Genomic DNA, 60,960 nt, shown 5'->3' with positions numbered 1-60,960 from the left:
TATCATACAGTATACTCTGTGTAATACTGACTTCCCCTGCCTTTTCTGCCCACCACTCATAGTGTCAGTTCTATTAATATATTGCCTGCTTCTCTCTCTTCCTTTGTTTGCTGTAAGCCTAGCCCTGGCATCTGCGAGCCATATGGTTGACAAGAGTGAGCTATTCAATTCTTCCTTTACACCACACGAGGGTGTTTCAGGCTGTGCAGGATGCCAGAATCAATCTGGAAGTCATCCCGTTTGGAAAGGAACCAAGGGGAAAACATACATTATTTTCCCACTGATTAAAAGTTTTATCAGGGCAAACTGGTACAGGAGACTTTGAAAGGAAAAAGATGAAACATTATAAACTGGAAAACAGATGGAAGAGGAATTTTAAAGACATAATCAGATGTTCCCTGAAATCAAATAATCTTTACTATGAACTTCCCTGAGCTTTGTCTTGTCCTTAAGGAACAATTTTGAATATAATATGATTTTATATTATTTCTATTAAAATCTTCTTAGACAGAATTAAGCAATCATTATCCCCCTACAGAGCTTTTTAGGAGCTTTCCATTGGTTTATTGCTTAAAAGTTAATTGTGGAGTCAGGAAGAATTGCTTACTGACATAAACAATAAATAAAACAAAATTTCTCCTTTGTATCCTGCTTCTTCTGGAGTCAAAGTGTATACATACCTTTCTAATATTTGCCACTTCTAACACACGATGGCTTTAAATCCAGCAAAGACCATGCAAAGTGAGAAATACCCTGTGCTGGTTAACAGGTATAATTTCTATGCACAGCTTTGTAAAGCAAACACTGACACTGAAACGAAGCTGGAGCACTTCTCAAGGCTTTCAACACAGCTGCGAGGAGGAGAACATCCCCGAAAAGAGAAAACTTCATACAGCTGTATTAAGATGGGCAAAACGGCCCATGCCAGGAAATCCCAAGTGGCAAAGCCTATTATCAGCCACTGCTACCTAATGAGTCTGGCACTGGGATGGCAGGGAGCCTGTGCTCTCCCACAGCCTGCTCCCAAGCACTGCCACACCTCTGCCTGCATTCCAATCACTGGAGCACACCGTGTAAACTATAGGGGTGCTTCTTAAATAAACAAGCCCAGCTTAATTAATTTACAGGACCACAAGGTGCCTTGTAAGAGAAGCCGCTGCAATAGTGTTTAAAAAGGATGTGTGATTCAGAGTGAGGCAGAAGGTAATTCTGAGGGATTAAGGCTTGGGATGGCTGTCAGGTGTGCCAGGAGCAGGGCATCCTCTAAGCTCAGAGCTGTCCTCTCTGTTGTCAGAGGTGGAAACCAGGCAGAGGACACCTGTCTGCTCCTCACACCCTACGGGTTTGGGACTGGCAGCCTTTCCTGGCCCTCCACTAGCAGGGCCCAGCACCACCTGCATGCAACAGACAGGAATACAAACCACAGAGTGCTGGGAAGGGTCACTCACTCCACTGAAATCCCCAGGCCTTGCCACTGACTTCACAAGGCACAGCAGCAACTGCAAACAAACACGGAGAACAAATTCCTTCCTTTTGTCATTTTTTTTTCTTTGCCCTGTAGCATTCACCATCTCCTCAGGAGCAGATGAAAACCACTTGTGCATAAAACCACTTAGCTGCTTAGCTTTCCAGTGTGTTGCTTTTACAGCTCTGTAATGCTGGTATTAAACACCATATAGAGCAGGCCCAGCTAATTTCACAGTATGACATTACATGTTATTACGTGACCTCAGATTCTGACTTGGGTCTACTTTACAGGTTTTATTGTGTCATGGATTCGTATTTAGCAATGTGGTTTTGGCTGGAGTAGAGTTCATTCTCCTCATAGTATCTGGTATGAGGATTTATGAGCTGGTGTTTTGGATTTATGATAGAAGCAGTGTTGTTAATGCAGAGATATTTCCATTACTGCTGAGCAGTGCTTACACAATGTCAAAGCCTTTTCTGCCTCTCACCCCACCATGAGTGGGCTGGGTGTGCACAGGGAGTTGTGAGGGGACACAGCTGGGATAGCTGGCCCCAAGTGACCACAGTAATGTCCCACACCATGTGGTGTCATGTTTGGCATATAAAGCTGAGGAAGGAGGAAGGGAACATCCAGAGCGATGGTGTTTTGCCTTCCCAATTCACCATTACACTTGATGGAATCTGGCTTTCCTGGCATTGACTGCCCACAGGGAGCAATGAATTAATTCCTTGTCTCTTTGATAGTGTGCAGCTTTTGTTTTCCCTATTAAACCGTCTTTATCTCAGCCCATGATTTTTCTCACTTTTACTCTTCCAGTTCTCTCTCCATCCTAACTAGTGAAAGTGATCTGCCAGCTGAGGTTAAACCACAACATTTAAGACTCTCTTAAAAAATCTTTACTATACCCACACAGCAAGCTTGAAACGATTTCCACTTACAGAAGAGCTTTTATCTAATACTCCCCTAGCCACCTTCAAGCATCTGGTAACTTCATCTGGACCAAATAATTCCAGAGTTGACAGAACCCAAGTCCAAACCAATGATTCCAGCTTACATAGCAGAGCAGCAGCTGCCAAAAATAATCACTGAATTGTAGAATGGCCTGGGTTTAAAGAAATCCCCAAGTTATCATTAGAGGGGTTCCAACCCCTCTGTCATGGGCAGGGACAACTTCCACTAGACGAGGTTGCACAATGCCCCATCCAGCCTGGCCTTGAATGCTTCTAGGGATGGGGCACTTGAAATTGCTGCAGTTGAGTGGTGGGGTTTTTTTTTTGTTTGTTTGTTTGTTTGTTTTTTGTTCTTTTGTTTTTTTGTTTTTGTTTTTGTTTTTGGCGTGTGTGTGTGTTGGGGGAGAATTTTTTTTTTTTTTTTTTGTGTTTTTGTTTTGTTTTGTTTTGTTTTTCTTCTTTCCCCTATTTAAAGGAGGGGTCAATTTGAACTAAATTACAATCCTTGAGTAAACTCCATGTTCCATTCTTACCGTGGTGAGTAGCACACAGAGGCAAACAGAAACATAAACCATCCTACCCCCAATTTACCTGCAGAAAACCAGGAAGATGGGGCTGGCACGGGGGGGAGATTCCCTCCCTCAGGTCCCAATCTGTTGGCTGCCCCTTTCCCTGTTCCCTGTCTGAAGCCAGCAGAGGAAATCAGGCACGCTCCTTGTGCCTGTCCCTCTGCCCCGGGAGGGCAGCGACACTGCCACATTCCCGCGCTGCTGCCGGTGGGACGGGACGGGACGGGACGATAGGGAAGGGGCAGGGACGGGGAAGGGATGGGGCGGGATAGGATGGGACAACAGGGATGGGGCGGGATAGGATGGGACGAGAGGCGGGGACGGCCCCGCTCGCTGCCGGGCGCGGTGCTGCGGCGCCACCTGCTGGTGAGTGTTGGGAGCGCGGCCGCCGTGCCCGCCCGCCTGTCCCGGCGCGGGGATTTGGATGGAAAAGCCTCGGGAGCGGCTGGAAGCGCCCCAGGCAGGGCGGGCTCTGCCGAGCATCGTTACCCTGCGGGGCACCGCTTGCAGGGACGGCAGCAGCAGCAGCCCTCGGGAATGCGCGGTCGGGGAACGGCTAGAAGCGATGACACCCATGGGCGCTGCTCACGGTCAGAGGGAACCTCTCCCGTGGGATCAGAATACCCGAGATAATAAAATTACTCCATTCGGCATGGATGCTACGGACAGTCATCCTCGTCTAATGACAAGGAGGAGCGTCCTGGCTCTTCACATCCCTTGGAATATTGCTAGCCGTCTGTTTTTTTTTTTTTTTTTTTTTTTTTTTTTTTTTTTTTTTTTTTTGTGGTTTTTCTCCAATTTAGTTTTTAAGGGCAACAATCTACCTTCTTTTGCAGCAATGGATAGTACAACGAGTTAAACTACTGTGCTTCTACAACACAGATGAGAAATGCTCAAATTAGCATTGACCCTTCCATGCATAGAAGGTCGGTATAGTTTTGTAGGACACAAAGTGTTTTCTGTTCAGCACGGATGATGGATGTAGAGCTGCTTGTACTAAAATGTAAATAATACAACAAAATACTCTAAAAAAAGGTCTGTTAGATCATTCTTTCCAGTAAGCCATTCATTTAATCTAAAGTCCTGGGAAATACAGTGCTCTGAACCCTGACACTCATCGACCAGTGTTTAGCAGTAAATAAAGCAAATCCCATTCCTAAATCAGAATATCAATTTTAAGCCTGACGTGATTGAATTTTAGCTGATTTGCATTAATTACAGAAACACCATTGTGGCAACAATACATTTCCAAAAGGGCTTAGGGGGATGGTTTCTTGGCTGCCTGAAGGTACTGTAATTGCTGCCAAAAGCAGTGCTCCTCCTGCAGCTCTGGTGCCTTGCATTGGTGGTCACACAGCTGCTGACCTGTGCAGAGGGCCAAGCCAAGCCCACCCTCTGCACCATCATTTATTCATTAGTGTCAAAGTGAGGAAATCTGTAGCTTGGGCAGGATGGGGGGGAAGACTGGATCATCTCTTTCTGAGGCTTAAGCCACCTGGGAAACTACCCCTGAGGTCTTGGAAAATGTGAAGATAGCAAATGATGGAAGCTCATTAAGACCAAAGAACAAGAAAATTATTACCTTTTTTTTTTTTTTTTTTTTTTTTTAATTTCTTCACATATACTGTAAATATTCCTGAAAAGCAGACTTGAAAGTAGGTATTATTTCAAAGATGTAGCACTTCCAAAAGGACTAGAATTTTCCATTTTCTTTAGGCTTTCTTCAGTCCTTAAGGCTCTGGCCCAAAATTGACTTTCTTATGACTTCCCTGATCACAACTGGAACTTCTTTGCACCAGACCTGCACCGTGATCTTTCATCTCACCAACCACCCTCCATGATCCAGTGCTGCAATCCTGTGTCAAGAGATGCAGGTTATTTTATTTCTGTGTATGGTGCTGATTCTTTCTTTTGTTTTCACAGTGATTGAAAAATGTATGTTGGGTTATGTTAGTCCACAGCAAAAATAAATAATTGCAAAAAAAGCTCATGTAGGTCTCAAAATCTTGTGTTCAGCCACTGTTTCCTGTGTAACCGTGGTGTCCATATGGCAGAGCTGTCATGTCTATACATTTAATAGATGGACAAGCGTCAACACTCTTCAGTCAGGCTGGCAGTGGTGTGTTCATCTGCTACCATGGACGAGACAGCAAATTCCCAGTTGGTCACCCAATTCAAAAGAAGCACATGTAATCTCACAGTGACGCTCATGAGCCTGTTAATGTAGTGGATACATAGAGATAGACAGGATGAAAGGAGCTTGCTAAGGAGTGCTCAGCTTCCAAAATTATTGTTATGTCAGAGTTCTGAATTTCAATATGGATCATTAACACCAAGCTCCTGTAACCACTGTTCTAAAGGCAAAGCTTTTTAACTGTGTCAGTCTTGTGCTACACAAGGGGTGCAGGTGATGTTACAGGTTCTCCAGCTCGTGGCAGGATGGGGGAGTCCCATCAGAATCCACCATGGAGGTGTACTTTATTGGAGGTGGTGGTGGCTTGAAAGGTGGAGGTCTGTTCATACTGAAATAGAAGAGAGAAAATGCACTATCACACAAAGGTAGCATGAAAGACAGTTGTGAAATGTTCACAGAGGAGGTGGATTGGTACTAAGTCATTATAAGAGCACCTGACATTAGCTCTTACATACTGCAACTTCCCTGAGTCTGTTTTATAACCCTGGCAACACCTCCTGCTATTCATTTGGCTTTCTTAGCTCCCACCTCACAGTTTTACTTCATTCATGTTTTAAAAGAACAGAACATGGTCCTGATGAACCATTCAAAACTCTCTCACAGGCCTTTTGCCCACACTGCTCTCTGAAAGTATATTTAAAGACTTGTAACTTTTTTTTTTTGATCAATTTATAAATAAAGGTCCCGTCTCACATCAGTTGAAAAAATCAATCCTGTTTTTACCTTTGCTATACAGGATTTGCAGTTGTTTCCCATGAGGGTTTTCTAGAATAGGTGATTAATTATAACTATGATTTTTTTAGTATTTTACTAATGTTAATAAGATTTAAAATAATTGTCTCTTAGATATTGCTTTCACCAGTAGATCTACTACTAAAGGAGTGCTTTAGTAGGGAATCAAACTTCAGTAATAATTACAAACTCAATGCTGCTTTGACTGGGATTGAGTTTTGGGTAGCCTACTTTCTCACATATATTATTCAAAACTCAAATAGAGCTGCCCTAGAAGTACAATTTCATTAAAACATGTCCTCAAGTAACCATAGAAAATGAGAGAGCAAAAGCAGCTGGCAGGAACGCTAATAGATATGGGGGGCTCTGGGGACAAAAATTGACTGCTATTCTTCCCTTACACCCTGAAGCTGCACTGCAGCTCTTTTCTTAAAGTTTATTTTAAAGATAACCCACAGAACACATGAAAGGACTGAGAACACTCCACTTTACATACTGCTGTATGAAAAAAATGGCATTAATGATCCATGTACTTAAAGGCCTTGTGTGCTATGCATCATCTCAAATGAAAAGGTGTAAATCCAAACAACTGGGTTAGAGTTGGTGCCATCCTCTGTGCCATGCCTCCCACCCCTGTGGCTCCATTCACTGGTACTTACATCTCTTTCTGGTACTGACACCATTTTCTGATGCCCAAAGCCACCAGAGAGCTGCAGAAGAGGAGCAGGACAGCTACTGCTGTTGGCCAGGGGAAGTGACTGGCTTTGGTGTTCCTTCCATCACCTGTAAGGGACACACAGAGCTCATCTGAATGTCCTCAGAGAGGAGAGAAATCCAGACTTGCAGCCTGTGACTCACTGCTCCCTGCCCTGAGCTCTGGTGTCAGTGCAGCCCCTCATCACAGGGCTGAGGGTCCCAAACTCTGAGCACTGCAGTTCAGATTTATAGACTTAGCCCTCTTTGTTCTGACTGGGTGTATGAGCTGATTTCAGCCACCTGCTGGTTCACTTGATGGAGATTATTTAGGCACAGCCCAGAGAACATTTCATCCAAAACCCATTGGTTTTCTCTGTTCCCCTGTGAGAAGCTGCATGTCACAGTGCAGACAGGCACATCTGCCCACCCCAGCCCTCCTTCCCAGTGGTTTATTTTTCACACCACTGACACCAGACCCTGCTAAAATGTCTGGCCAAGGGCTCAGCTGCCTTTTGAGGTGAGCTCTTGTCGACAGCACAGCATCCCAATCCTATTCCAGCTGTCTCTCCCCACTGCAGTGCTGGGATTCCCCTCCCCTTCCCCCTTCTGCACAGCCATCCTTGGGGGTGCTGACAGAGGTGCCCTCAGGTCCTGGGTATGGAGAAAAAAGAGAGAAGCACAGTCCTCCTCCAGCTGCCAGAGGGTGCAGCAGTGGCCTGGGTGCCAGAGACATCCATGGCTGATACGCCTCAGTGTCACCTCCTATTTTGCTGGCATCAGCACCCTGTGCAAGGCTGGCCACACTGGTGTGTCGCCCAGGCTAGGTCTTACTCACCATGGCACCCAGTGCTGTGGCCAGGCCACCACAGTGCCTGAGCCATGAGATTTCCCTGAGGCACAAGAGTGTCACCAGCCAAATTTTGCTGCTGGAAGAAAGCACTGGAACTTTGCTTGCAGATGGAGGGAGAAGGCTGGAATGCCAAAAGCCTGTGACAACCTGTGGCATGAGGACACAGCAACTGTGACTCCTCTTTTCATCTCTTTTCCCTTTTTTTTTTCTAAATCCCCTGGACAAGATGCTCCAGGTTTTGTGCTTCTGCAGTGGCATGCTGAAAGAAGATGATTTGTAGGATAATGTCTCACCAGTGCTGTTCGACAAGCTGCTGATAGGAATGAAAACTTCTCTTCTGGTAACTGAAATTGTCTGGTCTGTGGTGCTGTAGGACAGGTTACCTATAAAGATATGGACAAAGAGCATTTTTGTTAACTTACTTGCTCTTTTAAAAATTAAGGTTGTCTTTTGAACCTTCTGTTATCCAACCTGCTGAAAACAGGAAATCAAATTCCAGGATCAGGGTGTAAAAATCCACTTGGCAAGATGCCTACATTTTTGGCCTACAACCTGGTGTTGGGTAAAAAAATTGTGCTGTTATCAAATCAAATATTATAAGAAGGAAAGAAAAGGGAAAAGGGAAAAGGAAACATGTTAAGATATTCCAGCAAGCCAGCATTGAGCCAGCTTTGAGCTGCACAGCCATCTGGGGGAATGATAAGCTTTTTACCTCTTTGATGGTAATGAGAAACTTAAAGATATTAAGTGGCTTAGCAGCAACATAAAGAGTCTGTCATGACTGAGCAAAACCTCAGTCTCCTCTGTCAAGTACTGTCTAAACCACAAAAATCATCTCTCATCTGTTTATAGACAGTTTTTCCCTTCCTAATACAGTTAAGCTACTGATGTTTAAGATCAGTGCTCCATAAGGATACATTTCTGGTTTTTCGAGCCATCTCCAAATTCACAGCTTCTGAAATAATAGCTAAAATATTCAACTAAACAATGGCACAACATTTCCAGAGCACTTCTGATGTGGGGATTCAGTGGAATCATTAAAATTTGTACAAAAAGAAATGATGACCTTCAATTATCTTACAAGCCTGTACATGACTACTTCATTAGGCTCTACTGTGGCTATTTTGTACTGTTTGACTTTCTCTGATGCAAACAACAAATGAAATAAGAGAGGAACCTGAAAGTCTCTGATATAACTGCTGGTTTATAAATCCAAAACAAAACCCCAGCTTTAAATGATGTAAATGACTAACCAGACAGAACCCAGAGAATCTCTTTATTGTGAGATGCTTGCTGGCTTTGACTGAAATTGAGAGTTCAAGTGTGTGTGTGTGTATGTATATATGCATTCATGAAAATCAGTCCAATTTTAGGACACTCTAAAAATTCACTGAGATTTTAGAGTGAATAAATGAATAAATCAATTCATTTCTACTTCGTTATTGGGTGTTTGATTTTATATGAATAGGCATGACACATCTGACATTTGTAAAATGCATAGCATTTTACAAAGTTATATACAAAAAAAAGGATATACACTTAGAGATCTGAGTGCACTGTGCTCTACACAGCACATTGATGAGCACTATTTGTTCTTATTTACATAATGGCTTGTGTTAGAGCATCCCAGGACCAAAATGATAATGGTAATCAGTGTTGTAGGAGCCCAGTGGCCCTGGGAGAGCACAGGGATGAGGTGTGTATGCCTCAGCAGGCTCAGAGCCTGTGTGCTCTGAAACTGCCCTCAATTACAGCTGCTGGACTGAGGACCCTTCAAGGCCATTATCTCTTAGCTGGTGTTCAGGCAGACACAGGTGTAGGGAAGCAGGGGCAGGGATGTGGGGATGAGTGGGGCAATGCACAGTATCCCCTGCAAATAGTAGAGTAATTCAGCATGCTTTTAGCAAAAATTGCAACCAGCAAGCTGTGCAAGAGCAGAATTGTGAAGCATTAGAAGCTGTCACAAGGTTGGGGTATAAATGTACGGCTGTGGGTTGTATGAGGGTAGATAAGCACCAGAGTGCCACCAAAAATACATTCACAAAATGGAAAGCGGCTGCTACACTTGTGCCTCAGCCAAAAGACGACTCCCATGCAAATTGCAAAAGCACATTGACAGGTCCTGCCTGTTCCAAAAGCACAAAGGCAAATCAAGATGTTAAAAAGAAAGTCACTTTGGGCTTTATACTGCTGAGCAGAGAATTTCTAAAGGGAAAGACTAGTGAAAAAATGTTCACCCTAGGGTTGTTTTATTGATTTATTGATCTTTAATGAGGCTGTCTTTCAATGTTCTATTAGCCAGCCTTTATTACTCCACATTATCTCATTATTTCACTGCTGCTCTGCGATTTTATTTAGCTTCTCTGGCAATTTATTTCATCTATAAACCACCTTCAGCACTCACTACATTTGCCTAGCAACTATCTCAATTGTAATATTATTAAAATAAATATGTCTAATGAAACCAGGATACTCAAATGTTTCTCATTCCTCTTTTGTCACTGCAAATCCTGGACAGCTTGGAAAGCCATGCCTTTATCTTCTAACTGAGTGGAACTCAACAGGGAAATTGTTTCTATGAAGTATTGAAAATCTGGTACCTGTTACTCCACATCACTTTGGCCTCTGCTCAGACACAACTTTTCCCTGGTTAGTAATAATTTTTGCATGGTAATGTGGTGACTCTCAACTAGCAGCTGAAAATAAGCACCACAGAGCTACTGCTCTGAGAAAAGGCAACACAAATTGAGGACCTGCTGCTGTGGTTTTTGCAAGATGCTCCAGATTACTGTAGGTTTGCAACACAACATTCTCTAAGCTGGTGTCACATTTGGATTCATGACTCCTGTGCTGCAGTCCTGTGAAGCACAGGAGGTGTGTTGTCTACTCACTCCCTCACTGAATGCTGTGGCACTGGTGTAGCCTTTTGCCTCTGTGGTAGAATCAGTGCTCCAGCTGAAAAGCACACAAGCTTGTAAAAATTGCTGTAGGAGACTTGTTTTTCATTTCCCCCCTCTTTCTTCCCTGTTTTCTGACTAATGAGCACTACTTGAGATGATGGCTTCCCTCAGACGGGCGCTACACAATGCTGTGTCTGGTTTGAAAACCTATGACAAGCTAGAAACTCAAGAGGAGTTTTACTGAGATAGGTAAATAAACTTAGACAAAACATTTGAAGCCTTTTCTTATTTCAGCTTAGTTTCAGGTGAGCCTCAGGAGTTTGAGTGCACTGGCTTGTTTCGACCTGAAACCAGTAGAGGATGAACAAACATACATAAATCAGAATTTAGACAGGATGTCACCAGCTCCAGTGAAACAAAACTGTTTTCCCAACTAACAAAAGGAAGTTTTGAAAAAGTTACAGTACAAGAGTCACACCTGCAATGTCTGATGCCATATACCAACTTAACATTTTCTTTTAAGCATTATTTAAGTGCTAAGATTTCTAGAGCTCAGCTAGCTATTTATCTGATATTCAAACAGACAGATGGTGGCTGGCACATAGACCTTCATTTTCCCAAGAGAACTATTTCACATTTGCTGAAAAGAATCCATATTTCTTAACAACTGTCTCATTTTTGGAAAAATATCAAGCCATCTGAACAAACCTGTGAAGGTGAACTGCAGCAGTAACTGACCACTCCAAGCCTAAACATCTCTGGCTCAGTGATGGAGCAGTTGTAGAAGCTAGGCAAAAGCAGGCTAGTTTTAGCAGTCTTGGTGTTGCTTCCCCTCTTCCTCCTCTTGCTTATATGTGTGCACTCTTCTCTCATATCCATTCTCAGCTGTCTCTTAGATTTTCATCAAAACCTTGCAAAATAATAGGAACTGAACCAAACCAGGAGACTAAAACAGAAGTCTTGGTGTCCTGTCTTGACTGTAGCCCAGAGGATTTGCTCAAGAAGCTGTCCTCACCAGTGTGAGGACCAGCAGCGAGCCAAAGAGGAGAAGTGCTGACTCAGAGTTGTCAGACCATGACTGGCACACTTTGGGACCCCAAAAGGCAATTGCTTCCCTGGCTACTTGCAGAAGAAAAATGGCTCAGATCCATCTTACAGTAAGAGTCTGACCTCGTACCACCTCAACCAGAGAAAATGTATAATTCAGCGAGGAGAATCCTCTCTCTGCACATTGTCTATTTACAGCCTTTGTTGGATTTTTTTTGTTGAGGCAGGAGGGCTTTCAAGCCCTTGGACAAACAACTTTGCTGTTTTGCTGTCAGCCAGGCAAGTGTCTCTTTTTGGGGATGGGGAAGGCAGCAGGAGAAGAAGCAAACTTTCCTTTCAGCACTGCTGCAGTCTGTGTTCCTGCCTTGGTGTATCTCAATCAAGCTTTTGCAAGTCCCTGGGCTTTCTGGTGAGTGATTCAGCTCCCAGAGATCACTTTTTTGGGGCAGGCCAAAGCCTTGTGCTTAGTATCCTCCTCCAGTATTCTATTTAGGTATGATATTTAGCTAAAGAGAATAGGCATTCTTCATAAACACTATAATAACACTAATTGACTTCTTTGTAAACGCTAATAACACTCAATGTTTGTTCAGTTGCCAAATTAATGTATCCTAAACAGAGCATTAAAAAAGATAACATTAAGATAGGATTTTCACATATATTTATTCCTGAACTGTGGTTACACTGACAGTGGTTAATGTACTTCCTAGTGTGTAAAGCACTACAAAAAGAACTTCAATGAACATTAAAATTCTAAGATCATTATTGTGTTTATGTATCTTTCTTCTACATTGTTGAAGCAATAGAGAAAACAGTTTGATTCTTACCTTGTGTTGTGAAAGTAGGAGCCAAATTTGCTTGACTTGTGAAATCCAGAGAGGCCACAGATGTCGACTGGTGCTCTAAAGACAGTTTACATGGTATCACATTTAGTCAATAGGTTCTTTAGAAAAGAATGTTAATAAATCACAAAACAACCTAGATCAAAGAGCTTGCAGTAGCTGTTGGGTAAATGCAGACTGTGCAGCAGAAATCCTGCTGTGGGAGTTCAGGCTAAATACTCAAAACACATTTCCCAACTCCAGTGGGCACTTGCAGGCAGCTGATGTTATCAATGCTGACCCTTTCCTGCTGGCTGGCTGCAGGGATTCCTTATTTGTGCTTTTAAACACATGGTTCAGTTTGACTGCTGGGGGGTGGATTGTGCACTTGGATGTGGTGCTCCCCAGCTAAGCCAGGGCCTTGTCAGAAATTGTCCATGACAACAGGCCACGGCCATATCAGCCCAGGAGATCACCTCCTGCTCTTGCCAGTTTTCCTCTCAAATGCTGAAGACAGTTTTATGTAATTATCCATATCCATGCTCTGGTAAAACAGAGTTAGTGATATAATTAATGAATGGGAATGATGCCCTGCTGTTGGGTTGAGGAAAAGTGATGGCTTTAACTTTCTGTCACATGCAACTCTCTGTCACAATAGGAGAGATTTATTTAGTCTTAGAGGCATATTATTCCATTTTATAAAAATACATAAGAATGATCTATAATATTCAGCATACCATTTTATATGCTGTCCTAACATGGCAGTTTTAGCAAGATTTCTGTCAGATCTCTGCTTGGGTAACCTCACACCTCACAAATTCCTGAGCAGCAGCACACTGGTGCTGAGCTGTACCAGAGCACACTGACCTTTGCCTGTCACACCTCTGACTCTGGGTGCATGGCATTTATGCAGTGGTCAAGTAGAGATGCCACATATATTGAATAAGTAATAAAGTATTTTTCCCCCTTACCTGAGTCTGTCGTGACAGCTGATGTAAGTGTTGAATTACTGATGTCTATAACAAATCAAAGCAAACATTCAGCATGAGAAAGGTGTTTATTCTGCTTTAGGAAAGTAGTGATTGAAAGGTTCAGGAGCTAGAAACTGTATCACACCTAATTTCCAATCAATCTTTCTGTGCACAACTCAGCCAAATAGTCCAGAAGGAAACATGAAGTACCTGAGGTAACTGTGCTGAGAAATCCCTAGGGAAAGAAAGGTTTTGGGGAAAAATCTTTGGGGCACTTCAACTGGCACCTCAACTTAAGAACCAGCAACGAATCACATATGTTTATTCCATACAAAGAGGTGCACCATATTAGCACAGATGCTGAAATAACATTTATGACCTGGTGGTGGCACCTGCACAGTTTCATTCATGAGGCACTTCAGAGGCTGCAACTCTGAGAGGAAATTTCAGAGACACTCTGCACTGAAAAGTGCTCACTGAATCCTCAGAGAAGTGGAGGGGGAATTATTCCTGCTAATTAAAAACTGTAGCCACACAGACAAGCTCAGGAAAGCTGCCCAAACAGCATATATGTCCTGTCTGCTTTTTTTTTTTTTTTTTTCCCCAGCAGGAGAGGCAAAGTACTCCCTGAGTAGGAAGAGGATGGATTATGTCTCCCCAAAGAGGTCCATGAAGGAAGTGATCTATTAAAGCTCACGCACTATATTAGAAAAACATATCTGGGAAGGCAGCCAGAGAGTGCCTCTGTCTGGTCAGGCTCTTGTGGAGGGCATTGGGTGGGACTGCAGACTGGATCTTAGCATGGGCAGATAACCATCCACTCTCCAGCTGCTTTTCTGTGCTAACACTGGTACCTCCTTTGACTGCTGCTCTTGCTTTTGCATTTCAGCTTAGCCTTGCCTGTGCTAACAGAGATTTCACAGTAGCTGGCTGACGTAAAGGACTCCTTACCAAAGGTGCAACAGGTCTAAAAACCAGATCAGAGAGGCTCTTTGAGATGTGCCTGGCTCCCAGAGGATTCTGCAGAGTGTGCAAGTCAAAGCAGGGTGGTGGCCTGATGCAAGCTGCTAGGCTTCCTTTGAGAATTCACCTTGCAGAGGCCAGCAGCGGAAAAAGTCTCCCACTCTCAGGGCCCCCCAATATCTGGGATGGTTTTCTGGGGGGGTATTGGCTGAGCCCCCAGGGCCTGCCACAGCTTGCACTTGCAGAAGTTTTTCCCACAAAACCCATATTTTTTTCATGCCATTTACTTACAGCATTTCTCTGACACACTCATGTAAGCCCCTGCTAAAGTGCAGCTGCCTCCCATGCAGAGCAGAGCAAAGCAAACTGCTCCAGGAGAGGTGTTTCCAAAGGGCTTCAGCTGAGGTGTGGGGAGAACATTTATCTGTTTGCAATAAGCTGATAATAAGACAAATTTGCAGGCGAAGAGCAGAGATTCACCAAATTTACACAAATTAAGAAACATCCTATCAGTTCTTTAACACAGAAAAATGTTTAGGATCTTGGCTCTGTACTTAAACAGAAGGTAGAACCATTAGCAGGGCTGTTATTTTTAATTATTAGTTCAGTACTGAAAGAGCTATGTTCAAATGCCAGCTGAAGCATCAGAAATAACATTAAGTGCCCCTCAAGGCTGGAGTTTAATTATGCTTGGTCCTAATTATAATAGATTACATCATCAAAATATTGGTTTATAGTATTTTCTCTGAAATGAAAGCTGCAGAAAGGGGTTCCTTACTACCCATTTATAGTAGTAAATACTACAACAGCTTTAGGACTTTATAAACGCACCTCAAGCACAACCCAAGTTATTTTATTCTCTAATTTATCCTACCATCTGAAACCGTGGTAGTAAAAACTTCAGCTGAAGCTTCATTAGACTTATTGTCTGTGAAGGAAAAAAAAAAAAAAAAAAAAAAAAAAAAAAAAAAAAAAAAAAAAAAAAAGATTAAAGCAGTTCTTAAAGGTAGTTATAATGGCTGAAAATTTAGTTTGGGCTTGTGTCATACTGTGCACCTTTGCAGAAGGTATGGCTGAGAATTAATGTCATTCTTTCTGTCACATCTAAATACTTTAACATTTTTATACAGAGTGGATCTATCTTAGCATTAGCATAGCCTGCGGGCAAGAACATAGACTGTCTAATTGGCAGCTCTTTGATGTGAATACATTTCTAGAAAACTGCAGACTGGGGGAAGTGAGTCATTTTTTGAGAAAAAGTTATGATTTATCTCCCTCCCCTCTGAAGCTATGTTTCCAGAGGAGTAAGGTGTGCCTTTTGCTGTAGTTTTACTTTGTGGAAAAACATATCAATAGGAAAGTACACAGCCACAAAAGAACCCAGCTGAGCTGCAAGTAGTTGCCATGGTAGGTGATGTGCCCCTAGATGCTTCTAAGGGGTCAGCAGCTAAGTTGTACTATCTATGCAGCAGGGAGCATACATAATAAAAAAAAATTAAGAAGGTATAAATATCCGTTTGCACTTGAAGAGCATGCCAAAGGAAATCTGCCTGCCCTTCTCACCAGCCACCCTGCATCTTCAGAGGTGCTGAAAAGTGTGCCTCCAAGTCTCCTGCTTTCACCAAAAAAGCAGGACAGTATTTCTTCCCACTTCCCTAATCATGTACCTAATTCTAACAGTACAGCTTATAGAGGAGTTTCTCCACTATCCACAGAGGTGCAGCCTTTTGCATGTTTTACTGAAGGTGTATAACATAGCCCTGAGTCTGAGGATTTGATTTCCCAGGGAGCCATGAGTTCTCTGTGAGAAACACATGATTATAACAGCTCACTGGTGGCTATGCTAGAGTATTTTTGGGCATGAGAAGTACAGCAAGATTCTGCCTAAACAAACATGTGCCTTTTGTTTTTGCAGGAGTTTCTCAGCTCATTCAGAGGCTCGAGCAAAGATTTGAGCCGAAGAACCTGTCAAGCTGTGTGATGAACTTGTACAATAAAGCTTCAATACTGTTGGCATTTCTTCGGTATTTTGAATAACAAGAGAATACATGTGTTTGGTGTTCTTAACATTTTTAGATGTGTCATATCTGTGAAAAACCTACCGAAGGAAACAAATATTTCTTCAGATGAAATATTCCTTGTTTCATTTCCCAGGGAGGGAAACAGACACACACACGAGAACGTCTTATGTGTCTCATGGGTCCCTTGCAGCATCAGTGTTGATCTTAACTCATAGAAACCTTCACTGTCTTGCAAGTCTTCTTGTACAACAGAAATTTCTTGGGGAGAGAAAAAAAAAAAGGCCCTTTTGTTACACTCCAAACTATAAGTCAGAGCTATGCAAAATACTGGTACTGGAAAGCAGGCTAATATAGCTGCAGGTTTCTTTGCTGGGGCACTGTCAAAGATTTGGCAAGAATGGTGTGGTCATGCCAAACCACAGTTCCCATCCCTGGCAGGGGGCTCTGGTCACAGCCATTTGCCAGCTGTTTCCTTTGAGGAGGCCTGGAGCTCTCCACTTCAGCCAGACAGACAGCTACAGGCTCCCTGTGGCAGGAATGGATAACATTCCCTGGGAACCACTCCTGCAGCCATGCTGTTTCCCTGCAGACAGGTTGCTTTACCTCCAGGCTGCTCCATCAGGCTCGCTCTGTCCATGTACCACAGGAGGCTTGGCTTGGGGAACGCCTTCCTCACGACACAGCTCACATTGGGCTGTGGGGCAGCACAAGGCAGTTGTCAGGTTATATATATATATATATATATATATATATATATATACACACACACACACAGAGCTGTGGCTGGAGAGCTGGAGAGATGTAGAGTGACCCCCCACTCTCCTGCTCCCAGCAACAAACACTCACATAGTAAAACACTGGAACTGGTAATAGGCACAGTGTGTGTGAGGAGAATGAGATACTTTCTGATTGCCATGTAAATCCTTTCTTCATTAGGTAGATAAAGAGATAATTCCCATTAAAAGGACTGCCTAGCCCAATGATATGTTGAATATACAAAATTGAATACTTTTGCAGCAGACACAATATGTAAGAGATTTCCAGAAATCACAAGGAATTTGATACTTTAGACACATTAGTCCTGGTTTTATGCCAATTGTTGCAAAGATCTGTGTTTGTGATCAGTTTAATTTCTAAGCAAACAATAGATGGGCAGGACCTCAAAATCAAGGCTGGATGAAGACTTGGGCACTAGCAGGGTGAGAGGTCTCATCCTTGTGCTGCCCAGACCTTCCCAGTTATGCTTATTTAGCAGGTTATGACACTGCTAAGTACTAAAGACTGTTATAAGAGGAGTGGCCTTGTTCTTTTCAACAGAAGAAAAAAGCATGTGCTACTTCATGCAGCACAAGCCTCTCTTGCTCCTTCATTTAAAGAAAGTGGGTTCCCACATTTAGTTGAAAGCAAGGTTGATATATTGAAGCCAGCAGAAGTCAATTATTCAGTAGGAATACTGAAACAATCCATCTGAAACTCTTTCTCTGCCATGGCAAACAGCACCTGAGCTTGTAGTGTAGTTGCTTTCTCCTATTTCCCCTCTTCATTATTCCCTTATTTTTCAGGCACTTCTAGGACATAATACTTTATAAATTCTTCCTATGTAGAAATACAAAACTGATATCATCACTAGATTAAAGCCCTGCAAAAAAAAAAAAGGTGGAAAGAAGAAGTCCATGTTTGTTTGGAGGTGAAGAGCAGATAGAGGCTCTTGGGGGAGTTTCTACTGCCCAGTCCTGTGATAGCAGCACCCCTTGCTCTGTTCAACAGGACAGTGCAGACAAAAGCCTGCAAGGTCCAACATCACACCCAGATAGAGGTCACCAGGAAAATTATACCAGTTTGTAGAACCAGCTGACTCATGGATTGTGTGAAGTGGGTGGGTATGGATGGTACAAGGTTCTGCCTGCCTGCAAGCTCTGTTTCCAAGAAAAACCTTCTTGATTTGAGATACCTGCAGATCAAAAGCTTTAGCTTGGAGAGATGGAACAGGAAGCAAAGCATCATAGCTAATAGCCAGAGAGGCTTACTAGTCAGTCATATGAGCCATAAATATATTTTATGCCAAGCATGGCCAGTACAATTCAGCAGACTTTTAGGTTTTGCCATTACCAAAACTAAAAGAGGCCCACACAACAGAGAAGTCCTTAGCTAGCTCTGGTTTGTGTGGAGGTGGGAGTCTCTCAGAGGAAGGGGCATGAGCACCTCTTGTTAACTCCATGCCTTGCCTGCTGCCCTGTGAGCTCAGTTGTCTGGAGCTCCCTCTATGCCTGACTCAGCTCAGCTTGCCTGGCCCTGCTGGGGTGGCAATCACAAGAATCACTCTTTGCTCCAAAACTGCTCACCTTCTGTGAGGTGCTGGCTGAGCCCTCCTGCAGGCTGATGAAGATCTCAGGGTAAGCTGGAAAGCAAACATGAATGTATTAGTGAAATGGACACTTTGCAGATCCAAGTAACAGCTTCTAATAACACTTAACAGCCTTGTTTCATAAGAAGAGTGGAAATTACATCCTACCTCCAGCCACACATCAAGCAAGATAAAAGTGTGCAGAGCTGCAGTTTGAGGTCGAGGAAGTGGTTTACAAGGCTGTATCAGCAGCTATTGCCACAGCATCCAGGATGCATTTCACCCCCTGCCCCAGCCAGGCTTGGGTGGCTCTGCTGAGGAAACAAACCAGAACCATCCTGCAGTCACAGCTCCGGCAGCACCAGCCCCATGAAATCAAACACACCCCAGCTGCTGGTGCCTCTGTGTGCTTGACAAAAGGATCTCTGAAGGCTTTAGCCATCCCTTGAAATGTTGATTGGTTTTGGGTGCCAGCCACCCTGCCACTGTTGCTGCACAGAGGTGTGACAGTGTCCCCCACAGATGCTTCCTGCTGTGCCAAGGAGAGCCCAGAGTCCAGTATCCCCACAGCAGAGCAGTGGGGCACTGATGACTACAGCCACAAGAAACAAAAAACTGGTTTCTTCTGTTTTTGCAGAATTTTCTGGGCACAGCTGACTGTATTAATTAAAGCCATCAGGTACCGCAAGCCTCCCTAAACTACATTTCTAAATTAGCCATTGGGATGCCTGGTTTGGAGCAATATAGACTGACTTGTTAAGTAAGGACTATGGAAACTGTGTTAATATATAACAAATCTCAAAAGCCTCAGATAAACTTGGCTTCTGGCCCTTTCTGAGCCCTGAAACTGGACCAGAAACAAGTGTTCTCCCTGAATTACTTAGAAGATCCAAAATTCTTTATCTTTCCAACCTAAACCTTACCATTAAAATAATTTTCTCTTTTTCTTACCCTATTAATTGATATAGGACCAACCACCTCAGTTAATTACATTCTCCCCCGAGGTAAACTTATCAGGTTTCCCTCTTGTTTTATATAGCTGATCCACCAAGGACTCTCCTGACTTTATTTTTGATTTCCATTTTTCCACCTGATGTTACTGATGGATTCTGCCTGGGCATGACTTACATTTAATTATCATGGTCTTATGGTTTTCTGGACTTATGGTACTTTTTTCAAGTGGAATTTCCTGGGTTTTAAATTTTTTCTGGGTTTGGGGTTTTTTTGGTTTTTTGGAGGGTGGAGTGAGGCAGGGGTTATAGATTCTTCCTATCGGGAAATGAGTATCCTAAGATTTCATTCTTTCTTCTTTGCCAAAACTACACAGATGGCAGTGGAGCTGGCGGAAGACAGACAGACATTTTCAGATACAGGGAAAAGTCTAGTAAACTGGATCCTCTAATCACTGCAGAAGTTGGCAGGGAGGCTAAATTATGTCTGGTCTAGTGCACACTGTTCCTTTTTTTTTTTTTTTTTTTTTTTTTTACAAGAATGGGTTTGCTTTTCCACACCTGTATTGAGTGCTGTCCTCTGCCTTCTCAAAAGACATGTTTGCTGGGTAGCTGTTCTGGCAGGGCAGCCCTCACACGTAGCTCTGAATGGTCTAATAGATCTTTTCCAATTAACATCTCAGCCCCTGTTAACACTTTGACATTCATTTGTCTTGCTAGGATATTTACCAATGTTTTGGATCTAGCAGAAATTCAATATTTAGTTCAGTAGGTTTTGCTGCTGAGCTTTCACTCTTACAAAAAGGAGAAATCAATGTTTCGCAAAGTTAGACATGAAAAGGTCATACCTTTTCACAGAAACTTGTATCTAAAAGAACTCTATTCTAGAAGAGAAATATTTTAAAGTATTTCATCCAAAAGCACCCTCTTAAAAAAAAAAAAAAAAGCTATCTGGATTGAATGTCTGTTTTTACCCAACATACTAAGACTCTCAACTTCCTTGAGAGATCTTTTCATGCCTTCTCCATCCTCTCCATTCCAATTCTCAGCCCCACTTGGGCCACCTTGAGCAAATGTGAGAGAACACTCCTTGGCACCCCTCAGACTTGGCCTGTCTCTGTTGTGTTTAGCCCTGCCTGAAGTATTTTTCACAGGGATCCTCCATGAGGAGTTTCCCACAGGCACCCTCTTCTCCTCCTGTTCTTTACAGCTCTGTGCTGCAATAGCTGCCTGCCCTCCCTGCCCTACTTTTAAGCCCCCTAGCCTGAGGGGTTCAATTGCATGAGTGTTTGGGTGACAGGGGAGATGCTGGTTTGCCAAGATGGGAAAACTTCCCCAGGTTTCAACTGGCCTTTTTTCCCCTAGTTGTGTCCTTGCTAATGGCCAGGATGACAGATAGAACCAACATAAGATGCTGTTGACTTTGTATACATATGCTACCTTCAGGTCCTGTCCCACCCATTTGAGGCTGGATCTAACTGCCAGAACACAAATATTCATTGCTTTATTCTCTGGTCAGCAGAAGGAACAAGAGAGGTGCTGCCCTCTGAAAGGGCTCTTTGTCCCCAAATGTCACCTAGAGAGTGCTGGGATTATCCTGGGCAGTCTTTCTGCCAGTGCTGCACAGCGCTGCAGGCTGGCTCGGGGCAGGCTCTAAGCCCCCTGCTCTTGATCTCTCCTCCTGCTGCTGCACAAGAGAATAAATGGAGAAAGGCTGGGGTGCTGCAATCATAAGTGGCATGACTTCAGCAAATGGTGACAGGAAAGAGTGAGACAGGATGCAAAATTGTTGTTTCACCTGCAAAATTCAGACACGAAAGAGCTAGGAGCATAAAAAGCACACTTCCTCCAAGGGGTGGACTTTATTTAGCTGAGGTCTGAGAGACCTTCCTCAGCACCCACTGCAAACCTCAGGGCCCTCAGGGAGCCCCTGCACCCAGCTCTGCCCTTGGGACCCCTGTGAGAGAGGCTGGTGGTACAGCACCCTGCTCCAAAGCCAGCCAGCTCTTCCTGGGAAATGCAGACTGTTCACCACCAAGGGCCACAGCTGCTTTCTCCAGTTTGCCTCTCTACCCTGCTGTACTGATATTTTGATGTGGGGTCATGCACAGCTAAGCACACATCTCACAGCTGTTCCGAGAAAAAGCCAAATAAAGCAATCTTTTAGTAAGAGATGCACAAATCCAGGCAAGAACATCAGCAGTGATGGAAGAGAGAGAGAGTTCAAGTATATTAGTGCCCTTGAATGATTACCCAGGTAACACTGTTGCTATTTGAGAAATTTTTTGAGAAATTTTTAAAAGTGTCTGAATCATGCAAACGCAAGAGGAGGTTTCAGATCATTAACTGCTATTTTTATTTCTTTTACATCAGTGACCAGCAGCCCCCAGACACATTTTGGTTTTTTTCATCTGCTCCCTGCTGAACTTTTCTTTGAATTCAGATCATCAGCCTTCAATGGTCATGCCATCCTCAAGCTGTGGGCTTCCTTGGACAATCAGCTACAGTCAAGGGACTGTTGACAGGCCCAGTGTTTAACACTCATTTACTTTCTGAGCTTTGGAAATATGTTTTGAAGACCAACTGATCTCTAAAGAGAAAATAAAACCTGGTTTTCAAGTGGGCAGCAATTTTCTGATTCAGTTGTACCTTAGTGATTGCAGAGCACTTCCTGTGCCACTTGAAAGGGAACAAGACAAGTAACTAAAGATGGGGAAGGCTTAAAAAATGAAATTCCAGCCCACAGGTTTTCAATATACAGGCTCTGCCACTCCTGACCAACTTGAGACCCCCCCAGGACCCTCAATTCCAGAGCCAGAGCCTTTGGCAGCAGTTGAATGTCACATACTTTTGAGAGTGTGATTTTGCTATAACTACATACTAAATCTTGACCATGATTTCCTAACCACAGACAGCACAGCCATTGGGACACACAGATCTTGATAACCAGTGTGCTTCCCTGTAACCCACAAAATCCCAACATAAGCCTACACATCAGGGTAAGATTCTTGCCATGAGCATTACAGTGGGATTGATATATGTGCAATGAATCCACTATTTTTTCCTGCCAGAAATTGAAGGAATGGACTCAAATTCTTCTAAAAACTCCAGGGTTATTTACTAACATTTTACACCATTGCAGCTGAAAAAATGACAAGGTAAATATGTTTATATTTTAAAAAGCCCAGTATCTGTCAAAAGTTATTGGCTTCAGGACCAGACAGGGGTGTCACCTTTCCAAGTACAAGGCAGCAGACAGATGGCATATGCCCCTTACCAAAAACTCTCACAGTGGTGCTGCTCTTCTGGACTCTCTCTGGGTGGTACAGCACGTGGCAGGAAAAGACTCTGCCATCATCAGTGATTTTGGTGGGGGAAACCTTTAGGGCGTTGTTCAAACCCAGGAGGACTCTTTGCCCAAGCAGCATGCTGCTGTTCCTGTACACAGCAGGACAGGAGGGCTCCTTGGTCACAAGTTCCTCTTCCCTGCCTTTTTCACCCTGGGTACAGAAAAACACAAAAAATTGTCTGGAAGCACACACATAGAGGAATATTTTTATAAGCCAGCTCTATTGTCACTATGAAAAGCTTCCCTTGCACATTGTGTAACAGTAAGTGGACATTTGCAACATCTGGGTTGTTTTTTTTTCCAAATATATTCTCTCTCAGAACTTCAATACCAAGAGCAGTCGTCATCTTGACAATAAAATATAGAATAAATAGCTGTCTTGTGAGTCCTCATCTCTGTAGCCTGCAGAGAGAGCAACAGAGGTGCTTTCTCACTGCACCAGTCTTTAAGCTATGCTAAACATCCTATACATATTAAATACAATTGAAATTCCAACAAAAACTTTGCCCTTCTAGAATTTTAAGTAGAAAAAACTGATAATAATAACAAGTAAGATTTATCTCTCTTATTGTATATGTGGCAGCCACCCTTGGCTATAAGTACAGCCAGCATGTCCTGGACATCTGTGCCCCAGTACATATTTGCAAGATTTACTGTGTTTAACTCATGGCAACCCACATATATCATTGTGCTGACCTTTGGTTTTTTTTTTTTTTTTTTTTTTTTTTCCCTTTACTCTGCCAGTTTGTAGAGTAAACTGGAAAAACTGATGTAGTAAAGGTAAGGGTGTTCCCTACAAAAAGATTTGAAATTTTAATATTAAGAATGATCTGCATATGGGAGATCTAAATAGATAATGAACCAGGATAGAAGGTTAAAAACCCTGAACTATTTGAAAGTCACCTTTAAGGAAATTCTCAACAGTTACAGCTTTGCAATGACAATGTATAAAAATGAACAGACAAAGCTCAAGGACACTGCTCACTGATACTTATCTCTACATACTGAAATGAATGCTAAAAGGTTACAATAAAATATGCATATAAATATTTATCCAGAAAGTGAGATAAAGTACAAAAATACAGCAAGCTTCATATCTGACAGAAAATTGTTTAAAAATAGTTTTTCATGTGGTTAGCTTGATAACTGGGTTTGCATGTCTTCAGTGGCATGTGACATAGAGGTTCACAAAACCAAAAACATTAGCAAGTACCTTTCTTTTCTATGTCAAAGCAGCCTGATATCTCAGTATCCTACACAGTAACCATGTATTTTTCAGATACTAAAGCTTCACTACAGAAAAACTCGCTGAAAATCCAACACAAGAAATATTTTAGTTTTATTAGCCACTTTCCCAAGACCTGCTCTGTATATGCTCCTGAAAAATGCAAAGCAATTAAGATGGAATTTTTCCTCTTTGTTTCTTTAACAGCTATTATTTGCAGTGTATATTTTGCAACCCTACGGTTATACTTTTCCCCTTCATTATCACAGTCCAATATGACTGATAAGTTTTTTAGCAGATTCTGCAGGCAGGACAGAGTAGAGTAGAACATTTTCATTTCAATCTGCAAAAATACCTTGCATTCCATTCTGAAGTTTATATCTGAGATGAAAAATACTTACCACTAGCCATTTTAAAGCATAAAGGGACAAATTTTCTGAGGTCGCGTCCTCAAGGCATGGAATTTCTAAAGTCTGATTTAAGCACACTTTCTTCAGGTAGTGCCTCTCCTCTTTTATCATTGGAACAAAAACAACAACAACAAAAACAAAAACAACAAAACCCAAGAAGGAAAATCAGAAACATGATGTTCATTGTGCTTTGAAAACCAATGCTGACTAGTCTTCTATTCAAGGAACAGGCACTTTTTGGTTTAGAAAGGAACTGTGATTTTCAACCATTACCCCAGACACATCTTTTAAGTGAAAGCCCTGTGTCTGATTCTAGTTGCAGTTTCATGACTCAATTCACAGCATTACCTGAATTTTTTGGCAATTCTTAAAAAAGCTTTTCTTAACTGCAGGATCACGATGTCTCCTTTTGGAGCCGAGAATAATTTGAAGCTTCAATTTTTTATCTTACAATTTTTTTTTCCTGTGGCAATAAACTTTCACATCAATTTTGTGCACCTCTATTTCCTTTTCTCTGAAGATATCTGCAGACCTGCTTTTCACTAAGCAAGCTATTCAGCATGTCAGTTAGGTTAAGATGAACCCTGTTTTTCAGTGTAAGTGCTCCTTTTGTTATTCTCCAACCTGCCCACTACCATAAAACTTGTCACTCTTTCCTTTCTCATCCATTTCAAAAGCCATTTCACCATCTCCTACCCTACCTATTCTCAATCCAGGGCTCCATCCAGCTGTGGAGGCTGCAGAGTGGTGAACAGTGCACTGCTGTGGTCAGATATTAGGGCTGTGAGTGTGCATGTGTGTATTTAAGCAGGAAAAGCAGTGGCAATGGGTGGGAGATGCTGCAAGTGCCACAGCCAGCATTGACCGCTCTGCCCCTTGGCCACGGGGCAGGCAGGAGTGCGGCACATCCTGCCATCTTCCCTGCCCTCAGACCTGCCTGCCCTCTCCCTTGGAGGCAAGGCACCAGCACACACCACAGGGAAACTCCTCAGGGCTGCTCCCCTGGTAGCTCTGGCTTGGATGTCGAGACAGAACAGATATGTATTTCATTTATTTCTTATCTTGAGGGGAATGAGAATATCCAGCTGTCCCAGACTGCCATGTTATTTGTCAGTGGGGTCTTTCTAGTGATTAACTTCCTTTGTACCTGGCACCCAAGCACAGAGCAATGGTGCCACCACGCAGCCTATGCCACAGAGATGTGAAGAAAAGCAGTGCCCTGAGCTGTGTCCAGGAGAGCCAGCAGCAGAAGCAGCTTCCCTCCACTGTCCCTGAGAGTGTAGAATCTGAGAAGCCAGCTCTTGCAAGCAGGACACAGTACAGAAGCCCTAACAGGGTTGGACAGTGCAGAGAGGATAATGAAAGGACAAAGCAAGTAAACCTATAGTTTCTGCAGGAACAAGACTACAGAAGATTTTGTTGGGACAAACCACCATGCAAAAAATACTGTGCAGAACAAAACAAGCTTAGAGATGAGTAGCAACCCCAGGAGTTCAATCTGAAAAAAGTTTCTGCCTACTCTGACAGTCACATGTTCCAGCTGCTTGCTTGTTCCAGTTGGCTAAAGCCCTCTGTGTGTGTCTGTCTGTCTGCCTGTCCCGTCCCATGAAGGCCTGCTGCTCTGTGAACTTTTTACAAGATGCATGACTGCATCTGGATTCACTTCCCTTTGATGTAAATGAAAAACGTACTTCATCATAGACTATCACCTTTATTCATCCCACCCATAGGCTGGATTAAGGTTTTTTCCTTCTTTTGAGTCAAAGCGGTTCATTGCAAAAGACCTGGTTACCTTAAAACACAAACCTGCAACAGGTAGCAAACTCAATTTTTTAGTTCCCTTTAGCAAGCAGTCATCAGGAGCATGGCTTGCTACATCTTGTAGTTACTGGAAAAAGCCACAATGATGCTGATATGAACAAGAGCTGCCCACACTGTAGACAGCAATAAGAGCATTGAACCTGTTTGTATCAAGCAAGGGTAAGAGAAAAGAAGCAATGCCTGATTAGCACAGTTACTGTGTAAGGGAGAGACAGAGAAACTTTGTGTGAAGAACAGAAGTGTGGGAGGGTTTCACAGGGTAACCAGCATGGTTTGTACCTCACTGCACTCCCCTTGATCCCTCTTCCCTGTGGAGCACAGGGAAATTCCAAAAGGGTAGCCGACCACAACATGCCCCCATACAGCAGACAGAGTGGCAGCTTCAGCTTTGGCACAATTATTCAGTGTGTACTGCTTAAACACACCCATCCTCTGTGAGCTGGGCAGAGGTGCTGGCTCTCACTTTGCCTCTGCGAGTTCATCAGGGCAGGCAGGTGCTGCAGGGTTGCCCCAGGTGTGTCTCCAGGATAACAGCACCAAAATGCTTGGAGCCACTGCCATGCAGGGGCCATCAGTGTTAAACATCCCTGAGTATGAGTTTTGCACAGGACCTGCTCTTGCTACAGGAGCAATGTGGTCCAGTGTGGGGACTACCAGTCTGGCCTTGTGTTGTAGGTAAAAGAGCAGTGGGAGCACACCAAAATACCCTTAAAATAACCTGCATCCACCCTGCTCCTGACTCTTGAATGTCTGCTGTGTCTACAGCCCTGGGCACAAGCAGAGTGAGCATGTTGGCCTTGCAGCTACGAACTGAAACAGTGCCAGGTTTGTTGTATTTGCTTTAATCCTTCTTGAGTTGTTAGCAGAAACCTGGGTCTGAAAGAGGTCTCTGGGCTCATCAGATCCAGTTCCCCATGTGCACAACAACAAGCTTGCTCAGCACCCCTGCCAAGTTCCATCTTCACAGCAGTTTGGGCTTTTGCCCTCACTGCTGGCACTAAATAGCTGTTCCCAAAGTTGCTACATTGACAGTTGCCACTGTTGTTTAATTTGTTGTCAAATCCATTCTCATCTGATTTAAATAAATTTAAATATCCTCCCTGGAGTTCACACTTTCCTCTGAGGCCTACTTACCAAGAGCAGTCATGCTGCTTTCCAGCTTCCTTTTGCCTGACAGAAGCAGCCAAATCTCCATTCCTGTGATTCTCTTAAGCAATTCTCTGCTTTGCTCCAGTGTGTTTTTGGTGGTGGGGACACACATCCTTCCATGGAGCTAGCACTCAGCATGCTCTGCAGATGCCAGCCCTCAGCCTCAATCAGACAAGGCTGTTTTGTCTTTCTAGTGCCCAGTCCTGCACACCCACAGCAGCAGAACATGGTTTGAAGATCCAACATCTGTAGTCCCACCATACCCTGAGCTGCTCATCCTGTTTCCTCCACAATATTTCTCCAAAATGAAAATGCAGAAACTGCCACCTGATCACCCTTTTTTACTTTAGTGTCTTTTTATTCCACCAAACAAATAAGGTTTCCTAATCATGAGTTGGATAAAACAGCTAAAGAGTGCCTGCTAAATAGGAAACTGTATAAGCAACATTCAGTGGCACCACTGTAAATCCCAAACAAGTCACCATCACCAACAAAGAAGTGTTCATCTACCCTGATATTTTCCCCCACCCCAATAGGAAACAGCAAAATCTCATTTTCAATCACTTACCTTCTGCCTTGACAGTAAGTTGAAGTCTTGCATCCTTTGTCCCATAGGGGTAAGTAGCAAAAGTGCATTCATACTGCCCACTAAGGGCCATGGTAATGTTTTTCAGATGCAGAGCCCACCAATTGCATTCAGACGTGGCATTTGGATTGGTGGAACACAAGGACCCTGTGTCATCCCCGCTGCAGCACCTCCTTGTGCTGAAGGACACTGAAAAGTTGTAAGGAGCCTCAGGAAACTTGAAGTAATGGATGCCATAGGTGGGGTGATGCACAGCTATTTTGGTGGACAGTCTGCCATTAATCTTGGACCACTGTGTCTGTATGATGTGGGTGGTGTTCTGTTTTGGGAACATGCACACCAGGGTCACATCAGTACCTGGCAGAGCATGGACCACTTCTGTCTGGGTAATGACATCTGCAGTCTGACCTTAAAAACAAACAGGATCATTTTCAGTGCAATTAATGTTTAAACAAAGCTTTTCCTAATCCATCTTTGACATGATTTGGTTCCTGAGGCACAGACAATGATGAAGACCCTACAACTGTAACCACAGGCTTCCCAGCAAGAAGCTTTACAGCAAATCTCCACCAGTACAGCCAGCACAGTGAAAACTGGGTGAGCAAATCCATGTGTGTCTGGAAGAGGCCAGGGAGGTCCTGTCACACTTGTTGGAGAGATATGAGAGCTCTGAGGGCCTCTGTGAAAATGAAAATCTTTCAAGTAATATAAATAAAGCAGAAGCTGGGGGCAGTTATTCCCCGGGTTTCTTTGCAAGAACAAATGAGCTATCCCTGCTGGCTAATTCCCTGCACCATCCTCCTGCCCACTGCCTTTGTGGCTTCAGCAGGAAAAGCCATTCTCTGTGTTATTAAACAGCTCCTGCATGTCCTAAACGAGTGTCTGTCTCAGTGTCAGAGCGAGCTGCTCTGGTGTGTGTGGTTTCTTCCTCAATTAATTTCATAAAGCAGGTGGCAGTCCTTAGTGTGCCATATAAAGGAGTAATGGATCGATGAAACGAAGGAGCTTTCAGCAGGAGCCTGTACCACTTGGTTTAGCTGCTGTTGTAGTAGAATTGATTTATATCCTTTTCTCCCTCCTATGAGTAAGAGCATTGCAGTCCCCAAACCCCTGAGTGCAGGGCGCTGACAAACTCAAGGAGATGAAGAATTTATGGAGGGGGTTGTTGCAGTGAGGTGTCATCAATCACTCCCATAGAGCTGTACACAAAAAGTCCCTGTTCCAAAAGTACATGTGGGTCCACAGAAAAAAAAATGAGTTGTGCAGTTGTCCGTAGGTACAGACTTGTTGCCTCCCATTTTACATTCCATTTTATCTTCCCTGTGTATCATAAGATCCCTGTATATTTGCTTTGGAAATTTACCCTGCTATCCTGCCAGCTGCAAGTACCCACTGCTCACCTCCTTTACTTGAAAGAGGCAGGTACCAATTCCTTTGCTTTCACATTTGCTTTGCTGCGTGGTGCACAGCTCTGGGGCACCTGAGCAGGGGCTGCCCTGCCAGGGCTCAGGCATCCTCAGCTGTGCTGCAGTGTGACCCAGCTCAGCCAGGGAGGAGCCAGGCAGGAACCCTGTGCTCCCTCAGCTCTGACTGGACAGGGAAAAGGCACAAGGGCAAAGTGCCACATCCCCACAGAGCTGGCTCTGAGTTGGTACCTGTACACTGAAGGGTGACACGGACACCTGGAGACCACATGCGTGGAGAACAAAGCTACTGAATGGCCATGGCCAATGTTAATCTCTGCTGTTTCATTGCTGCACATGTTCTGCTCATCTTTTAGTCTAAAAGATGTGATGATGTAAGAGGGTAAATAAAAATAAGCCTGAATGACAAGTCTCACAGCCTTGTGCTGTGAGAAAAATTACTAAAACTATTTTTGTTAGTCCAAGGAGCTTATTATAGGAAATGTTCTCTGATTTCACCACAAGTTTTGCATCAGTAAAAGTTAAGGAAAAAGCAATTAGGAATCTTGCAATCAGACTATCAAGCAAAAGACACACAGCATTTTTTCTCTCATATTCATGCTACTGCTGCCTTAGGTCTAAGGATCATATAATGAATGCCTATGAAAAATCGCTTCAGTAATTTATATTAAGTTGAAAAAGTTATATATGTAGAAACAACATCTTAATTTGCATTATTTCTTGGTAGCTTAGCACATTAGTTCTTAACTTTTTGCTGGCATCTCAATATAAGTAATCTCATTTTATGTCAACTTTATTTTTCAAAATCAAATAGTGTCCATTAGTGCATACCTGTGCTCCAAATGAAATTTCTTAGAGCAACTCCCAGACATCTAGGTGTCTGACTTCCACAAAGAGCAATTTGGGTAACTTCAGTGAGGATTTCATCCTCAGGGGAAAAAAACTCCCCAATTCCTATTTTTCTGTAATTGCTATGTCTTTCTTACACGACCATGTTTTGAGGCTTCTATTCCTTTCTTTGCACTTGAGATTTTTTATTTTCTATGAATACACATATGAATTATTTTTATTTTAAGATCCAGATTGCCTCAGCGATGTAGAAAGAAAGAACAGCCTATGGCAGATAGTGAGATGCAGCCTTCCATGCTAGTCAAATAAATGCAGTTTTCCCCTTCTTAACTGGAAAATTGTGTCTCCTACAGAATTGTTTTTCCTAGCTGGTAGTAAGTATTCCTGTATTTATCATGGTCAGAATTTTGAGGGAGTGGAGGTTTGTGAACATCATACTTTTTCTTGGTTTTCCTCAGATTGCTTTTGGTGAAATTCCCTCTGACAGGGGTGCAGGCCTCCTTAGTCAATCTTCTGTTTTACCTGAATGACAAACTTGTTTCTCAAGACATTAGCACATGGGGCTAGGCAGAGAAGAGGAAGGCAAGAATCTGATTAAGAGGTTGCACCTGTACAATTTGCTCTTGCCTGGAGGTGTTTCAGTTATTCCTCTTTCTGCATACATAGGTATGTAAGACAGAGACAGAGAGGTATTTTTTATTTTTCCATTGAAAGCAGTTTTCCTTTTGGCCCATTTGAGAGGAGCACACATTGCCCTAACTTCAAGTGAGCTCATGCCAGTGATTATTCTGGCAGATTAGGCATATCGAATTAAGTAATCTGCTAGTCAGCAGCAGCACCAGCAATTTACTCCTTACTAGCTGCACATTATAACTAGGGTTATTAGAAACTTGCCAGGAAATAGAAAATCATTGTCAGTAGACTACAGCTCACCCTAGTGAGACCCACTAATCCCAGCCCACCCCACACCACCCTCATCATAAACTGAGTCAAAGTGTCCCCTGACACTCTTACCTGTGACACTGGGCACTGAAAGCAAACAAAAGAGAGAGAAGAGCCACCTTGCTTTCATCTTCCCTTGATGAAGTTCTGGTGGGTGTGTAGCTCTCTTGGTGCTCCCTCAGAGAAGGAAGTAGAAGTGGCCTGCCCTGTGCAGACAGGCAGATGTGCAGCACAGTCACTCAGCATGACTTCAAAGAAATGCTTCATTAAACTGAAAGCCTCAGTTTCCTGCCAGAGTGATAAAAGAAGTACATCTTGTGAAACCTTTAAGACAAAAACCTTACCTACATTTCAGCCCATTTGAAAAGCAATTATTTTTCCTTTGTCTTTTCAGATTAGCTCAGAGTAAGCAGTTGACTGGTTTACACAACCTCAAAAACAAACCAGGTACCTAAGTTTGAACATAAAATTTTTGGGGATATGGTTTAGGGGTGATTATGGTGGTGCCAGTTAGCTGTTGGAACTGTTCTCAAAGGTCTCTTCCAACCCTGATGATTCTGTGTGTTCTGTGTACTATATGGTAGATAGCATATAAAAAAAGCTGATTTTCTTTCTTCCTTCATTTCCTTCATGTGCTAGCCTCACATATACTATTTCTGCACTCTCTACACTCAATATCTTTAAAAAACACAGCAAAACACCAAAAACAATCTTCAGAAATTAAGAATAAGAGTTTCTACATTCACTTTTCTCCCTCCTTTTCCTTCCTAAGAACAACATGAACTATATTCTGCAGTTTGCTGAATTCCAATATCACATGTGACCATGTCCCTTGGTGTGGTTAATCCCTGCACTGTCCTTCAGCTGTCAGTTTTAGTACTGGCAGCACCCTCAGGTGGAGGAGCGTGGTTCCTGGGGGTCATGTCACCTGTCTTTATTGCAGGTCACCTGTACATCTTTCTGAGCTGTCCTGGGAGCATGCTGCATTTCCATGAGCCAGGCACACACCTGCCAGCAAAGCATCTCATTGCAGGCAAGTCATGCAAATTTGCTGCTGTTGGCAGCTTCTCAGAAAGAAACAGGTTTGAGTCTTGCTTATCATGCTTCTTTCCCCCAAGCCAGAAAGAGCAGGGCAGGACAAGTCACGAGCACAGCGTGGATATGTGTTATGTGCTGGCTCTTCGTGGTGTGGGTGTTTGGCAGTAGGGATGGGCAGGATGCTTGTTGCCTCTGATACCTCCAAGGGGCCCAAGGACAATGCAGCATTTAGACTTTGGGACAGAGCCTACTACAGCCCATTCCTCAGGGAAGAGGAAGCAAGTGTCACAGTTCCTTAAACCCCTCCCTGCCAGCAGTGCCCTCCCTCAGGAGGAAGTCCCTGACTGAGCTGAGTCCTGACATGTCTTTTCCTGACTGCCAACTTTTGCTAACCATGGAGCTTCCCATACCTCCAGTATGCAAGGTACAAAGACAAAGGTGAAAAAAACCCACTCTCTGGTCATTTTCCTATTTTGTGACCTACCAGGTGTTAACAACATCTATACCACTTCCCTATTTTGTGCATATGCTAACTTTTGGTGGCACATTTAAATAGGCTCCAGCTGGAGTTAGGAGTGCTGGCCAGGCTATGTCAGAATTTCAGAGAGGAGAATAAAGGCACATCTTGGAGAATAAATGCTGCTGCACAGTCCTATTTTGTTTGCACTGCTCTTCTACCTGAGGAAGTGCACTAAAAGCACTTGTAGGAAATGCACTGGATGACCAGGTTACTGCTAAAGGAATTTTTCCTGGGGATGAAATCTCTGCTTGTCATTCAGAAATCTGACAGAGAAAGATCTGTCTCAGAGGATCAAGAAGTCCTAAAGCTGAGGATGAACAGAATATTCAAGCCATTGTAATTGACAGCCACAGAAGGGAGTAAAAATACTAAAGAGATATGTTTTGGTTTCCACTTCAGAGCAAAGACCACAAAGAACACAGAGATTACCTGTAGATACTAGGGTCCAAGAAAATCTGACTGCAGTCTAAAATTTGGATTTTCATTTATGATTGCAGTTATCTTAGCTTCTCCTGCTGCTCAGGTCATGTAAGCTTTGTACCATGAGAGAATGTATTTTCTCTTAAATGAGCTTTTTTATTGATCTGAAACACACATCACAAATTGACAAGACAGTCAATGTGCTGTGTGGCATATTCAAGAGACAAAGAAATCCCTGAGCAGCTTGTTTGAATTACTAGATCACTGTATCTTGCTCTCAGAATTTGTTTCTCCCCCTAAAATAACGTCCTAAAAATATACTGCTGCCATGTTTCATTGTGTTGGCTGAATGCAGCCACCCAGCTCTGTTGCTGTGCTTGGTGATTAAAGACAGACAAGAAAGAAAGAAACCTCCCAGCACGATGGGCTTTTGTTCCATTCAGAGCTGTGTTTTGTCCCAATTCCTACCTTAAGCCCAAGTCCTGAAATAGTCACCCTGCTGCCGACATTCACCTGTGTGAACAACATAGTCCTGCCTCTGCAAATGACAGCAAAACCCATTCTGAGACTTATCCCACCTCCTGGCAGGGAGACATCTTTCCCTGGAGCCAGACTGGAAATCCTGCTCACAGCAAGTTGTTATGAGAATTCCTTCCCCCCCACCCCTTTCCTGGAAGTTACTTACAGGCAGCTTTGCAAATGCCACGGTTGGATGCGACACACCAGGATGCAAGGAGGTACTGAAACATACCCAGGGACAGTGGACCTCGTTGGTAGCTGGAGGGAGAACACATCTGTATTTGGCTTTTCCTTGGTGGAGAAGCTACAGGGATGATTGTCTCAGAGTTGGGATGTGCAGGTTTTTCCTGCCATTCCAGAGACACCCAGAAATCACTGCAGGGCTGGGAGGTTTCAGAGGGAAAGAAACTGTGCCCAAGCAAGTGACACACCTTGTCAGTGAATGTGTGAACCACAGTGTTTTCTTTTAGGCTGCACAAGCATTTGACCTGGTTGATAGTCCCATGTCCCAGGTGGTGTCAGATACAGATGGGCTCTGAATATCATCGAGGATGGGTCCTTGACAGTGCACTGCAGCGAGGGGCTGTGCCCACTTCACAGGGACATCTCATGCAGCATTAATTTTTTTCCATTCCTGTGGGAGTAGAGGATGGCAGTGGGAGATCCTTTAATTATTTTCTGCAGATCCGTTCACCACTGGAGGAAGTATTTTAAACACTACAAATGACTCTTTCCACGGTAATCACCCTGTTATGCGTCATGCTCACAAAACCCTCCACTGCAATACATTTCTTCTGCCTCAATTACAGCAAGCTGTACCTAAGGAGGAAGCATAGCTACAGTCAGTCCCGCAGAAAAAGAAATCTTGAACTCCAGAGACAAATTCAATTATTCACAAAGAGAGCCTTTTTAGAAATGCTAGTGCACGAGCCGTTCCTGCCAGAGGCGGGGATGATTACCCTTGCAGACTGGTGTCCTCTAAACATTGCTTAAAGAAAGCACAGGTCCCTGGTGGAAAAGAGAAGGAGACTTTGAAGCAGGAATTTCATTAAAGAGTAAACTAACCTTTCAGGTTCACTTGGCACAGAAACTCCCACTTCATCTCTGTGTTTTGGTTTTGAACTTCTTTGAAACCTGCACTAATGACTCTGCAGCCAGCGGGTCCCTTTGACCACAGCACCTCCTGGGGGGTTGGATGGTGGGTGGCAGGGGCTGGGGGGAAGTTTTGCAGGGGACAGGGCACTGAATTGGCAGTGGTACACCCAGTGGGCATTTCAGTGGCCCTCTGCTTCCTCTGTCACCCCTTCCCACCCCTAGCTCTGGTGCCTCTCTCCTGCCTGCAGCACTGCCTCTTCTGCAGGTGGGGGACAAGAGGGAAGAAGGTTTCTTCCTCTGCTTCCTGCTTGTACTCCTCCTCCCTCACAGCTGCATGTGCACACCTACACCCTGTATATGAGACAATCCAGACCCAGTTTCAGCCAGGCTCTAGAGGCAGCATGGCAAGGCACACACACTTCCCTCTCACCAGCAGTTTTTCCATCTGAAAGATGTTGAATGCTCTGAGCGAATTTTTGCTCCATATTACCTCACTGACAGGTCAGAGTATGGGAGAAAAGCAAGAACAGCTCCGCCCTAGGTACCTTCCTGCTTCAACTTTCTAATTACTTTTTCTAATTTGAAGGCCTAACTTACAGGTGGTGTTTCAGAGAAAGAGAGCATAGATTTGGGGATAAACAGAGGAAAATGAGCTCCCTCTCCTTCTCTGCCATTCCAGCCACAGGTCCCTGTGGTCCTCTGCTCCTGTTTAATACCATTTCTGACTAATTATGTTCTGTTGGGGTAAGCTGTTGAGCATTTCCTTGTGCAAAGTGCAAGCTGCTGAAAAAGCAGAGTATAAAAAGTGCAACCAATGAGCAAAACAAAACAAATAACAGGCACATTGACCCAGCAATTACACACTAATGAAATACCACTGTATGAAAGCCAGCCAGATACTTCCATCAAAATTAAAGACTCTACACAGCCATTATTTTTAAAATGAAAAGGAAGGCACATATGAGACCAGCCCTGCTTTCTTCGGTACTTTCTCTCCTCTAGATAGAGCAGAAACTGTACTTCCCCACTGGTTTCAACATCATCAGCTAAAGGCTTTTCTCTTGTACATCTCATCTTCCAGGTTTTGTAAGAAAATGTTTCAATAGCTCATTGAATAGTTCATAGTTCATTAAGAACTATGTAACAAAATGTAATGGCATCCCTGGCTTTGAAAAAGACATTTGTTTGGAAAGGATAACCCACTGCCAGTGCTGGGAAACACCTGCTCATGTGAGACCACAAGGTTAAGATTCCAGTGAAGCCTCCCAGAAGGGCCATGTCATCCCCTGGTCACTTTGGCAGCAGCTTCAAAGACTTGGAGCAGCTTTTGCAAATCACTCCAGCAAGAGGAGTCTGCTTGTGAAAGAACTTTTCTCAGACACAGCTTGTGGGGCTTTGAGTGATGCATGAGAGAGGGAGTTATTAAGACAAGCAACAGGCCACTTGGTCAGAACTGTACAGCTCATTTTACCATGCAGACTATCTCCAATAGATTGTGCTCCCCAACTAATTTAAATTCATCTGTACTATTGTATGCAAATACTTTCTTGAAGGCACACAGCCACCTGGCAAGGGCACAACATGGCACACTGGTTGGAATTCACCACTGAGGAAAAACATCAAATAGAAAAGATTAAGGGTGTGAACAAATAGAAAGATTAAAAGTGTGAAATTTAACTTCAGATACAGTAGCAGTGACAATTTGAGGGCAGCACAGCTGTCTTTAGTAGGAAAAAAAAAATCAAATAATTTAGAGCAATAAAAGGCCAAGTTTACAGTGACACTGAGAACCATAACTTGGATATTTTTTGACAGAATATTTTGAAAGCATCAGATGTTAATTAATTTGTTTGCATGCAGTATCTCTGTAGCCTATAAATACCTTTCACGTTATCAGCATGTCAAAAGCAACCACAGGAAAATGAGGTATTACTCCCATCCCATCCATCATCTATTAAATTGTCCACTAAACCCTAATTCCCTGTCTCTTTAGAAAAGTTGGTGAAGTGCAAACCAAAAAAGCAAAGCAGAGATTGTTTCTCATATTGAGCCTGACTCTGCAGAGAAGAAAGTGTATCTCAGTGAAGCCTATGTTTGTACTCTTGAGGTGCTTTAGCCTGAGCCTTGCATAGCAGGACACCTCACCAGATCCTGGGAAGAGCAAGGTTGTCTCCAGGAGGCAGTGCAGAGCTGAGTGCTCCTAAAATGAGCATTCCTGAATCTGAGTATCTCAACAGAGTCAGCAGCCTGCAGTCAGGTGGGGTAAACACAGCACAGCAGCAGCTAGAAGGCAAAATAGAGAGTAGGAAACTTCTTGGATATTTCTGCATAATGTTATTTTCCACACCATAAGCAGAGTAACAAGTAGCTACTGCAGACGTGAATCCTTTTGGTTCACTCTGCGCTTGAAGGCATAACGTGAATGTGCCCCGAGGAGCCTGCAAGGAGTTTTTACTGTGGCAACGTGCACTGAACACCAGAGTCCCTCCAGAGTGCTCCTGGCCAAGTAGCTGAAGAAAATGATGAAGAATTAAGATGGTTTTTAACAGAAACCCCTTCTTTCAACATTCAATATAATTTACTAAAGTTTCAACCACCACTAAAATTAAGAAAGACTTCCACTTTTAGGTTGACTTTTAAGGGTCACTGTCCATGTCAAATACATGTTTAGCTTCCAGCTGAATCTGTCACCTCCCAAAACAACACTAGCCAGGGCCCACACTGCTGCTGCTTCTTCCAGTGAAACTTCATATCTCAGCTGATGGGGACTTAAAAAGTCACTGTTCACACATTTTTCGCATAAGACAGAGAAAGAACAACCAAGTAATGAAAATCATCCCTGAGTGCCAGCTGAAGTGGAGTTTTGGTTGTGAACAAAGAGTACGTTAGTAGTCATCTCCTCCAGCCCTCCTCACAGTCTGACCCCTTGTCCTCAATACAATTTCCTTTCCAGCCACTGATGTGTTACCTCACCATTCCCAGGAGGCTGCTTGTGACCCACTGACACACAGGCACCACTCGACTGAACACCGCTCTTCCTCTGCCTGAAATGAGGTTATGCTTTAACTTCTCCACAGCTGATTAAGCTTAGCCATGCTGCTAATGGCAATGAAATCATTTGAGACCTCTAGCAGAGCAGTTAACTTCTATTTTGCATGATTGCCTCCATTTTCAAAATGAATATGTAGTGGCTCGGTGGGTTTAACTGCCCAAGCTGATGGGTGGCTCCTGGTGCTCCCAGGCTGTGTCCCAAAAAGTACACGACTCTGTAGACAAGGAAAGCCACTCATGTTGCCCAAGCCTTCTTTCTCAAAAGGCTGAAGCCACCTTCTGCCCCATGGAAAATCAATGATTTCAGTAAATGCATTTCAGTCTGTTACTGTAATTGGATTAAAAAAAAGAAAAGGCAGCATCTTGCAAGACTTATGAAAGTCAGTATGCTGGAGAATTTTACTGTGACTGAGTACAAATCAAATAGTCTATTTGACATTTTAATTGCAAATAAGGAAAAAAAAAAAAATCACTCATTAGAGAACTGAACAAAGTTGACTTGTGTGAATCAGACTCTCCAGAGAAGCCTTTCTTCCCCTGTCCTCTGCCCAGCTGCGTGGCAGCTGCAGCACCAAACATCATGCAAACTATGGCAGCTGTGGCCATTATTGGTCATACTTTCTCCCTATAAAATTGCACTGACTCACATGGTGAAGTAAAGAGCATGTCAATGAGGAGTAAAAAAAGCCCATCACAGAACTGCATGAAAAACACAAGTTTAGAAGCCACAGATCTGTTTGCAGGAGGCTGGATCAAAATCGCTTCAGGCTCATTTCAGTGATTTACCTGAGTACACCAGAGACACATTTGGCTCACAGCAGTTCTGCCACGTCTTGGCTGTGGTTTTTCAAGATGCAAGAGCAAGTACTGAGCCCCCAGATCAGTACAGCTGACCAGCTGTTCTGAGTACAGGTACAATTTTAGAAGTCTGATTTAATATCTGCTTCAAACAGAAATGCTCGTGGCTAAGTTGGAAATAAAACTAATCTATCCTTATTAGATTGGGGTTGTAATTTCATAACACCCTCAGATACTGGACTTCCCTGACAGGCTTCCTGCTTTGCACTGGCTCTCATTCCCAAGAAGCTGAAGAGAGTGAAGTGAATAATGAAAGAAATGTAAGTTCAAAGAAAATTCATATATGGTTCAGTGGCTTGTACAACAGAAGCTTTTAACAGCCCATATATGGAACAAAAAGGGAGAGAAGCAGTCTATGAATGTGGTCCATTTACCCAGAAGGTAAGTTTTATTATACCATTGTGGATGCTGCCCAGATCTGAAAACACTGGGTGCAACAAGTGTATGCTTTGGGATCCTAGAGAGGATTGCTCACTTTTCCTGAACAGAAAAAGTACATACTCAGCTTTATGGCATTGGTACACTGGTTGTCCACAGGAAAGAACTAGGATTTTTTTTTTTTCCTTCAGGGAAGTAATCAGCTGTTTCAAAAAGGACAAAATATTGAACAGAGCAAGTATACTAGCTATCTTGTTATTAGAATTATTACCTCAAAAAATATTGACCAAAAATAGCTTAGGTGCAGTTAGTCTGACCTTGGCAAAACATGAAGAATTAGATCTCTTGCCAGGCTCTCCAGCATGTTTTCCTACAAAGTTCCATTTTCAGCTGCCATTTTTCAGCAGTATTTCTCTATGGCTGACCTTTCCTCCCCTCACCAGAATCATGTTTTGCCAGACCTTGACTTGCTGTGTGTAGAACAGTTCCAGCACCCAGGCCATTCCTCTGGACAGAAGGTTCCCAGATTTGGGAGTTACCTCTGCAAGACCTCACTAACCACCCCCCAAGAGGCAGGGATGACCTTCTATTTTGTTTTATATAATCCCCCACACCAGTTCTCAGAAAAAACTTCACCATCCATCACCTGTACAAAACAAGTTCCTTGCCAACAGCAACAACTTCTCCATAGGACCTGAAGTGCATCTAAAAGCTTGACATTTACTGCTTTGCATTTTCAAAGAAGTAGGATTTAGCAACCCACATTTAAACACCACAGAAAAACCTGTATGTTTTTCCCCTGATTCCCCATGCTGTGTACTTTCTCTTTGGGAAACTGCCAAAATCTCTCTCAGGAGGTTGTTATTTTGCTCCAAGAGACCAAAATCAATCAATCAATCCGTGACTTGGCGAAGTCAGAAGAGAAGATTAGGACTCTCAAGGCAGATTATAAACACAATCCCCTCAATTAACTTCTCTGGGATGGGCTAGAGGCAGTTAGATCCTCATTAAGTTAATTATTAACATGGCTGGTCAGTGTGCATATTTTATATGACAACTTGTATTAATTTCAAGCCCAAAGCAGTAAACCCAGAGAGAGGATAAGAAGCAGAGCCACTGCCCTGCCTGCCAGGCTGCTGGGAACAAGTTTCATGGAGCATATTTGGCCCCTGCCATGTGTAAAGAGCCACCTGCTCTGGCCAGCAATGCCAGGGCTTTTCCCAGTCTCCTTGGTTTCCAGGCATTTGGGACTCTGTGCCCTGCCCATCTTTCCTGAGTACATTAAAGAGATGTCCCTATTGGAGAAATCTCTGAATTATGCAGCAGGTGTTGGGGGGCTTTTTAAAGCTCCTACTTTGCAGGGCAAGGCTGTTCTCCTGCTGTGGTGCGGGGAGAAGGGCTGGTTAGGGCACCTCTGGCACTGCCTGTCACAGCCTTCCCCAACTCTCAAGGGAGAAAGCTCCACCAGCATCCACAATCTCCACCCTCTACAGGGAGCATCAGCTGAAGGAAACATTTTGTGCCTGTGTAGTTTAATCCATAACTACCCAGCTCTCAAGGAATTTTAAGTGCCCAGTTTTCTGGGCCTGAATAAGCTTGCCAGGGCACAGGATAATTTTTTTTTTTTTTTTTTTTTTTTTTTTTTTTTTTTTTTTTTTTTTTTTTTTTTTCCTATTGGAAAGCAGGAACAAAATTTGCTCTGAAACTGCTCTGGCAATTTAGTCCTGATGCAGTTTTGCTGCCCTTATAATCATAATTCTCAAAATGCCCTTCCATAATTGCCCATTGCATTTTTAACAATAGAACTTCACCTGCCTTGTTCCAGAATTCTTCAGGATTTAGCCTTAAAATTATGTCAGCTACAGTTAATTTCACTACAGAAACTTGTCAAGAGGATGGAAGATACATATGGAAGTCACACTTTTTGGCTCTCAGATCCTGGACATAAAGGCCAGTTTCCCCTGCTGATTCATGCCATGCCTAAGGGGTAGCTTCTTCATTTCATCCTCATGGGATCAGGCTCCCTATTTGAAAAATTGAGGCATTCATGGCTCTGTCATGAAGGGCTCAAAAAACTGAGCACTGGAACACTTAACACTGGGTGTAGATTGGATTCCCCTCCAAAAGTTCAAAGGAAAGAAGAAAGACTGAAATTGGTTTAAAAATATGTCCTGTTCTATGACACAGCACTATATCCATGCTCCTTGCTCAGTAATAGTTTATTTAAACTCCTCACTGTCTGAACAACATTTAAGGGCAGCTAAATGAACAGCAGCACTGGCAGGCAGTACCCTGCACTGTCCTGTTGGGCAATTAAAACTGTGCCAGGCAAATGTCTGATTTAACCTTTTTGTCAGGCTCCTGAAGCCTGTTGAAATCATACAAGATCCTGGCAGTACTGCTGACCTCCAGAGAAAGAGCCCCAAATTATTCCCCTGTGAAAGGCTGGCAGATGGACCTTTTCCAGTGGCTGATGTGTTTGGCACAGCCTGAAGAGTGACTGGGAGCAGCCCAGTGAGGGGAAGGAAGGGCTGGCAAGCAGCTGAAGTCACCCAGATGCTCTCAGCAAGGAAGATGACAGGCCACCAAGACCCACCAGTGACATATGTGACTGGCTAGGAGCAGTGACAGCTTGAGGCCAAAACTGATTCTTGCAGTCATCCATCTGGATAAATATTTGCTGCTGTTAAGTGTGCTCTCCAATGGGAATACATGATTAAAATATTTCTAATTTGGAGTGCCCTCAAATACATTCAAGTCAGGCTCCCTTCTCCAGGGGATAAATGGCATTTATAAATCCTCAAAATTTTTCTAACTTCTGGTATTATTGCAGGTGAAAAATTAGAATATTTGTACTTTAGCACCTGTAAGGTGTATGTTGCCATTTGATGAAGATTCAGATGTGTATCTGCAACCCCAGGCCAAGCTCACCTTCCAGTGAATATGTAATTACTATGGGTTGACAATGGAAAAAGGCAATAAATAGTTCTTATAGAATCATAGGCTGTGGGTTTAACTCCCACACTCTGAGGGTCCAGCTTTTCAGAAAAATTGCTATAATAATTAGCAAGACCACTCCTTGAAGATGCTTTGTAAATTAAAAGGTTTAATAATGAAAAAATAAAGTAAACAAAATGTTGCAGAAAACAAATAATAAGCCATGCACAGGCATCTGAGAAAACCTCAGACACCTTGCTAAGACATCTTGAAAAGCCTTTTTTTTCTTTTTTCCTCTTTCTTAAATACTGAATGTTTTAGGAGGGATAACCTGGCTAACAGCCAATAACATCACCAAGGGGTTTTGAGATACACTCTCAGAACCCAACCTGTGCCCCTGTGTTGGCACTGAGCCAATCGTTGTCAGAAGGCCATGGAAGACTCTAAGTTCCTTACCTAAAAGGGGAGAGCTTAAAACTTGCCCTGTATGGAAACACCTGCTGGGTGTGTGGGGTGCATTACTACAACAGGCTGGTTGGGTTGAAAGAGACCTTCAAAAATCATCTAGTCAACCTCCCTGCCATGAGCAGGGACATTTTTTACTAGGTCAGGTTGTTCAAAGACCCACCCAACCAGAATTTGCAGGAATGGGGCATTCTGCTACTTCTTCAACCTGTCCTGCTAGGAAAAACAATCTGGAAAAAAGCCTTTTATTCTAATTTACCTGGTTGTTTGTTTTTTTTTTTTTTTTGGGGTGTGTGTGTGTGTGTGTGTGTGTGTGTGTGTGTGTGAAAAATGGTGATCTACATTATTGATCATTTTGGTTGCTGGCCTTGTGTCAGCACCTTTTTGCTCTGCTCAACACCCCAGCTTGATAGGATTCAGCACAGGATGTGTAGGACCAGGGTTCTTAACCTTATGCTGCTGACTGCTTCCAGTGGTGATGCTTTCTTTCTTACACCACCTTCTTCTGGTCTTTATTCAGGGCAAGGTAGCACCAGCCAGACCAAAAAAGCAGGAATCCTAATTGCTGGAGCTGTGCAACTGAAATGATAGAGTTTCCTAAGTCTACAAGTGAGATAAAAAGCTGCATAATAAAGAAACAAACAAACAGGGTGCCTGTAGTCCGTCAGAGAAGTAATCAAAGCCTGGATAAGGCATTTGGAGTACTTTAAGACAAGGCTGTGTAGACTTGGAGAAGTCCAATTACAGCATCTCAACTTATATGGAATAAATTGAAGACAGGGCTGATGGTGAACAGACCTGGAACGAAAGCTGAGCACTTGGCAGAAGTCAGCAATTGACAAGGAAACACAGAGTTCTCTGTAAGAAGAGTTTCCCTGTAAATAACTTACTCAATTTATGTAAAAGGAAAGCCCAGCTCCAGTCTTTAGACAGGCATTTCTACAGTGTTGGATCCCACCAGGTGCAGTGTTGTGTTTGCTGCTTTTTAGCCAGTGAATCAAGAAAGCTGGGGATTACAAACACAATAGTGAATCAGACCTGTGCTAAAAGACAGCTGAGTAAATTAGGAATCCTAGCTGGGGAACTGGAGGGGGCAGAAGGGGCAAGGACAGCCTGCTGAGCACTCGTTATGACCAGCCTGTGATTTCACACAGGCAGCCTGGCAGAGCTCATCAAATCACCAATGTGCTGTGGTGACTGGGGGGAGGCACATCCTGGGGAGAAAGCTGCATAGCAGCACTTGCAAAGTCCAGCACAGCTTTGTGACAAGCAAGGCTTGAAGCATTCATAAACAGAGAGGCTTCACAGTCATAAAGCTTTTATCTATTTTAATGTCTGTTGGTGATTAAAAAAAAAAGTAGACAGGCTATCCAATTTTTTTTTTTTTTTTTTTTTTTTTTCTTAGTATAGAAAACAATCTGGGAAAATGGAATTTAAAATAAAAAAAATAATTTCCAGGAATATATCTTTTATCAAAAGAGCTCTGGTGGTACAGAAGAAGGGTACAGATCTTGAGCGGCTCTGTCTGAAGCCAGAGTGCCTCCTCCCCACTCCCCATGGGCTCTGACTCACTTACCTGAGGCACCAGATCAGCCAACTCCTGCATGCCCAAGGTGAAGATGGAGGAAACAACGTGACACAGTCATTGTGCCCTAAAAAGGGACGTGACCAGACACCATCCCAGACCTCAACCTTCCCCCACAGGTGCTCTCCAGCTTTATCAGGTTTGTGACTTTTCCCCCTCTCAGCTAAAGGCACAGGTACCTGCTGCCTGTAACATTATTCTACTGTGCTCAGACCTTTATCTACTCAAAGAAATGGATTCTTTGGAGGTTCCCCTAGGCCAGACCCAGCTGAACCCCATGGCTCTGCCTGCCCCCCAGCCAAGGCAGCCATCCAGGTCTCTTTCCCAGCCCTCATATTTGTAATCAGTGCCTCAACGAGATGCTAATGAGTAAGACAAGCAATTCTGAAGGTTAAACATGTTTGCAGCTGGCGATGCCATTCCTCTAAAATTAAAGGCAAATGTCTCAAAGGTACTTAAATCCTTGTTTGCTGCCAAGACAACTACACTTCTTGGAATGACAGGCTTAAATCTTTCAAGAGAACTCACATTGCTGTGCCTCTGTCATTTATGGGCTTGTCAGAGATATAGTAATTGTTATGCTCCGGGCAAAACCATGTAAAACAAAACAACAACAAAAACCTAACTTATTCATAAATCAGAAACATTTTCCTTCAAGAAAAGCAGAGTCATTAGTAGCAGCAACACTGTAATACGTGCTAATGACATGTTTAGTGAGTTTTCCAGGAAAGAGACACAAGGCATGCCACAGGCCAAGCCACTAACATTCAAGGCTTTACTTTTAAAACAGAGGCTTGGTTTATTTTGCCTTGTGGTAATTTTCCCCACCACCTCAGCAGCGCCGTCAGCTGGACAGTCTTGGATTTTTGTTCACACTTAGTGGCATTTTCCGAACTCAGCTCTCCACGAGTCTAGGCTGAGACTGGTTGCTGCTGCTTAATTTCATCCCTCCAAGTAAGTTCTTTGGGCTCTCCTCCATGAGCCCATACTGCTTTGAAACCTCAAGCTTCTCACTGCTTCTTCCATTTTCAAAACTCTCCATCATCCATTCTTAGCGTTTGCTACTGAGATTTGTGGAGTAACCCCCAGAAATTAGATTTTTAATTATTATTTTACAAAGATGAATTTGCTCTGTTCATCTAATCTAGGATTTTTTAGTATGGGAAACTTGTCTGCAGGTTCAGTCTTTACAGAGGACTTAGACAAAAAACAGTTTAGCTGAACTTTGGCTCAGCAGTGTCTGTGCCCACTTAGGGAGAGCAGGTGCTCCTGAATAATGTGTACTGACCTGGGATATTTTATTCTTGTTTGTTCTGTTTTCAAGCATTATTCTCAACCCAAAATCTACAGAAGATACATCTAGCAAACACTGCATCCTCTCAGAGAGATGCAGAGAGGATGCATCTCAGAGAGATGCAGAGAGGATGCATCTCAGAGAGATGCAGATGCTTTGCAGAGAATTATCTTTAGACTCTCAACTCATCAAGGATGAGGAACTCTGCCAGGTAACCCCATCCATACCCACTGCTCTATCCAGACTACATCCAAACACATTGTGCTTGTTGCCTACACATAAACAAAAAAATATTTAATAGAAAAATCAAAAGAAAAAATCCCAGACTTCCTTTAATGCTGGGGCATTTCCCTGGTCCAGCCAGCAGTACTGTGCATGGGTGGTTATATGGGAGCAGCAGTGTGGACAGGGCAGAAGCAGGGACAGCCAAAACTCCCCTGGTCATCAGGGGAGACATAGCTCCTGAAACAGTCTGTTGGCACCACGAGGTGGGGACATGGAGTAAAAGAAACCCAAACTCACACATAAATAACCTCTGGAAACGTGCCAGCAATTTCTTTGCACATAAAAAAAATCAAAAGAAGCTTTACGGGAAAGCCTTCCTTATCCCTCTCTCAATGCTGGCCTGAGTGCAGTCTGTCTCAAAGCTAAAGTTTGCTGGTGCCTGTGGTTTTCCAGCCACAGGGTTAGCTCATTCAGTCTTTGTCTGGAGACAGCATCTGTGACCTGCAGCAGAAGTTGGTTTTCCCCTTTCCAGTTTATCTGGTTATTGGGAAGCTCCATCTCTGGGCCCACTAGTGAATTGTTTTCTTCCTGCCTGTCATTTAGCAAGTCACATCTGCTGGTTCAATAGCCACAGTGCATTTTCAAACAGGCTCAAAATTCAAATTAACTCAAATTGTCTCAAGGTAATTTACCCGTAAACTGCCAAGGTAAGAACATCAGGTACCGCTGAAGCTAAAGGAACAAAGCAGAACATCACCCTCACTGCCTCCTAAAGCACTTTGCAATGAATTAGGTTTTAATATCAGAATATTACAGTTTCCAGTACCAAGAGATAATGGGTGAAACACAGGGTTTCCATGAGACATTGGTGTATTTTGTCTTTTACGTTTGCTCTGAGCTCTGTTTTTGATGACACAATACGCTGATACACCATTACCATAAATTCAATTGTTCGCGCATTCTCTCTCAATTTTCCATCCTCTGGCAATAAAGCTACATTTAGAAAGGGCTGTCTTTAGCAATTGCTTGCCATCCTTTTATTGATGGATTCTCAGAGCAGCTCATTGCACTGTTTTTCTATTATCCATTTAATGGTTTTTCATTTACTCCAACATAGATGGACCAAGGAATGTTTTACCACAATAGCTGTGACTTCCACTTTCCACTTAGGAGAAAACTGGGAGGTGGAGGGAGAACAGTGGGGATTTTGTCCCTGAATTAATTTTTAAATTAACTCTACTATTATATACTGCATCTTTATTGCCCTGAAGAGTTTTCTTATTTCTTGTCCCTCATCTGCTAAAGAGGTGAGGTGAAATACCTAATACCAAAACCCAGAAATTACATTTAAAAACATTTTTTTAAAAAGCAATTAAATCTCAAATTAGAGTTAAACAATCACCAGATCAATAATATTTGAATATTGGATTAAATAGTATCTATATGTCTGAAACAAGAAGTAGCCATCAAAATAAATCTTCTACAGCAGATATTTGCCTGTTGTGTTTGAGGGTGCTTTTGTCATTGAAACGTGAATCTAAGACATGGGCTAGATATCTTCTTCAAAAGTTTATAAAAAAACAATAGCTGAAGGCTGAATAATTCTCCACAGCATTGTGTCTGGGAAAAAAATACCACCAAAAAACCCCACTGATCAACCTTAAGAAACACTTAGCAAGGAGAAATAAAACAGTAGAATAAGAAAAAAAAAAAAAAACAAAAAAAAACAAAAAAAACCAAAAAAACCCACAACAAACAAACAAACAAACAAACAAAAACAAAACCAAAAAAACCCAATCCCACAACTCCCCCAAACCACTGCCCTCCTCCTACTCTCTTTTCTAGCTTGCAACAACATGGTTTTCCATGTCAGGATTACATGAGGTTGTGTGCAAGGGCAGCCTCGGGCCCCCAGGGGTTGCTGGATGTGTTTAACAGAGGGACAAACTTGGCACCCCTGGGCCAGTGGCTCTGATGCCACTTGCTCTGACTGGTTCCAAGTGAACCGTTTAGAAGATGAGCTCATTTACAGAAAAATCCTGCCAGACACAGGTCACCTCATCCCACCTTAGCTTAAAAATGTGCAGGCTGCCTGGCTAAAACCCTGAATTCCCAAATAACAATTCCTGAACTAACTGGATTCAAAGGGTGAGATTGGAGTGCAGCAGGTTCAGAAGTTTCTGTTTGACCACAGAGAAATAATTTTATTTTCTTGTCATTGTTCTGCAACTGAGAAAATCATCATCTTGTCATGAATTTACAGATAATTTCATTCATACAACAAAAGAAAAACACGCAGGAAGTATGATCTCTTTGTTTGAACTCAAACACTTATTCTGCTCAATATCATACCAGACCTAAATTAAATATTTTCCTCTTCTCTACCTAAATAAAATGTGATCCAACATATTATGCAGTTCTAATCTATTTTGGCCAGCTACATTTTTATGCTGATAATGGAAAATTAATTTAACCATATATGCCCAGGAATATCATCACAATTTGCATGGAAGATAAAATCTCACGAGGCATTTGACTCATGAATGTAGCTTCCAGGAAGATGTTCATTTCCAATTGCATTTTCCCCCCAATAGATTCTTAATTTGCCTTGTTCTATATGGTTTCCAGTTATCATTTTGTATGGCAATAAAAATCAGTGAAGCAGCAAAAGCTTATAGGCCCCTGCCTAGGTTTGATTTATATAATGAATGGCACAATATCGTTGGTCTGCGTAATTGAAATTCATTCATCTCCCACTGTTCATAACACAGTCATAAAGTGCTTTCTGTATTTATTGATAAACAATCATTTTATTTGTAGTAGTGTTGGGGAAAAGAAACATGCTACCTTCATTTTCTTGTTCCATGTACGCTTTACATGTGTGAAATTTGTAGATCTGTGTAAAACCTGTTTATTCCTATCACCTTCTGCTTTAAAGCTCAAAAGGTCCTTATAAAGCACCATTAATCTAAAAAAACAAGAAAGCTGTGGCAAAGTCAGGATTTTAAGACTTGAATTAATACACATCTATAAGAGAAAAATCTGAGTAGTAAGTAAATTCAGCAGCTGACCTGAACACGTTTCAGATAGCCTGCTTTCAGACAGCTCCAACCATTTTTCTGAAGTTAAATTTTCCCCCTATCAGGGAAAAAACATTAAAATATTTTTTTTTCTGTGAGATTTCCTGTAAGATTTTTTTTAATAACATTTGTTTAAATAAAAATTTGAAGTCTCACTTGGGAAACCACAACTGCCTCTTGCACAAATGTAATCAGGTGTTTTAATCCTACTGTCAGGAAAAATTTCATGTGCTTCCCCCACCCTCTCTTTTTTAAAAAAATGCTATGTGCTATATTTATATCTCTGAAGGCATCATTTTACCATTCTGCTTTCCTCTTTTGTCCCATTTGCCTCATGGTGCAATTAAACAAAATCATATTTTCCATAAAAGATGTATTAATTCTGGCGGGGGTCATTAGACTGGCAGCTTTAAAGTGAAGAAATATTCATTTATCCTACAAGAAACCAGGAGAAAAGCAATAACATGCCTTTATCCTAACCCTGAACGAGCTGCTTCTGAAGGCTGTTCAGAGCACACACAGTCTCCAGGGTCTGCTCCAGTTCGTGGCACCTCTCTGGGAGCACTTGAAAGGATCAATAGAATTTCCTGTACAACGAGAATTCAATAACATGGCCCTTTCTCTAAGGGATGTGCCCGTCTCCAAAAAAACTTATTTCATAACAGCCAAATCTAAGTCACTGAAAGGTCATCACTTTAATTTAGGTCTGGATTGTACTGGGTACTTTTGGAGTCCTGTTTTTAAAAATGTGTCATTTTACTGCACCAAATCCTTGATCTGTCCCATGAAGGTTTCAGTAGGTTTTACTCTGTGGTAGAAAATTATTGCATTTCACTCCTTGGCTTCAACTGGAACTCTTTTGGAGATGTCTCAGGCCAGCATTTAGGTTTGGCAATCTCCTGCACTCTCTCCTAACATTGGAATGTGCATCCACAACTTTCAATGTATGCTGCTTCTTCAGAAATGACAATAATGGGAACTGATGCCTTTGGTGCCTAAAACGTGCTGCAAGGGCAGGGTAAAGAAAGTCTCATTGATTACTGCATATCCTCATTGCCTGGGGGAAAAGGATGTGGTGCTGAAGGGAGAGAAAGCACCTCTTTTCATAGCAACTGAACTTAATATTCAAAAGTGTTGTCTGAAGCACTGAACACCATTTACCTTTACAGGATGCTGCAGCACTAGAGGCAGCATCTCTCTTTCTTACTGCTCCTTGGGGACAAAATAAACTAAAGCATCCTCTCTCAAACAAACAAAAAAACAAACAAACCCAAAACCTAAACCATGGCACAGCCTGGTACTTCTTGACACCTTCTGACCAAACCTTCTCTCCTTCTAGCAATCTAGAGGATTAATTTATGGTGTTCAGTATCATTCCTGACATACATAAAGCCACAGCTATTGGCACACAGCGCTATTTCAAATGGACATCACTACTTTTGCTCTTTTAAATGTTGGTGACAGTTGGGTTTATGGTCCCCTATGAGGCAGTTTCAGCTGCTACATCCACAAGTGTATATGGACTGTGCTATTTGCTTATTTACCTTTGATTTCTTGCTATTGAACAAAAGATTTAGGAGGTACACGGGGGTCTGATTGATACAGCAGGGTACCACACCACTTTTTGGATACCAGGTCTCTCTCATGGGGTTTCCTTTTGGGTTTTTGGTGGTGTTTGACTTCAGAAAGCAGGTCTCAGGGCCTCCTTTCATGCCAGCAGTGATGTTCTGAGGACAGGGAAAGTTCCCAGACATTTGAGAGTTGGATGCCAAAACGAAAATTCCAGACACAAGAGAGCATCAAGGGTAAGCTGGTTTTAAAAGCAGCCCTAGCAAGGAGGCACCCCACAATCCTTGGTTATTGCCCTCATGACAGAGGGAACTGGCAGGGATGGCAAGATGAAGAAATCAAAAATACACTATAGAACAATTTTTCAGGGGCAGAGCTGTGCCCTGGTGGCTCCTCTCACAGCGACAAGATGACATGAGCACCAATGAGTAGCTGTAGGTTTACTCCACCCTGACTGGAGTTATGCTTCAGTTGGATTTGGTCCATGAGGTATCTGAACTGAGGCTGGGCCAGACCATTTTCTTGCTAGATAGTGAAGTCTGGAAAACAATGGTTCCCCTGTTCATCCATCTCACCTACAAATGGGGCAGGAAAAAAGGAACTAATTTTGCTTCATGTAAAGAAAACTCTATATTTAGGATGGTTTTAAATATAAAAAAGAAGCTTGAGTTTGAACGAGTATATGGTAATTTTCTTTTTCATATATTGAAAAGTAACATTCTGTTGTACAAATATTTTCCTTCCTCAGATTAAACTAAAAGCTGGATTTCTCAATTACTTTGGTCATCTTTAAATTACTTGGTCTATTCAAACATTTATTTGAAACTCCTCAAGCATCTTTTGCTAACATTTAATGACATTTAAAGAAAAGTTCTTTTATGTCCCAAGTGCTGTAAACCTCCTTCCCTTTCCTATGCTTTATTTGATATTCTCATTTGAATTCTTACATCTTGTACCTGCCAGCTTCACTGAACAATGTGTATACGAGCAGCTATCTGTGATTTTTGGCACGAGGAAAATAACAGCACACAATGTATGACACTGAGAAACTGAGCACAAAAATTTTTAGGACAACCAGTGAAGAATGTATTTGAATGTTTGGGGCTTAAAAAGAGAGATCTTGGACTGAGAGGTTTTTTTTCTAGGATGTGTTTCCCTTCTCCCTGGAGAATATAAATAATTTTTTACAGTTGCCATTCAAAATTACAGCATGTAGATTTGTAAGTGTTGACCTTCCTTTCCCTCCTTAACTATCAAATGTTATTTCTTGCAATACAGAAGAAGCTTCAAAAGGCACAGCAAATTGCAAAAAAAGAACTGGGAGAAACGGAGCGTTCTCCCTCCCCACATCCCAAAAAATTTAAAACAGTCATTGACTCTGTGTGAGAATAACATAAACATCCATCTGAAAATTCAGGTACCTTGCAGAATTCTGTAGTTTAGCATGCAGTTCTCAAGACACTCTAGCATGTACTAAAAAAAAATAATAAAATCCTGCTTTCAATAATGTGTCAAAATAAAAAATCATTCTCAATTTAAAAAATATGTGTTGCAGAGAGGGATCGGTAAAGTTTAATGATAGAAGATTTTATGGCCTTTTAAGAAATGTTTCTCTAGGAAAAGATTAGTAGTTACACACACACAAGAATTATTAAAATTCAGTGGGTAAGCTTGTCTCTTTCAAGTTTGCTTTTGATTTACAAGACTACTCCAAACAAGAATCTAGTTTTTGTAGGCCATTTATTTACAAATTAAAATGGAAGAGATAGACATATTTAAGCTCCTTGCTGGCTCATAACCAAAAATATGGACCCTCCCCCACTTCTCTGTAACAATGCTGACTGAATGTACTGTTCAGATACAAGATGGTCCCAAAGTAGACCATCAAAGACTAATCAAAAATGATGACAGCCACAAGGAACTAGGTTTTTGGATGATTCATTGCTTTGGAGAGTGACTGTGAAGTAGCTGACAGGGATACCTTGCCTTATGACCAGCAGAATGCTGCCAATACTTTTCAATGGAGTTTCTACAACTTTTCCCTTGACAAAATGCTCCAAAGCACAGACCTGGGAGTGCTGGTTTACATCCAGCTAAATGTGAGCCTGCATCTGCCCAGGTTTCCAAGAAAGCCAATGGGACTTGGCCTCTGTCAGCAATAGTGGGCCAGCAGGACCAGGACAGTGATTGTCTCCCTGCATTTGGCACTGGTGAGGCCACACCGTCCAGTTCCAGGTCCATCACTACAAGAAGGACATTGATGTGCTGGAGTGAGTCCAGAGAAGGGCAATGGAGCTGGGGAAGGGTCTGGAGCACAGGTTGTGTAAGCAGCATCTGACAGAACTGGGGGTTTTTCAGCTCGGAGAAAGGGGGATTCAGGGGCGACTTTATTGCTCTCTACAGCTACCTGGAAGGAAGGGGTTCATCTCTTTTACTAAAAGAAGTGACAGAACAGTTGCATAAGGCCTCAAGTTGTGGTAGGAGATGTTTAGATTCGATAGTAGGAAAAATTTCTTCACTGAAAATATGATGAGACATTGGAATAGGCTATCCATGGATATGGTGGAATCTCCATCCCTGCAAGCATTCAGAAAAATGTCTGAATGTGGCACAAAGGGATATGCTTTAGTAATGAACAGTACAGCACTGGGTTACTGGTTGGACTGGAGGAGTGTAGAGGCTTTTTCCATCCTTAGTGATGCTATGGTTCTAAAGCTGGTGACCTGAGCAAAGCTGTCTGTGGGCTGATAGCACAAAACTCCTCAATGACTAGTTGGAACAGGCATGGGAGAGACAGGTTATGTGAGACCAGGTTTCACATACACTTGAAAGAAGTATTTGTCTGCCTTTCAGGTTATCAAAGAAAGCCTTGAAATGGTCAGGAGTGTATCTGGGAAACGATGATGATGATGATGAAGCTTCATGCCTTAGGTTCAGTCCTTTTTGTGCATTAACGCCACTAAATGTGAACATGAAGATCCATGAATGTGTATCCAGATACAGCACACATCCAGGGAGCAGTAAATCTATGTAGGAAACTGTACAGCACATAGGATGAAAAGAATGGCACCTTGATTGTGTGATAAACTACTGACTAAATACAAATACAGAGAAGACAGAATTTTGAGAAGCTCCACTTGTGATTCTACAAAAGAACATTTTGATTCTCTTGTCCTGATGTTATGCATCTGAGCACTGAAGATGACCCAGTGAGTATCATATCACATCCTCTTCTAACTGAACCATAGCATCCCTGACTTCTGAATGCAAAAAAAAGCCATATTCACAATAAGAACTATTAACTGTTTCCAATGAATAATTCAGCAAGCTCCAGCCATGAAACCCACAGCAAGCACTGCAAGGAAGATGAAGCGTTTTTGCTGCCCATCATTATGTATGTTCATGCCACAGGGATTTTTCAATTATTGAACAGTGTAGAGTTGCCTTTGTTTGTAGAAAATGTCAATTTGAATTGTGTGGCTTCTATGCATTCATTTATGTTTGCCAAAGGCTGCTTAACATTAGCTTGGCTTTTTACCTCTTTGACACATGAAGGTGCAGATCAAAAGTACTGAATGATTACTAACATTTTACAAAGCATCTTAAATTAGATGCTTTAAGTGTCGAGACATTTCCAATAATTTCTTCTGATGTTTTCTTATCAGAAAAAGCCCTATTAACTTTATTTTTATTCACCAACCTAACTATTATAAACAGCTACTAATGTTACAAGAGTTCAAGTGTCACAAGTAACAGGACATGAAAGGTGGAATAGCTACTATTAAGTTTATAAGCTTATAACTGGAATATGTTGCTGCTATTACTTAATTCATCTTGAAATTCAACCCACAGCTTAAGAAGGAGCTGTATTTTCAATTTACAAAGGGTATGAGAACAGTGCTTTGTGCAACAATATTTTGCATGCAGATATACTCAGCTCCAGTTTGGTGGTGCAAATGACTTGTTTTAGCTAGTGATGATAGAAATGAGGGAGTTACTGATGTGTGAGCTTGGAGGCAAGCAGCTACCATTTCCTGGGGCACTAGTAAGAATGAAAATATACCTTGGAATTACTGTTATGTGTATTGTGTGGCAAGAGCCAATTTAATTTAATTTATTTACTGAGTAATGAGAAAGAAACTCAAGTTTGTTCTGTAATTATAATTGTGGTGCAAGCAAATCTGTGCCTGCTTGTACATCCTGTGTCTTTATATCTTTAATTCCTTGGATTCCAGGATTTTAACAGATTCAAGTTAACAAAACAAGTTTGTTTCTGCACAGAAAAATCAGTGGACTGGTAAGAGAAAAGTGGATCTGAAGTATGGTGTTGACCCAACTCTTAGTCTGTATCACAGCAATGCAACTAACTGTCTCAGGAGCTATTCAGAATTTTGGAAAATGTTATATTCCCCCAGGTAGATCCCTGCTATGGGTAGGGCAGTGTTTGTGCTGATGAGCACCCAAGGTGGGGTCTGGCTGTCCCAGGACTCCCCAGGCAGCTCCTGCTGAATAATTGAACAATTCCTTCATAGGTGAGACTCTTGGAAATAGTAAAAATGTTTTCTCCATGTGTAGAAATGTTCACCATTGCTTGAATTGTTCAGTGCTCTGAGTGTAGTTTAGATACTCAATAGCTGTGGATAAAATGTTGCTACAAAGGCCCTCAGATGGAGAGTCCTGTTGCCATCCAGACTACAACCAACCATCCTGTTCAAGAGATTTGAGTCCCCCACAGCCATTACCTTTACTCAAAGGATTGTCACACCTATCAATGCAATAAATTTTCAAAATTGGTTTTGTTTTGATCTGGTTTTTTAAGCACTCTGTCCACGTCTGCATCACCAAGTGCAATAGGACTGAACATACTGCTCTCCTCTGGGTGATTCCTCCATTGGACCAGAAAGTCTGTGCATACGCGGCAAGTCTTATGTTAAGCAGAGTTTTCTATTTCTATGTCAGACAAATCCAACAGATTGTGAAAACCACAGCTTTTTTAGAAAACAAAACTGAGAAATGTGGAGCAACAAGTTTGTTGAACCGGGACATCCCAGAGGGCTCCTTTATTTCCCAATCTCTGTATCATCAACATCTACCTATCATAAATCATACTCCAGAGCAAGCTATGGTCCACAAGACAATTACAAAAACCACAGCTAGAAACTTGCCTGGGAATTCGATCTTTCCGATTAATTGAAACTTAAAAATAATCTCCATAGCCTAAAATTGGTCACTCTCGGCATTGAATCAGCTGCTAAACATTAAGCACCAGCTCTTCATGATCAGCTTCTTGAGTAGAAGCCCAGAGAACAATCCCTTTCAAAGACAATCCACACTTCCCTAATTGCTTAATAACTGACATGGAACAGAATGATCCTTGTAGACCCGAACACTGTCACATTTCTTAACACTAAAATAAACCTTGAGGTTCCTGAAGTGATTTAGTTGTCACTGAGACAAAGTTAATAATTAACATTATGCCCCTCAATAAGACATGAGACACAACTTTCAATTATGATAAATTTTAACTGAGCAAAATAAACTCTAAAACACAAATACAAAGAAGTTATTCAGAAATTATGGTTAAATAGTTCAACAATTTTGTCTGTAAAATGCATTCTCAAATACTGAACTATTTGTATATGTGCCCATCTACACACTGTTTAATTTTTTTTTCATTTACTTGATTTTCTCTGAGTACTTTCTGCTGTAAAATAATTGGGAAAAGCCAACGAAGAAAAATTCAGAAGAAATGAACAGATATTGTCATCTATAAGGATTTCCAATTAAAGATTCTACTAATTAACACATTGCAGCAAAAACTGACAATGTAATTGGCAATTAAACATCATATGCTGTTTCTATTTCTAAATGTGTGAAATAATTTCATTTCCCCCCCCAGTTCTGCAGTCTGTGCTATAAACATTAGAAATGCATACTCACCCCAAGACACGTGCCAGATATCACTGGATACCTGTGATAGGCATTATGAGCACCCAAATCTATTGCACTTACATGCCAGATGCATTCTCAAGAGAGGAATGTGTGTAAACACACATCCTGATGGGTTCTGCTAACACAGCTTCCCTTTTGTGAAATGCAGCCAGAATCTCTGCCCTTTTCCTTCCCCACAGGGCCACCTTAAGTGGGAGTTACTCCTTTAATAATTGCTTCCTTACAGCCATCACCTGAACCTGATCACAGTGAAGGGAACACAACCATCACCACAGGCTTTCCTGAGAGAGGCAGAGCATGATCTCAGACCAGCATCTCAGGAAGACTAGCCCAAAAATCCATTAAAGCGAGCTACAATGCTAGGTTATTGCTGGGCTGTTCACCCCACCCTGGGGTAAGATCTCAGGTTTGCTGTGGTGATTCTCATGCACACACTGCTGCTTTCTCTGCACCAGTGCCCCCTGGCAACCAACCTGCAGCTTATAGTTCTCTAATTATATGATACAACAATTTCTCATTGCCCTCATTTCTCCTTGGAAAAGTGCATTTGATGGTACACTGTATCTGACTCCACAACACCAACATGCAGGGAAGAATTACCACCAGGAGTTATCCACCTCTGGTAGAGTTAATTTAACTTGTGTGATCCTCTCTAGACAGCATTTCCTGCTATCTGCTTATCAGTGTATTTTTCAAAGGTACAAAAAGAACAGTGCAAAGGTATTATTGAAGGGACTTATGATGAATATGAGGTCGTGAGCAATCACTGTGTCCTGCTCCTGACCTTTCTGATAATACACCACTTCATAACTCAGAGATATTTATGACATCCCCATTACCTAAGCCCATTTCCCCACTTCTAATTTGCATAAATCACAGTGACTGTTATGCATCTGTCCTTCCATAGACATTACGACAGTACTTCTAAAATATGTTAAATAAGGTAACTAACAAATAACAAGCTCAGTCTTTAACAAGTTCAGCTGCAAGTCATTGTTGTATCTTCCATGCTTCAGAAAACAGTTTGTCCTGCAACATGCAAGCCAGGGAGATTGTATTCCTGAAAGAAATCTGGTTTTCTGTGTATATAAGAAGAAACACAGAGATACTTTTCAGACTCCAAATACCCCAACTCTGTTCTCAGCTGCTGCAGGCTTGGTAAGCCTGGTGAACCAGCTCCACCTCTCCATCCTTCAGCTTTCCTCATTGAAGTCTGAGTTGCTATTTTCCCTCTGTTTTCCTTCAGGACAGGATCCCTTCATCTTACCCATCAAGCCTGACAGAACCGATTATTCTACCTATTGATATCTCACACAAGCTTCATGTTTAAGCTACAGCAAGTAAAAGTGCCAATTTCAAAGCCAGCCTGGCTTCAAGCCAGCATTTCTTCTGTGAGGTCTGACACAGAGCCACAGGATAATTCAGGCTGGAGGGGAACCCAGGTGTTTCCAGTCCAGCCTCCTGCCGGGTCTGTCATGGAGGGTTCAAATCCTGAACAAAAGTGAGGGAGATGCTGCAGCACTGCTGTGTGTGGGGAGAAAAAAAGACATGGTCCTACTGCATAGACAACAGGTTTTAACAGAGACAGGATGTTTTGGTCAATCCCAGCCTTGGCCCAACCCCCTTTGTGGCTCTGAAGCAGCTGCACATAGGTGCAGCTCTGACTGAAAAGGTACATTGCCCACAGGAAATCCTGTGAACTTCAGGCTGCTGACCTGGGGAGACTTTCAGGAAGTGGTCTGACACAGTTTTTGGTGGTTTTCACTACGGTTATTCATCTGGAAATTTGTGCAACAACAACACTATGCTTCTGATATAGGTAGTCAGTCTTCTGTCACTCTTTTATCATAACAATGTCGGCTCTACCATCTGACCTCACTTACCTTTCTCTGGCTGCTGCTTGAACCTTCACTGGTACAGAGCCTTAAGGACACAATGGCTTGCCTAAGACAGCTTCTTTCCTACAGAGGCCCATAAAAAGCTCATGCATTTTACTGGGTACTTTTTATGTCATGATATATTTCTCATTATTGCAACCTGAAATTTCATTTCCATGTCAATGGCTTTCAGATCTGCCTTAGTGATGGAAAAGCCATAAACTTCTCTATATTTCCAAGCTGCCTTTAGGAAACATAAAGACCAAATCAGTCCAGACTTTCATTCTCAAATGTGTCCCTGCTGAGGCTTCAAATGGGTGCTGTGTGTTCTCAGACTTGGTCCCTGCCCACTGCCTACATATACTGATGCTTCAAAAGCATCACTTGGTGTCTGAGCAAAGATCATGTCTGCAGGGAGAAAGGTCATACTGAGCTGATATTCAATTAGCTTTTTAATTAGGTGGACCATGAGAAAGATGAGGCTGTCTTTCAGATCACTGTGTTTTTTCAACCAGATCTGTTGGCAGCTTCCATAAAACCAAGCCTTTGGACATGATAAGAGCAAGACTCATGTGGGACACCAGCTTCACGTAAAATGAGCTCTCTTCTTTCATCAGCATCTTTGCAGCATGGCTGCCACAGAGCATTGGTATGAAAGATGGTTCAGCAAATATACCAACTTTACTTGCAATAGAGAATGCTAAAGGAAGAAAGATTAATTTCAAGGTTATGGTGCTAATGTGCAAAACATTTTTAAGGGATAAACGCTGACTCTATTTGCAGTTTCATATCTGGGTGCAATTTACTTCTGTTATTAATGGTCTGGGTAGTCACTTCTCCTAAGCCTTGACATCCATGTGTCTTAACAACTATGACTTGCTAGATTTGTGTTCTGTACATAAAAATCTCCCTTGGGACTCTAAGCCTTTGAATAAACTCTTTTACTTTCAGCTCCTGAATTTTCTCTTTCTATTTATTTCCCCTTTTGGAATTGTTGCACATGGGACATGCAAGTGCAAAACAGGCTTGTAACAAGCAGCTGTCATGCACTGAAGTAAGCAGTTTGACAGGACAGAATGATGAGGTTAATCAAATAAATTAATAACACTGAAGCAAAGAAATATCTAAAACAAAAAGCCCCTCACAAACCCACATAGCCATGACATTCATGTCTCCAATTCTGGAGACATTTTTTATTTCTTGCCTTTGCATTGTTATGGACAATTAATTGCATGCCTTGGTCAGATATGGTTGTAGAGAGAAAGAACTGAAGTTTGCCTGGCAATAAGGACAGGGTAAATACAGGATTCTCAGCTGAGTTGGAGACACATGCCAAATTCTGGGACAGTGCCTCTTTCTACTAGGAAATTTAGGTCCAGCATGCAGTGCAGTGTCTCCATTGGAAAAATATGTTTAGTCCTAACAAAAAAAACCCTCAAAAACCAACCAACTAACCAAATTTGATGAACTGTTATTGAGGTCAGGTTTCCACTTACCTCTAAGGCCAGAACTGAAGTGCTGTGTAATTTACAAGATTTACATTAGAGAGAACTTGGTGTTAATGCTGGCCAATAGGACCAAGAAAGTTTTCAGTCATGTAAAGAAAGTTTTATTCAAGTCTCTGTGCTTTTAGTTGAACTTATTATTAGGGGCTGCAAAGAAGGTTTTCCTTTATCAAACACATTAGTGAGAATGGGAGAATCCTTCTCATGTTCTTGTTTTGCTTCACACATATACTTTAAGTCAGATCAGGAGTGTAAACAGGCCACATTGTTTCTAATGAAGCCATGTGCATTTTATAATGAGACAGAAAAAAAGCTTGATTTATTAATCAGGATAAAATCTTGATTGACTAAAATTAGCAATTCTGTTTTTAATCTACAGAGTAAAAACTGAAGTAATGTATTTTTACAAAGACAGGGATAATTTAGTATAAAACTAAGCAAGCAGGGCAGCAGCTTCATACTCAAGCAGGTGAAAGCTGTTTCAGGCCTAAGCAGGTTAAATTTTAGAGGATATTTCATTCCAATATTGTGCTAAGACCAGTGATTTATTTCATCCAGGTCAACAATCCTTGCTGCCTTTGCTTGAAGAGCAGGGATCACATGGAAGGCTGCTTTCCTGCAGGCAGACACTGCACAGATGGATTTTTAAAATGCGTCAGAGATTGATTCCTAAAACCTACATCCTTTCTTTCTTTGCAATCAAAGCTCATCACACACCTCTCAGCTGATATTCTATTTAAAATCCTGAAATTGCAAAGTCTTCATATGATTTTGTCTTGTTTTCCATTCTATTACTTTTTAGCAAATTGCCACACTTAAGTAAGTTGTTTTGACATGCTTTCAGGAGGGTCTGCATCAGCCACAAGGACAGGTTTATAACAAGTGTGATATTAATTTTTCTCAGTCTCAGCATGCCTGAAGAAGGAAAAGCCAAAAAGAAGTGACATGAGTTATCAGCATCACCACTCTTCACATGGGCTCTTGTAAAGAGAATGGTGAGAGAGTTTCAGAGCCATATTGCCCAGCCCACATGAGGCACTTCAGCATCAGGTTGCGGGGAGAAGGGGAGAGCAACATAATCTCAGGACACAGAGATGCTGAGTAATTTCAGAAATGAGGATGCAGGTTTCAGCTCTCAGAAGGACCAGTGCATGGAAGCCGGTTACAAGGAAAAGTGCAGACTTTTGGTGACAGTTGAGTAACCTACAGGACCTCCAACAAAATGTGGATAAAATGCATCCAGATACTGAAAATAATCCTGTCCTGTTAGTACATTTTAAGCACGTCTAGTCCCTATACCTCAGTGTCAAGCTGTGCCAGAGACTTTGTGCCCTGGCCCCTGCTGAGAAGGAATAAAAAGG

At 42.3% G+C, this 60,960-nt stretch overlaps 1 protein-coding gene across 1 annotated transcript; it reads right to left on the bottom strand.

Annotated features, from left to right (window-relative positions):
* Positions 1–4,570: 4,570 nt before the first annotated feature.
* CD96 (CD96 molecule) lies at positions 4,571–31,397 on the bottom strand. The gene is made up of 13 exons (XM_083882046.1): positions 31,304–31,397; positions 27,999–28,424; positions 24,452–24,561; positions 22,754–22,976; positions 18,525–18,580; positions 16,786–16,876; positions 16,264–16,440; positions 15,036–15,089; positions 13,199–13,243; positions 12,234–12,308; positions 7,753–7,842; positions 6,573–6,696; positions 4,571–5,509 (listed from the first exon to the last, which is right to left on the bottom strand). The coding sequence occupies exons 1-13, from the start codon at positions 31,359–31,361 to the stop codon at positions 5,401–5,403; spliced, it is 1,638 nt and encodes a 545-aa protein (XP_083738172.1). The 5' UTR covers positions 31,362–31,397; the 3' UTR covers positions 4,571–5,400.
* Positions 31,398–60,960: the final 29,563 nt, after the last annotated feature.

Source organism: Zosterops lateralis (genome assembly GCF_965231275.1).
Source record: "Zosterops lateralis genome assembly, chromosome: 2".
Taxonomy (NCBI): domain Eukaryota; kingdom Metazoa; phylum Chordata; class Aves; order Passeriformes; family Zosteropidae; genus Zosterops; species Zosterops lateralis.
This window is presented reverse-complemented; position numbering and strand designations above follow the sequence as displayed.

Excerpts from the sequence above, each read along its gene's own strand:
- CD96 (XM_083882046.1), bottom strand. The coding sequence starts at position 31,361 with ATGAAAGCAAGGTGGCTCTTCTCTCTCTTTTGTTTGCTTTCAGTGCCC. Across the intron at positions 16,877-18,524 it reads CAGCCAGCACCTCACAGAAG|CCCAATGTGAGCTGTGTCGT; the intron begins GTGAGCAGTTTT and ends GCTGCCCCACAG. Across the intron at positions 5,510-6,572 it reads TGTCAGTACCAGAAAGAGAT|TATGAACAGACCTCCACCTT; the intron begins GTAAGTACCAGT and ends CTTCTATTTCAG.